The following is a 72089-nucleotide window of genomic DNA, read 5'->3' on the forward strand; positions in this document are numbered from 1 at the left end:
TCGCTTGTATCGATCCATAGTCCGATCAAAGCTGGATTATGGGAGCATCGTCTACTCGTCTGCTCGGCCATCCTTCTTACGCCGTCTCAACTCCATCCACCATCGGGGGTTACGTCTTGCGATCAGAGCCTTCTACACTAGTCCTGTTGAGTCTTTATGCTGAAGCTGCCGAATTACCATTGACCTACCGGCGCGACATACTGCTGTGTCGGTATGCCTGCTGGCTGTTGTCTGTGCCCGACCACCCCTCTTACCAGTCCTTCTTCGCCGATTCTCTCGACCGTCAGTATGGGTTGTATGTGTCTGCCCTGCTGCCCCCTGGAGTCCGCTTCTGTCGCCTGCTTCGACAATTGGATTTTGCCCTCCCTACCACCTTCAGAGAGGGTGAGAGCCCGACACCACCTTGGCTCCAGGCTCCGGTTCATATTTATCTCGACCTCAGCTCACTCCCGAAGGAGGGTACTCCGGCTGCAGTGTATTGCTCACGGTTTGTCGAACTTCGTGCTCGACTTGCCGGACACACCTTTATTTACAACAATGGCTCCAAAACTGACGATGGTGTCGGCTGTGCCTTTGTCGTCGGTTCCGCCACCTTTAAATACCGGCTCCTCGACCAATGTTCGAGCTTTACGGCCGAGCTTTTTGCTCTCCATCAGGCCGTTCAGTATGCCCACCGCCATTCATCGTATGTACTCTGCTCTGACTCACTCAGTGCTCTTCAGAGCCTTGGAGTTCCCTATCCGGTCCATCCCTTGATTCAACGGATACAGCAGTCCCTCCATTCTTTCGCTGATAATGGTTCTCCTATCAGCTTTCTGTGGGTTCTCGGACATGTAGGAGTGCCTGGGAATGAGGCTGCGGATGCTGCAGCCAAGGCTACAGTCCTCCTGCCTCGGCCAGCCTCCCATTGTGTCCCGTCATCTGACGTTCGTGGGGATGTTTGTAAGAGGCTTGTGTCGTTGTGGTGGGATGCTTGGTCATCCCTCCAAGGAAACAAGCTCCGGGCAGTAAAACCGCTCCCAACAGCTTGGACAACCTCCTCCCGACCATCTCGGCGAGAGGAGGTCCTTCTGACCAGGTTGCGGATTGGGCATTGCCGGTTTAGCCACCGCTACCTGCTCTCCGGTGACCCAGCCCCGCAGTGCCCTTGTGGTCAGGCATTAACAGTGCGCCAATTTTTATTGTCGTGTCCCCGCTTTAGTCAATCTCGTGTTGTCCTGTCCCTGCCATCTACTTTACCGGATATTTTAGATGACGCTCGAGCAGCTGCTCGTGTTCTGCGTTTTATAACTTTAACTGGCTTGTCCAAAGACATCTAACCTTTTTACTTCTTTTATCTGCATCTTTGTCAGGTCCTTCTGGTGTCCCCCTCCCCTTGAGTTTTACTAGATTCCATGTGCTCTAACAACGGTGACTGGGCGCTAATGACCTCAGTAGTTGAGCGCCCTTAAACCCCACTAAAAAAAAAACTCCAGCACTTTGACCACATTGCGTCCAAGTTTTAACTGTCCGCCACGTCCTGATGGAATGCTCATTTTTTAACTGTTTACATTCCTGCTTTGGTTTGCCGTTTGATTTATCGGACGTTTTAGCAAACGACGTGAGGGCTGTCGTCCGCGTTTTACTTTTTATCCACCAAAGCAGTTTGGCGAAGGCCATTTAATTTTTAGTTTTGGACCTTCACTTCTGTATGGTGTCTTTTAGACCTTTTCTATATTCCTGCTTTTAGCTGTCTTCTGTTACGTCAATTGGGACTGATGTGTAGTCGTTTTCTAACTCCTCTCTGCCTTCGTGTTCTATAGTTGTGACTTACGTGTGTATGACCTCTGTTCTTTGCGCCCTAAAGCAAAACATAACCAAAATCTATCTAACGAGCAATGATGCTTCAATGATCCCCTCCCGACTGCGGGACGGTGGGTTAAAATAGGCCAAAGGTATTCCTGCCTGTCGTACGAGGAAACTAAAAGGAGTCCCACAAGTTTCGGCCTTATGTGATTTTCCCCTGTAGGGTTTCACGTTCATTTTCAAAATTTTCCCGAACAGCGAGCCAATTGGTGAAAGGCGCCTTACAAGGTGCATAGTGTCCTTAATGTGCTGAGACCTCTTGCATCCTCCATCATCGTGAATCTACACTTCCGCTCATTCTCCAGCCGTTGGGCGAGGGCACCCTCCTGGGTGCGTTTTCCTCCATCCTCTGTGCAGTATCGCTTTCTGTGCTGTTGACGATAATGGACTTCAGTCCGTTTGCGCCAGATATCCACCATGGTAGTCAATCTATTGTGGTGGGGCCATCATGAATACCATTAACTCTCCACAAATGCCAAGGAATAGAGAGATGCCTGTCACCCTGGGGCATCAGGACTCCTGGCAATGGTCATCCTGCGAGGTGGCCTTTGCTGCAGCTGGGTGGCGCCTGTGAGGAGGTCCCGTGGTCGGAGTGGGTGGCATCAGGGCGGATGACACACCATGAAGTGTAGTATGTCATCTCTTGCTGGCGGTCAAACACCAGCAGTTTCTAAGCTATCACAGTCTAACTTCAATGCTAAGAAATATGACCCCAAATCGTTCCCACTCCCGCCCCCCCCCCCTCTCTAGCCAAACTATGGGAGAACGCCAGGATAAGGATGGCAGTGAAGCCTACTCACCCTGGTACCTCGTATTTACGAGAGTTGATGGGATCTTTCTTGTTAATGAAAGATCAGTTTAGTTTTTCATGGAGCATTTAGAGGACAAGTTTGGGGAGGTGGAGGGCTTGTCCAAACTGCGTTCAGGGTCGGTCTTGATCAAAACAGCATCCTCTACCCAGTCACAGGCACTACTCGCCTGTGACAAGCTGGGGGATGTTACTGTAACTATCACGCCCCCATAAGAACTTAAATATGGTCCAGAGTATCGCATTTCACAGGGACCTTCTTTTGCAATCTGACGATGAGCTGCGCGCCAATTTAGAGCTGCGAGGTGTCCATTTAGTCCAGCGTGTTCATCGGGATCCAAGGGATAATCAGGTTGCCACCAGTGCCTTCATCTTGGCCTTAGAGGGTGACGCATTACCCGAGATGGTCAAAGTGATAGTCTACTGCTGTGACGTAAAGCCATGTATCTCTTGCCTGATGCAGTGCTTTGTGCTGGAAGTTCGGCCATATGTCTTCTCGCTGCGCTTTCAGCGTCACCTGTCGGGATTGTGGACTTCCTTCACATCCCAATACTCCCTGTGCCCCGCCTCCCATCTGTGTCAAATGCAGAGAGCGCCATTCGTCTTGTTTGCCAGACTGCAGAAGAAAGAAAAAATAATGGAATAAAATACCCTGGACCGGCTGACCTACCCTGAGGCTAAGAGAAAATATGATAGGCTTCATCCTGTGCATACGATGTCATCCTACGCTGCTGCTACAACTGTTCTACCATCTTCTGTTCCGCCACGTACAGTTGGCTCTGAGCTGTCAGACTCCACCTGCCCCTGCCCCCTTGATAGTGGGGTACTTCCATCCCTGTTGTTCCTGCACAACCTACTTCAGGAGCGACACCCCCCCCCCCCCCCAAGCATCAGGCACCTCAGTCCCCACTTCTTAGCTGGAGAAGTCTTCGGCTCCTCTCGCCAGGAAGGGATCCCTTGGGTCACTCGCTTCCCAGGTTGCTACCAGGGGCAAAGCTGACACTCACCAGTGGTTGAAGCAACCACAGGTAGCTGGTCATAGGGCTTCATAGTCCTCTTCAGTTCCTGAGACTGAATCACTGAAGTGCGACCAGCTGGGAAAACCTAAAGAACAGCGAGAGAGACCTAAAAAGAAAATACCCCCAAGAACCAAGGCACTGCAGTGGCACCCACACCGTCACTACCTGCAAGCCCTGTGTCTGAGGATGAGGTGGAGATTCTGACGTCCGCTGAGGACCTAGATCTCGCAGGACCCTCACACAATGGATGTCGATTGTACAAGTAGTTATCTCGTGGTAGCAGGTGACCTGGAGGCGCTGACTGCCTCATTGAGTGTTTGATGCCTTCTCAGTGTCACGATCACGTAATCCTCCAGTGGAACTGCAGCAGTTTTTTCCACCACCTGGCTGAGCTATGGCAACTGTTAAGCTTTACACGTGCTTTCTGCATTTCCCTCCAGGAAACATGGTTCCCAGCAACGCAGACCCCTGCCCTCCATGGCTATAAGGGATATTAGAGGAACAGTAGCGACCATAATAGAGTGCCAGGTGGAGTTTGCGTCTATCCTGAACTCAGTATGTAGGGAACCTGTGCCCATTTAAACCCCTCTTGAAGCTATGGCTGTCAGGATAAGGGCGACTCAGGAAATAACTGCCTGCAATGTATATTTTCCTCCAGATGTTGCAGTAACCCTGAGCCTATTGGCTGCACTGATTGATCAACTCCCTAAGCCTTACCTACTTTTGGGAGATTTTAATGTGCATAACCCTTGTGGAGTGGCGCCATGCTCACTAGTCGAAATGAGGTCGAAAAATTTACTGTCACAACTCGATCTCTACCTCCTAAATACTGGTACCCCCACACATTTCAGTTTGGCACATGGCATATAGTCGGCCATTGATATCTCCGTTTGCGGTCCTGGCGTTCTCTCATCCATCCACTGGAGAGCACATGACCTGTGTGGTAGTGACTACTTCCCCATCTTCCTGTCACTGCCCTGGCGTCGTGCCCACGGACGCCTTCCCAGGTGGGTTTTAAAAAAGGCAGACTGGGAAGCTTTGACCTCTGCTGTCACCGCTGAATCTCTCCCACAAGGTGCCATCGATGTTGTCGTTGAGCAGGTCACTACAACGAACGTTTCTGCAGCGGAAAACGTGATACCTCATTCTTTAGGGTCGCTTGAAGTCGCTGAGAGCGTCAGCGAGCTCTACAGCGACGTAAGAGGCACCCTTCCCTAGAGCACCTAATAGTCGTTAAGCGGCTACGTGCACGCGTTCGCCAGCTTATAAAACGATGGAAACTGGAGTGCTGGGAGATGTATGTGTCGACTATTGGGTGCCATACGTCACCTTCCCAAGTCTGGACGAGGATCAGACGTCTTTTTGGGTACCAGACCCCAACAGGTGACCCTGGCATTAAATTCAATGACTTGTGATCTACCGACGCAAAGGCGATTGCCGAGCACTTTGCTGAGCATTATGCTCGAGCCTCTACATCGGAGGACTACCCCCAACCTTTTCGCACCCTCAAACGGCGGATGGAAAGGAAAGTCCTCTCGTTCACTAAAGCCACAGTGAATCTTATAATGCCCCATTTGCAGAGCGGGAGCTCCTTAATGCCCTTGCAAATTTCCCCGCCACTGCTCCTGGGCCAGCTCGGATCCAGTCAGATGATTAAACATCTCTCATCTGACTAAAAGCGACATCTCCTCGTGATCAACTGGGTCTGGTGCGATGGCGTCTTTTCGTCGCAACTGCGCTAGAGCACCACAAATCTGTTGCTCAAGCCCGGTAAAAACCCGCTTGATGTGGACAGCTAGCCCATCCGTCTCACCAACGTTCTTTAAAATATGCTGGAACGTATTGTCTCGGCAGTTGGGTTGGGTCCTGGAGTCACGTGGCCTACAGGTTCCATGTCAGGGCGGCTTCCGCCAGGGTCGCTCTACCACTGATCTTGTGTCCCTTGAGTCTGCCACCCGAACAGCATTTTCCAGACACCAACATCTGGTTGCCGTCTTTTTACTTTTTTTTTGGTCATCAGTCTACTGACTGGTTTGATCCGGCCCGCCACAAATTCCTTTCCTGTGCTAACCTCTTCATCTCAGAGTAGCACTTGCAACCTACGTCCTCAATTATTTGGTTGACGTATTCCAATCTCTGTCTTCCTCTACAGTTTTTGCTCTACAGCTCCCTCTAGTACCATGGAAGTCATTCCCTCATGTCTTAGCAGATGTCCTATCATCCTGTCCCTTCTCCTTATCAGTGTTTTCCACATATTTCTTTCCCCTCCGATTCTGCATAGAACCTCATTCCTTACCTTATCAGTCCACCTAATTTTCAACATTCGTCTATAGCACCACATCTCAAATGCTTCGATTCTATTCTGTACCGGTTTTCCCACAGTCCATGTTTCACTACCATACAATGCTGTACTCCAGACGTACATCCTCAGAAATTTCTGCCTCAAATTAAGGCCGGTATTTGATATAAGTAGACTTCTCTTGGCCAGAAATGCCTTTTTTGCCATAGCGAGTCTGCTTTTGATGTCCTCCTTGCTCCGTCCGTCATTGGTTATTTTACTGCCTAGGTAGCAGAATTCCTTAACTTCATTGACTTCGTGACCATCAATCCTGATAAGTTTCTCGCTGTTCCCATTTCTACTACTTCTCATTCCCTTCGTCTTTCTCCGATTTACTCTCAAACCATACTGTGTACTCACTGTTCATTCCGTTCAGCAGATCATTTAATTCTTCTTCACTTTCACTCAGGATAGCAATGTCATCAGCGAATCGTATCATTGATATCCTTTCACCTTGTATTTTAATTCCACTCCTGAACCTTTCTTTTATTTCCATCATTGCTTCCTCGATGTACAGATTGAAGAGTAGGGGCGAAAGGCTACAGCCTTGTCTTACACCCTTCTTAATACGAGCACTTCGTTCTTGATCGTCCACTCTTATTATTCCCTCTTGGTTATTATACATATTGTTTATGACCCGTCTCTCCCTATAGCTTACCCCTACTTTTTTCAGAATCTCGAACAGCTTGCACCATTTCATATTGTCGAACGCTTTTTCCAGGTCGACAAATCCTATGAAAGCGTCTTGATTTTTCTTTAGCCTTGCTTCCATTATTAGCCGTAACGTCAGAATTGCCTCTCTCGTCCCTTTATTTTTCCTAAAGCCAAACTGATCGTCACCTAGCGCATTCTCAATTTTCTTTTCCATTCTTCTGTATATTATTCTTGTAAGCAGCTTCGATGCATGAGCTGTTAAGCTGATTGTGCGATAATTCTCGCACTTGTCAGCTCTTCCCGTCTTCGGATTTGTGCGGATGATGCTTTTCCGAAAGTCAGATGGTATATCGCCAGACTCATATTCTACACACCAACGTGAATAGTCGTTTTGTTGCCACTTCCCCCAATGATTTTAGAAATTCTGATGGAATGTTATCTATCCCTTCTGCATTATTTGACCGTAATTCCTCCAAAGCTCTTTTAAATTCCGATTCTAATACTGGATCCCCTATCTCTTCTAAATAGACTCCTGTTTCTTCTTCTATCACATCAGACAAATCTTCACCCTCACAGAGGCTTTCAGTGTATTCTTTCCACCTATCTGTTCTCTCCTCTGCATTTAACAGTGGAATTCCCGTTGCACTCTTAATGTTACCACCGTTGCTTTTAATGTCACCAAAGGTTGATTCGACTTTCCTGTATGCTGAGTCTGTCCTTCCGACAATCATATCTTTTTCGATGTCTTCACATTTTTCCTGCAGCCATTTCGTCTTAGCTTCCCTGCACTTCCTATTTATTTCATTCCTCAGCGACTTGTATTTCTGTATTCCCGATTTTCCCGGAACATGTTTGTACTTCCTCCTTTCATCAATCAACTGAAGTATTTCTTCTGTTACCCATGGTTTCTTCGCAGCTACCTTCTTTGTACCTATGTTTTCCTTCCCAACTTCTGTGATGGCTCTTTTTAGAGATGTCCATTCCTCTTCAACTGTACTGCCTACTGCGCTATTCCTTATTGCTGTATCTATAGCGTTAGAGAACTTCAAACGTATCTCGTCATTCCTTAGTACTTCCGTATCCCACTTCTTTGCGTATTGATTCTGCCTGACTAATGTCTTGAACTTCAGCCTACTCTTCATCACTACTATATTGTGATCTGAGTCTATATCTGCTCCTGGGTACGCCTTACAATCCAATATCTGATTTCAGAATCTCTGTCTGACCATGATGTAATCTAATTGAAATCTTCCCGTATCTGCCGGCCTTTACCAAGTATACTTCCTCTTGTGATTCTTGAACAGGGTATTCGCTATTACTAGCTGAAACTTGTTACAGAACTCAATTAGTCTTTCTCCTCTTTCATTCCTTGTCCCAAGCCCATATTCTCCTGTAACCCTTTCTTCTACTCCTTCCCCTACAACTGCATTCCAGTTGCCCATGACTATTAGATTTTCGTCCCCCTTTACATATTGCATTACCCTTTCAATATCCTCATACACTTTCTCTATCTGTTCATCTTCAGCTTGCGACGTCGGCATGTATACCTGAACTATCGTTGTCGGTGTTGGTCTGCTGTCGATTCTGATTAGAACAACCTGGTCACTGAACTGTTCACAGTAACACACCCTCTGCCCTACCTTCCTATTCATAACGAATCCTACACATGTTATACCATTTTCTGCTGCTGTTGATATTACCCGATACTCATCTGACCAGAATTCCTGGTCTTCCTTCCACTTCACTTCACTGACCCCTACTATATCTAGATTGAGCCTTTGCATTTCCTTTTTCAGATTTTCTAGTTTCCCTACCACGTTCAAGCTTCTGACATTCCACGCCCCGACTCGTAGAACGTTATCCTTTCGTAGATTATTCAATCTTTTTATCATGGTAACCTCCTCCTTGGCAGTCCCCTCCCGGAGATCCGAATGGGGGACTATTCCAGAATCTTTTGCCAATGGAGAGATCATGACACTTCGTCAATTACAGGCCACATGTCCTGTGGATACACGTTACGTGTCTTTAATGCAGTGGTTTCCATTGCCTTCTGCATCCTCATGTCGTTGATCATTGCTGATTCTTCCGCCTTTAGGGGCAATTTCCCACCCCCTAGGACAAGAGTGCCCTGAACCTCTATTCGCTCCTCCGCCCTGTTTGACAAGGCCGTTGGCAGAATGAGGCTGACTTCTTATGCCGGAAGTCTTCGGCCGCCAATGCTGGTTATTTATCAAAATTTAGGCAGTGGCGGGGATCGAACCCGGGACCGAAGCCGTTTTGATTATGAATCAAAGACGCTACCCCTAGACCACGGGTACTTTTTTACTTACGTAAAGCATACAACACAACCTGGCGACATAATATCCTTGCCACATTGTATGAGTGGCGTCTCAGAGGCCCGCTCCCGATTTTTTATCCAAAACTTCCTGTTTCGTACGGTCCATGTCAAAGTCAGTGCCTCGGATAGTTTCCCCCCATATTCAGGAGAATGGCGTTCCTCAGAGCTCCGTATGGAGTGGCTATTAACGGTGTAGCAGTAGCTGTAGGGCCGTCGGTCGTACCTTCTTTGTATGTGGATGACTTCTGTTCCTCCAGTACTGGTGCAGCTGAGCGGCGCCTACAAGGAGCCTTTCTCAAGATGCAGTCGTAGGCTGTATCTCACGGCTTCCAATTTTCAGCAGCGAAGTCGGGTGTCATGCATTTGTCTGCTTCGCACCGTTCACCCACAACCAGAACTTGACCTTAATGACGATCAACTCACTGTAGTAGACCTATCGACAGAACTGACTGTCGACGCTCGTTTGACTTGGCTACCTCACCTTCGTCAGCTTAAGCGGTAGTGCTGGCAGGACCTTAATGCCTTCTGCTGCCTGAGCAACACCAACTGGGGTGCAGATAGTTCTAAGCTACTGCAGCTCTACAGAACCCTTGTTCAATCTCACCTTGAGAGTCTGGTTTACGGTTCGGCGGCGCCCTCAGCGTTACGTTTACTCGACCGAGTGCATCACTGGCGTTCGCCTAGTGACGGGAGCTTTTAGAAAGTCTGCTGACCAGTGTCCTCGTCGAGGCCGGAGTCCCTCCATTGAAGGTAAGGCGTGCACAACTGCTCGCCAGTTACGTTAGTAATCCTCCTGCCCATCGGAATTACCGTCTCCTTTTCCCAACACGGCGGTTCAGCTCCCGCATCGGCGACCCAGGTCAGGGCTTATGATTGCAGTTCGCGTCCGGTACCTTCTGGCTGAACTGGAGTTCTTCCCATTACCATAGAAAAGCAACTGGAATCACTCAACAGAGGAAAGTCCACTGGACCTGACGGGATACCAGTTCGATTCTACACAGAGTATGCGAAAGAACTTGCCCCCCTTCTAACAGCCGTGTACCGCAAGTCTCTAGAGGAACGGAAGGTTCCAAATGATTGGAAAAGAGCACAGGTAGTCCCAGTCTTCAAGAAGGGTCGTCGAGCAGATGCGCAAAACTATAGACCTATATCTCTGACGTCGATCTGTTGTAGAATTTTAGAACATGTTTTTTGCTAATCATGTCGTTTTTAGAAACCCAGAATCTATTATGTAGGAATCAACATGGATTCCGGAAACAGCGATCGTGTGAGACCCAACTCGCTTTATTTGTTCATGAGACCCAGAAAATATTAGATACAGGCTCCCAGGTAAATGCTATTTTTCTTGACTTCCGGAAGGCGTTAGATACAGTTCCGCACTGTCGCCTGATAAACAAAGTAAGAGCCTACGGAATATCAGACCAGCTGTGTGGCTGGATTGAAGAGTTTTTAGCAAACAGAACACAGCATGTTGTTATCAATGGAGAGACGTCTACAGACGTTAAAGTAACCTCTGGCGTGCCACACGGGAGTGTTATGGGACCATTGCTTTTCACAATATATATAAATGACCTAGTAGATAGTGTCGGAATTCCCATGCGGCTTTTCGCGGATGATGCTGTAGTATACAGAGAAGTTGCAGCATTAGAAAATTGTAGCGAAATGCAGGAAGATCTGCAGCGGATAGGCACTTGGTGCAGGGAGTGGCAACTGACCCTTAACATAGACAAATGTAATGTATTGCGAATACATAGAAAGGAGGATCCTTTATTGTATGATTATATGATAGCGGAACAAACACTGGTAGTAGTTACTTCTGTAAAATATGTTAGTATGCGTGCGGAACGATTTGAAGTGGAATGATCATATAAAATTGTTGGTAAGGCGGGTACCAGGTTGAGATTCATTGGGAGAGTCAGAAAATGTAGTCCATCAACAAAGGAGGTGGCTTACAAAACACTCGTTCGACCTATACTTGAGTATTGCTCATCAGTGTGGGATCCGTACCAGATGGGATTGACGGAGGAGATAGAGAAGATCCAAAGAAGAGCGGCGCGTTTCGTCACAGGGTTATTTGGTAACCGTGATAGCGTTACGGAGATGTTTAACAAACTCAAGTGGCAGACTGCAAGAGAGGCGCTCTGCATCGCGGTGTTGCTTGCTCGCCAGGTTTCGAGAGGGTGCGTTTCTGGATGAGGTATCGAATATATTGCTTCCCCCTACTTATACATCCCGAGGAGATCACGAATGTAAAATTAGAGAGATTAGAGGGCGCACGGAGGCTTTCAGACAGTCGTTCTTCCCGCGAACCCCCTCCTGCAGGTCCGGGGATTAGAATAGGCCTGAGGTATTCCTGCCTGTCGTAAGAGGCGACTAAAAGGAGTCCCGCCCCCTCAAGGGGGTAGTTAGCGCCTGCGTCCGGAGACGGAGGGTTCCACGACCTCTATTTGTGGTCATTTTGTTTTTTCACTTCTCGTTCCTTCCTTCCTTTGGTTGATTCCTTTCTTTGCTCTTCTCAATCTCACTGTCTTCCTTCCTCTTTCCCTTGTCTTCTCCTTGCTTTCTCATTGCCTTCTCTGGTCCCCACTTCAGTGTTTGAGACAGTCTGTCCTCTCTCTCTCTCTCTCTCTCCTTTTTCATCTTGTTCCTTCCTCCCTGTGCGCGCCTGAAGGCCGACCCACGCGTTCGCACGCGTAGCCGGTGATGGGGTAACCCGTAATTCCCCGCCCTGGGTAGACAAGTAAGGCACCCACGTACGCCCTGGTAAAGGCCAGGCCCAGGGAGGGGTGATTGAATGAGCTGATACCTTCTGACCATGCCAAATGTTCCCTCCGTCTGTTTCTCGGGAGGTGTGACCTGAGGTGTAAACATTCACCTAAGGCGGGAGTGCCCTCTGAGAGGGTCCCCACAAGGAAGGAGAGCGCCATCGGAGGCGCTGGAAATCATGGGGGATTCCTTCGCAATGGGTTTCTCTTCTCTCTCGACTTCTGCCCATAAACGGAAACTTGGCCAGCCACCAGTGACAAAAGTACTACCGCCTGCCCCACAGTTCCTCGTAGTTTCTCGATCTGAGGACGGCAAGGATTTTTCCTCTGTCAACCCTCTCTTTATCCAGAAGGGCGTAGATGCCATAGCTGGATCTGTTAAGTCGTGTACCAGGTTGCGTAATGGTACCTTGTTACTAGAAACTGAGAGCGCCTTTCAGGCACAAAAATTGCTTCGGGCCACACTCCTGTACACGTTCCCTGTCCGGGTGGAGGCTCACTGCACTTTGAATTCGTCTCGTGGTGTGGTATATACTCGATCACTTGACGGATTGACTGACGAGGAGATTCAGTCTTTCCTCGCAGAGCAGGGCGTGACGGCTGTCCATAGGGTCATGAAAAAGGTCAACAATGACGTTGTACCGACCCGGACACTTTACTTGACATTTGACAGTGTTCAGCTGCCGTCGCGTATCAAAGCGGGCTACGAGGTTATTTCTGTTCGCCCCTATGTCCCGACACCTACGCGCTGCTACCAGTGTCAGCGTTTTAAACACACTCGCCAGTCTTGTTCCAATGCGGCTAAATGTGTCACTTGTGGCAGGGATGCCCATGAGGGTGACTGTCCACCTCCGTCTCCTCGATGTGTGAACTGTCGGGGTGACCATGCAGCGTCCTCCCGCGACTGTCCCATCTACAAGGAAGAACGCTGTATCCAAGAAATTCGGGTCAAAGAGAAAGTGTCCACCTCGGCTGCTCGCAAGCTATTTGCTAGTAGGAAGCCCACGCTGCTCCCAGCGGGAAAGTACAGTACTGTCCTCGCCTCTCCTCGGACTACCAGGGAGGTGGCGACGCAGACATGCGATCTGACCTTCGGCACCACGGTCGTCCGTTCGGCCAGTGCTAAGATCGCGCGGTCGACGTCTCCTCTTCCTCCCGTCACGCCTCCAACACAAGCACCATCATCAGCTTCTGCCAAGACGAAGACCCAGAAATCATATGCACGGGCGTTCAAGAAGGAACCGTCCCGTGCAGACTTCTTACGTACCTCGCACTCCCAGCCGTCGACCAGTACTTCCACTAAAAGACCTTCCAAGAAGGCTCATAGGAAGCACAGTTCTCCTTCTCCTCCACGGCGCATTTCTTCTCCTGCGCCACCCAGCGGTTGCCGCCCCAGGCCGTCATCCGTTTCGCCTGGCCGCACTGCTGGCGGCCGAACATCTGGCCGTCCACCGGCAGAGGAAGCTCCTCCTCCCGGCCATCTTAACGAGATGGCCGATGAACCTATAGAACCAATGGACGATGACTGTCCGCCTACTGATAGCGGCGGCAGTACTCGCTCGAAGCCAGGCCCTCAGCGGCCTTCGAGGTGACCCCTTCTTTCATCTTCCTTTTCTTCTCACGATGGCACTTATTCACTGGAATATTCGCAGCATTCGCTCCAACCGAGAGGACTTGAAGTTGCTGCTCCGCTTGCACCGTCCGCTCGTCGTAGCCCTCCAGGAAACGAAGCTACGCCCATGCGATCACATTGCCTTGGCACACTACACCTCTGTGCGTTTTGACCTTTCCCCTGTGGAGGGTATTCCGGCTCATGGAGGGGCTATGTTGCTGGTCCGGGATGATATTTACTACGATCCCATCACATTGCACACCGGCCTGCAGGCAGTTGCCGTATTTTCTATTTGTACCGTTTACACTCCATCGTCGTCTGCTGTTACCAGGGCAGACATGATTAAACTTACTGCTCAGCTACCTGCACCATTTTTGTTAACTGGAGACTTCAATGCCCACCATCCCCTTTGGGGTTCTCCAGCATCCTGCCCGAGGGGCTCCCTGTTAACAGACCTTTTCAACCAGCTCAATCTTGTCTGCTTCAATACTGGCGCCCCCTACTTTTCTTTCGGACACATCTCACACCTATTCCCATTTAGACCTCTATATGTACTACCCAACTTTCACGCCAGTTTGAGTGGTATGCACTTTCTGATACATATTCGAGCGACCACTTTCCGTGTGTCATCCATCTCCTGCATCATACCCCCTCTCCGTGCTCAGCTAGTTGGAACATCTCCAAAGCCGACTGGGGGCTCTTCTCTTCCAGGGCGACCTTTCAGGATCAAACCTTCACAAGCTGCGATAGTCAGGTCGCACACCTCACGGAAGTCATTCTCACTGCTGCTGAATATTCCATCCCTCACACTACTTCTTCTCCACGTCGCGTACCGGTCCCCTGGTGGACCGCAGCATGTAGAGACGCTTTACGTGCTCGTCGACGTGCTTTACGCACCTTTAAACGCCACCCTACAGTGACGAATTGTATCACTTATAAACGATTACGTGCGCAGTGCCGTCGTATTATTAAAGAAAGCAAGAAAGCCAGCTGGGCTGCTTTCACAAGCACCTTCAACAGTTTTACTCCTTCTGTTATCTGGGGTAGCCTGCGCCGTCTATCTGGCACTAAGGTCCACTCACCAGTTTCTGGCTTGACGGTCGCGAATGACGTCCTTGTGGCCCCTGAGGATATCTCCAATGCCTTCGGCCGCTTTTTCGCAGAGGTTTCGAGCTCCGCTCATTACCACCCTGTCTTCCTCCCCCGAAAACAGGCAGAGGAGGCTAGGCCACCTGACTTCCGCTCCTCGAATCCTGAAAGTTATAATGCCCCTTTCACCATGCGGGAACTCGAAAATGCACTTGCCCGTTCACGGTCCTCCGCTCCAGGGCCTGATTCTATTCATATTCAGATGCTGAAGAACCTTTCTCCTGCGGGTAAAGGTTTCCTTCTTCATACTTATAATCGCATCTGGATTGAGGGACATGTTCCCGCATGCTGGCGCGAGTCTATTGTTGTACCGATTCCTACGCCGGGGAAGGACAAGCACTTGCCTTCCAGTTATCGACCCATCTCGCTTACCAGCTGTCTCTGTAAGGTGATGGAGCGAATGGTTAACTCTCGTTTGGTTTGGCTGCTTGAATCTCGGCGCCTACTTACCAATGTACAATGTGGATTTCGTAGGCGCCGCTCTGCTGTTGACCATCTGGTTACCTTGTCGACCTTCATTATGAATAACTTCTTGCGGAAGCGCCCGACCGCGGCTGTGTTCTTTGATTTGGAGAAGGCTTAAGACACCTGTTGGAGGGCGGGCATTCTCCGCGCCATGCATACATGGGGCCTTCGCGGTCGCCTCCCTCTTTTTATTCGTTCCTTTTTAATGGATCGACAGTTCAGGGTACGTGTGGGTTCTGTCCTGTCAGACACCTTTCACCAGGAGAATGGGGTGCCACAGGGCTCAGTTTTGAGCGTCGCTCTCTTCGCCATAGCGATCAATCAAATAATGGATTGCCTCCCAGCTGATGTATCAGGCTCCCTTTTCGTGGACGATTTTACCATCTATTGCAGCGTGCAGCGTACATGTTTACTGGAGCGCTGTCTTCAGCGTTCTCTTGACCATCTTTACTCCTGGAGTGTCGCCAATGGCTCCCGTTTTTCTGCCGAGAAGACGGTCTGTATTAACTTCTGGCGCTACAAAGAGTTTCTCCCACCGTCCTTACGACTCGGGCCCGTTGCTCTCCCATTCGTGGAGACAACAAAATTTTTAGGTCTTACATTTGACAGGAAACTTAGCTGGTCTCCACATGTCTTATTTGGCTGCCCGTTGTACCCGTTCACTAAATGTCCTCCGTGTTCTCAGTGGTATGTCGTGGGGAGCGGATCGAACCGTCCTACTTCGCCTATATCGGTCGATCGTCCGCTCAAAGCTGGATTATGGGAGCTTCGTATACTCCTCTGCACGGCCGTCCATCTTACGCCGTCTCAACTCCATACAACATTGGGGTTTACGTCTTGCGATCGGAGCATTTTATACTAGTCCCGTCGAGAGTCTTCATGCTGAAGCCGGTGAATTGCCACTGCCGTACCTGCGCGATTTACTGCTTAGTCGGTATGCCTGTCAGCTACTGTCAATGCCCGACCACCCATCTTATCGTTCCTTTTTTGACGACTCCCTCGATCGTCAATACGGGTTGTATGTCTCCAGCACTCCTTGCTAGATGGCTGCAGTGTTTTCACTGCAGAGCTGGTGGCCATATCTTGTGCTTTTGAGCACATCCCCTCATGCCCTGGCGAGTCATTTCTCCTGTGTACTGACTCCTTGAGCAACCTACAAGCTGTCGACTAATGCTACCCTAGCCATCCCCCTGCGGGCACGGGATAAGAATAGGCCCGAGGTATTCCTGCCTGTCGTAAGAGGCGACTAAAAGTAGTTTCAACCGTTTCGGCCTTCTATGTGATGGTCCCCCTTGGGGTTTGACCTCCATTTTTCAAAATTCTACAGAAGTACGAGCCTTTTGGGGAAGGACACCTTACATGGTGTACCACTGGTCCTAAGTGCACTAAGACCTTGGCACTCAGCATTGCACCGGCGTTCTAACCATACCCGCTATTCCTCAAATTGGGCCTAAACGCCTGATGGGTTGTCCAAGTTACGCCCATAGTGCATCTCCATCTGCACCAGCGATCATGATGGACTTTCCATGGCACCAGAAATCCAGCACGGTAGCCAGCCCGTTGTGGTGGGGTCGTCATGTACCCTCTAGGTTGTAGCCCCCTGACAACACAGGGATCGTACTGCCGATACCTGAACTGCACCCTCCCCACGTTGGCCAAGGAGTAGATGCCCGTCTCCTTGGGGCATCAGGACTCCCGGCAATGGTCATCCTGCCAGGTGGCCCTTGCTGCGGCTGGGTGGCGCCCGTGGGGAGAGCCCCTGGTTGGAGTGGGTGGTACCGGGGCGGACGTTTTGCAGATGAAACGTCAACACGTATCAGGTCGCTCAGCGGCCGGGTCTTTCAAAAGGAAAGGTACCGTTTCTCGTTCTGGTTCTCCTGCCCTTTCCCCCTTGGCCACTCCATGGGAGGAGGGACAGGCCCGCCGGCTTGGGGCGAAGTACTTCCCCCACTATTTGGTCTGTTCTCGAACCGATGGGGGGACGTTCGCCACCTCCAAGCCCATGTTCTTTGTTCAGCACATTGAGGACGTCTTCGGGGAAATTGAGGCTCTCAGCAAGATGCGATCAGGGTCCGTTCTTATCAAGACTACCTCTGCCACACAGTCGGCGGCACTCCAGGCGTGCGACCGCCTAGGGAACATCCCAGTATCCATTGTCCCACATCTGGCACTAAATAGGACGCAGGGGGTTATTTTTCATCGTGACCTCCTGCTACAATCTGATGAGGAGCTCAGGGCCAACCTGGAGCGCCGCGGCGTGCATTTCGTCCGGCGAGTCCAGCGCGGCCCCAAAGACCGTCGCATCGACACCGGGGCCTTTATCCTCGCCTTCGAGGGGGACGTTCTCCCGGAGAAGGTAAAAGTGATGTGCTACCGGTGCGACGTGCGACCTTACGTCCCGCCTCCTATGCGCTGTTTTTCGTGTTTGCGCTTTGGGCACATGTCGCCCCGGTGTGAGGCTGAGCCCCTTTGTGGCGATTGTGGACGTCCTCTTCGTGAGGAACATGTTTGCACCCCACCACCTCGGTGCATTAATTGTCCTGGCGTCCACTCGCCTAGATCCCCAGACTCTCCCGCCTATCAGAAGGAGAAGAAGATACAAGAAATCAAAACTTTGGATCGGCTTTCTTATTCTGAGGCCGGGAAGAAGTATGACCGCCTTCATCCCGTGTCACTGACCACTTCGTTTGCCTCAGTTGTGTCCACTCCTTCCGCGATCTCCTCACCCCTATCCTGTCCCCCCTCCGCCCCCTCTGCCCATCAGGAGGCTCTGCCTCCGCCTCCCAAATCCCTCCCTTCCAAATCCTCCTCCCCCGTGGCCCCCACCCCCTCTGCCCCAGAGGCCACCCTTCCTCCTCCTCCTCCCCCCACGCCACCTGAGAAGCGATCCTCTTCTCAGGCGTCCATCGGGGAAACGTTCCGGACCCCAGCTTCCGAGGTCCGGCGTTCCAAAACGGACCCCGCGCGTGACGACCCTCTTCGGGTCCATCCCACCACCTCGGTGCCTCCTCGGCCTTCCAAGAAGGCCTCCAAGAAGAAGTCTCTATCCCCCTCTCCACCCCGGCGCGTTTCGTCTGACGCTTCATCCGTGAGGCGCTGCTCCCGGCCGTCCTCAGTTTCGCCGGGACGCTCTGCTGCCAGGCGCTCCGCCGGGCTTTCGTCGGCAAATGATGCGGCCCCTCCTACACAATCAGGGACAGAGGCCGCAGCTGGCGACGAGTCGATGGAACCGGATCCGCCTCCCGTCGGTTGTAGCGTTGTTCCCTCGCAACCTGGCCCTCCGCGGCCATCGAGGTGACCAGCTCTTCCCCGTCTCGTTCCCCCAACTTTTTTGACTAGCAATGGCGTTCTTTCATTGGAACATAAGAGGTATTCGACCTAATTGGGAGGAATTACAACTGCTCCTCCGCCTGCACTGTCCGCTCGTGCTTGGTCTCCAGGAAACCAAGTTGCGTCCAACTGACCGTATTGCTTTTACCCACTATACCTCAGAGCGGACTGACGTCACCCCTGCGGACGGTATTGCAGCTCATGGTGGGGTCATGTTGCTCGTTCGGTACGATGTCTATTACCATCCCATCCCATTGACCACCCCACTCCAAGCAATAGCTGTCTGTATTACTCTTTCTGCTTTTACTTTTTCAGTTTCTACCATCTACACTCCACCGTCATCTGCTGTTAGTCGGGCTGACATGATGCACCTGATCGATCAGCTTCCCCCGCCGTTTTTATTGTTTGGCGACTTCAATGCCCATCATCCCCTCTGGGGCTCTCCCACATCCTGCCAAAGAAGCTCACTCTTGGCGGATGTCTTCAACCATCTCAATCTTGTCTGCCTCAATATTGGCGCCCCGACTTTCCTCTCGGACTCTACTCATACCTACTCCCACTTGGACCTTTCAATCTGTTCTACCACTCTTGCCCGTCGGTTCGAGTGGTATGTCCTTTCTGACACCTATTCGAGCGACCACTTCCCCTGTGTCATTCGTCTCCTGCACCACACCCCATCCCCACGTCCGTCGAACTGGAACATACTGAAAGCTGACTGGGGACTTTACTCCTCCCTGGCGACCTTTCCGGACCACGATTTTCCCAGTTGTGACAGTCAGGTCGAATACCTCACACCTGTTATTATCAATGCTGCCGAACGTTCCATACCTCATACTACTTCTTCTTCACGTCGCGTTTCCGTCCCCTGGTGGAACGAGGCCTGTAGGGACGCTATCCGTGCTCGACGACGTGCTTTACGCACATTTCGCCGCCATCCTACGTTGGCGAATTGTATTGGATACAAACGACTCAGAGCGCAATGCCGTAGAGTCATCAAAGCCAGCAAAAAAGCTTGTTGGGCCTCTTTCACGAGCTCCTTTACCAGTTTTACTCCCTCTTCCGTCGTTTGGGGTAGCCTGCGCCGGCTGTCGGGCATTAAGGCCCACTCCTCGGTACCTGGCCTGACCTCAGGTAATGAGGTCCTTGTTGATCCTGTGGCTGTCTCCAACGCCTTTGGCCGCTTTTTCGCGGAGGTTTCAAGCTCCGCCCATTACCATCCTGCCTTCCTTTCCCGGAAAGAGGCAGACGAGGCTCGGCGACCTTCCTTCCACTCGCTGAATCTGGAAACTTACAATGCCCCCTTTACTATGCGGGAACTCGAATGTGTGCTTGCACTGTCCCGGTCCTCTGCTCCGAGGCCAGACGCCATTCACGTTCAGATGCTGGCACACCTTTCTCCGGCGGGCAAAAGCTTCCTTCTTCGTACCTACAATCGCGTCTGGACCAAAGGTCAAGTCCCCATGCGTTGGCGTGACGCCGTTGTTGTTCCTATACCCAAACTCGGGAAGGATAGACACCTTCCTTCTAGTTACCGCCCCATTTCTCTTACAAGCTGTGTCTGTAAGGTGATGGAGCACATGGTTAATGCTCGGTTAGTTTGGATTCTTGAATCTCGACGACTACTTACTAATGTCCAATGCGGCTTTCGTCGTCGCCGCTCCGCTGTTGACCACCTTGTGACCTTGTCGACATTCATCATGAACAACTTTTTGCGAAGGCGCCAAACGGTAGCCGTGTTCTTCGACTTGGAGAAGGCTTATGATACCTGTTGGAGAGGAGGTATCCTCCGCACTATGCACAAGTGGGGCCTACGCGGTCGTCTGCCCCTTTTTATTGATTCCTTTTTAACGGATCGAAAGTTTAGGGTACGTGTGGGTTCCGTATTGTCCGACGTCTTCCTCCACGAGAACGGAGTGCCTCAGGGCTCCGTCTTGAGCGTAGCCCTTTTTGCCATCGCGATCAATCCAATTATGGATTGCATTCCACCTAATGTCTCCGGCTCTCTCTTTGTCGATGACTTCGCGATCTACTGCAGTGCCCAGAGAACATGCCTCCTGGAGCGCTGCCTTCAGCGTTGTCTAGACAGCCTCTACTCATGGAGCGTGGCAAATGGCTTCCGGTTCTCTGAAGAGAAGACGGTTTGTATCAACTTTTGGCGATATAAAGCGTTCCTTCCGCCATCCTTACATCTCGGTCCCGTTGTTCTCCCATTCGTGGACACAACTAAGTTTCTAGGGCTCACGTTGGACCGGAAACTGTGTTGGTCTCCGCATGTCTCTTATTTGGGGGCCCGTTGTACACGTTCCCTTAATGTCCTCAGAGTTCTTAGTGGTTCATCTTTGGGAGCGGATCGCACTGTCTTGCTTCGCTTGTATCGGTCCATAGTCCGATCGAAGCTGGATTATGGGAGCATCGTCTACTCGTCTGCTCGGCCATCCTTCTTACGCCGTCTCAACTCCATCCACCATCGGGGGTTACGTCTTGCGACCAGAGCCTTCTACACTAGTCCTGTTGAGTCTTTATGCTGAAGCTGCCGAATTACCATTGACCTACCGGCGCGACATACTGCTGTGTCGGTATGCCTGCTGGCTGTTGTCTGTGCCCGACCACCCCTCTTACCAGTCCTCCTTCGCCGATTCTCTCGACCGTCAGTATGGGTTGTATGTGTCTGCCCTGCTGCCCCCTGGAGTCCGCTTCTGTCGCCTGCTTCGACAATTGGATTTTGCCCTCCCTACCACCTTCAGAGAGGGTGAGAGCCCGACACCACCTTGGCTCCAGGCTCCGGTTCATATTTATCTCGACCTCAGCTCACTCCCGAAGGAGGGTACTCCGGCTGCAGTGTATTGCTCACGGTTTGTCGAACTTCGTGCTCGACTTGCCGGACACACCTTTATTTACAACAATGGCTCCAAAACTGACGATGGTGTCGGCTGTGCCTTTGTCGTCGGTTCCGCCACCTTTAAATACCGGCTCCTCGACCAATGTTCGAGCTTTACGGCCGAGCTTTTTGCTCTCCATCAGGCCGTTCAGTATGCCCACCGCCATTCATCGTATGTACTCTGCTCTGACTCACTCAGTGCTCTTCAGAGCCTTGGAGTTCCCTATCCGGTCCATCCCTTGATTCAACGGATACAGCAGTCCCTCCATTCTTTCGCTGATAATGGTTCTCCTATCAGCTTTCTGTGGGTTCTCGGACATGTAGGAGTGCCTGGGAATGAGGCTGCAGAGGCTGCAGCCAAGGCTGCAGTCCTCCAGCCTCGGCCAGCCTCCCATTGTGTCCCGTCATCTGACGTTTGTGGGGATGTCTGTAAGAGGCTTGTGTCGTTGTGGTGGGATGCTTGGTCATCCCTCCAAGGAAACAAGCTCCGGGCAGTAAAACCGCTCCCAACTGCTTGGACAACTTCCTCCCGACCATCTCGGCGCGAGTAGGTCCTTCTGACCAGGTTGCGGATTGGGCATTGCCGGTTTAGCCACCGCTACCTGCTCTCCGGTGACCCAGCCCCGCAGTGCCCTTGTGGTCAGGCATTAACGGTGCGCCATGTTTTATTGTCGTGTCCCCGTTTTAGTCAATTTCGTATTGTCCTGTCTCTGCCATCTACCTTACCGGATGTTTTAGGTGATGACGCTCGAGCAGCTGCTCGTATTCTGCGTTTTATAACTTTAACTGGCTTGACCAAAGACATTTAACCTTTTTACTTATTTAATCTGCATCTTTGTCAGGTCCTTCTGATGTCCCCCCATCCCCTTGAGTTTTAGCAGATTCCTTGTGCTCTAACACCAGTGACTGGGCGCTAATGACCTCAGCAGTTGAGCGCCCTTAAACCCTACCAAAAAAAAAAAGCTACCCTAGCCATACCTTGGTAGCGTCCATTCAGCAGTCCATCTATGCCCTGGAACGGTCTCATTGTTCAGTGGTATTTGTGTGGACCTCAGGACACGTAGGCATTCCAGGGAATGAACTTGCTGACAGGCTGACCAAACACGCTACGTGGAAACCGCTTCTGGAGACGACCATCTCAGAAACTCACCCGCATTCTGTCTTAGGTCGCAGGGTTATTCAGCTTTGGGAGACAGATTGGCATAACACTAAGCACAACAAACTGCGTGTCATTAAGGAGACTACGAATTTTTCTCTCGCAGAGAATCGTTGTCCTCTGCCTACTCCACATTGGCCATATGTGGCTTACACATGGTTACCTCGTCCATTGTGAGGACCCCTGTTTCCTTTCTTCCAGGTCGGTTTTGGCTCAAAATGGTTCAAATGGCTCTGAGCACTATGGGACTTAACATCTGTGGTCATCAGTCCCCTAGAACTTAGAACTACTTAAACCTAACTAACCTAAGGACATCACACACATCCATGCACGAGGTCGGTTTTGTATGTCTCGCTTATTTTAGTCCCACCCTTGTGGAATTATTTTAATCGTAACGAGGACCGATGACCTAGCAGTCTGGTACCTCTCCCTTGTTTTAAACAAACCAACCAACCAACCAACCAACCAATCACCCCATCACCCCAACGCGGCTCATAAGAGGGCTGAGCTCACTGTACCTCTTGCGCCGGCTGCCATTGACCTTTGTACACCAAAAAGGGCATCTACAGTGGTATCGTGAACATTCAGCCTGGAATCTCATTGACGGTGGTAGAACTGTCTTCAGTGATGAGTCCCGCTTCGAACTGAGCCTCGATAACGTGAAAAGATGCGTTTGGACACACCCAAGACAGTGTTGGCTGCCATACGACCCAACAAACAGGAGTGACTGTCTGGAGTGTCGATTCATTTCGTAGCAGGACCCCTTTGGTTGTCATCCGCTGAGCCCTTACAGCACAGCGGTGTGTCGACGATATTCTGCACCCTGTTTTGCGGACTTAAAGTTTAGCAAGATAACGCCCGTCCGCACACGGCTGGAATTTCTACTGCTTGTCTTCATGCTGTCTGGTCTACCTTGGCCAGCAGGGTTACTCAATCTATCCGCAATTGAGAAAGTTTGGAGTATCCCAATCACCTCGTGATTTTTGCGATCTAACCTGCCAATTGGACAGAATTTGGCACGATATCCCTCAGTACATCCAACAACTGTGTCAATCTATGCCACGCCGAATAAGTGCTTGCATAAGGGCCAGAGGTGGACTAACACGTTGACATCCTCAATTAGTGAAGCTCTTTCGCTTGAATAAATCGTACAATTTTTCTGAAAGTGATAAAATTTGTCTGTAATTATATGTCAAATCTAGCTATTTCCGTCCCATTCGGACGATTCCTTCTTGTTGACTTTTTCTGAGTGAATTTGCTCGCTCTTACGAATATCATACGAACAAGTGGGTGCATAAAACGTTACTCGGTAGTAAAATCTTGAAAAACATTCTTGGGAACCACAGCCCAAAATTTCCTTTGACTCCACCTCTATTGGCGTGCGCGGGACATTTCGTAGCGCGTGAGAACAAAGTTTCACGGTGGTTTCCACTTGCTCTAGCCTGTAGATTAGCCGGTCCAGATTTTGCAAACTCGGTGGCAGCAAAAGTTAAAATTGTCAATGGAGGGGCGTTCGCGCCATACCCTGCGACTGGCCCTAGCAGCAGGAAAACACCTCACCAAAGCTCAGGAAGGAAGTTAAAGGGATTCGAGAGGTATCTCTTGATTCAGACTTGTTCAGTTAACAGACAGTTATTCCACTCTTGGTCTGGAGCCGACGCCGCACTTGCGCCACGTTCGGAGTTCTACGACTTGACCGAATTTCGCTGATGAGCCGTAGTGAGTGGTTGAGGCATGCTGCCACGTACGTGAGAAGAGTGTTTGGTAAGACTGCAGTGATGGTAGCTATACCGGAACTTTCTGACAGTTTGGTTAGAAGTACACACATTTCACGTTGCCGGAACATCTGAGATGTTCAGGCGCGGTTATCACTCATGTTCTTCTTTCACTGTGTAGCTATTCAGGTGGTCATTCATGTTGTCGCGTAAATTAAGTACAGCTCGCGATCTTTCAATCATGCTTCGTTATTACCGTTCGATCCGCCGAACCTAACTCACTTCTGTTTCTCTGATTTTCTCAGTTTTCTTTTCGGTTTTACTCTATTTTCAATGTTTCCTTTCTCCTGGACTAGCGTTAGTAAGTTACATTTTTACTGGAGCAGTCTATATCATTATAAAAGTTTCACCTTCGCAAACATTTGTAAAGGGTTATCTCAGCCACAAGCTGATGCGTTATGGCTACAGTAACGTAGTAGGGGTAAAAAGCAATGCGCGAACAGTGTGCAGTGACACAGTAACCATCAGATTCGTGGAGATGCCAGTTTTCTCTGGATATGGGGTGGCAAGGCTGAACACAATTCACCTTGTCCGTCCGGCTAGTACATCCGGCAGAAAAAGGACGTTAAAGAGTGGAAATCTAGTAACACTAACCATACGTATGGTAACTACCTCATGTCAGCACATGATGGTCGTGCTATACAGTTGGTGTAGTGGATAGTTTCGGCTTAGCTTGCAGAAGGTAGAGGGTTCGATCGTGGGTTGAGGCATATGTTTATTTGCTAAATGTAGTCCAGGTAGTACGATATTTGACCTCTTAATCGTAAACAGCCATTGCAGCAGGTCCTCTACAAGACGTTTGTACTTACATACTACAATCGTAGAAATGGAAGATTGGTCAGCTTTGAAAGAAGCGCTTTCCACGTCGTGGGCGTGAATTTATTCGCACCGCTTCATCCACTAGATGCGAAACCTCTTTTCTTTGTACCCTCCTCCAATGGTCCCACAGATTAGTAACAATTATTATCCTTGCCTCGTTGAGGTCCATTACATTTCGTTAGGGCCTTAAGTTACCAGTAGGACTAGCAACGTGCTCTGCGAATAATGTCAAAACACACTATTTTTGTGTGTCACCATGGGCCCACTAATTATGCCTTTCGATATTGAGTCTGGTAACTGCATGCTGTTTAGTACAGTCTCAAGGTATTATTATTATTATTATTATTATTATTATTATTATTATTATTATTATTATTATTATATTTCTTTCTAAGACGTTATGTCTGGTTAAATATGGAAAGTGACGCGGACCTTCATCAAGCGTGACTTCCTTTTAACTGTACGGTATATGTTACATTGCATTTAGGAACTTTCGGGTAATTGAACATGTATCAATTACAGATTTCTGTGGTTGTATATATACATTTGGATGTAGCTGTATTGCGTTGATGTACTGGTGGATATTGTGTGGTATGACTCCTCTAGTTGATAGTATAATTGGTATGTCAACTTTATCCTGATGCCACATGTCCTTGACTTCCTCAGCCAGTTGGAAGTATTTTTCAATTTTTTCTCCTGTTTTCTTCTGTATATTTGTTGTATTGGGTATGGACATTTCGATTAGTTGTGTTAATTTCTTCTTTTTATTGGTGAGTATGATGTCAGGTTATGTGGTGTTATTTATCTGCTATAATGGTTCTGTTCCAGTATAATTTGTATTCATCATTCTCCAGTACATTTTGTGGTGCATACTTGTATGTGGGAACGTGTTGTTTTATTAGTTTATGTTGTATGGCAAGTAGTTGATGTATTATTTTTGCTACATTGTCGTGTCTTCTGGGGTATTCTGTATTTGCTAGTATTGTACATCCGCTTGTGATGTGATCTACTGTTTCTATTTGTTGTTTGCAAGGTCTGCATTTATCTGTTGTGGTATTGGGATCTTTAATAATATGCTTGCTGTAATATCTGGTGTTAATTGTTTGATCCTGTATTACAATCATGAATCCTTCCGTCTCACTGTGTGTGTGTGTGTGTGTGTGTGTGTGTGTGTGTGTGTGTGTGTGTGTGTGTGTGTGTGTGTGTGTGTATTAGCCTTTTCTTAGCCATGTGTTGGATGCGTCTTGATCGATGTGTGGCTGTGTTAGCTGATACGGGTGCTGGCCATGTAGTGTTTTCTTTTTCCAATTTACTTTCTTTATATCTCTTGATGTAATGTGATCTAAAGGGTTGTAGAAGCGGTTATGAAATTATTATTTTATTTATTTATTGTTCCGTGGGACCAAATTAAGGAGAAATCTCCATAGTCATGGAACGAGTCAATACATGAAATTATAACAAGATATTAGAAACAGATAAAATGAAATATAAAAAACATATTCAAGTGACAAGTTGTAAGTTTAAATAAAGAAAATCAACAATGTAACACTGGAATTTGCTTAATTTTTAGCCCTTCCAGGAGCTCCTTCACAGAATAGGAGTGAGCCATGAGGAAACTCTTCAGTTTAGACTTAAGAGTTTGGGCTACTGCTAAGATTGTTGAGTACTTGTGGTAGCTTATTGAAAATGGATGCAGCAGAATACTGCACTCCTTTCCGCGCAAGAGTCAAGGAAGTGCATTCCACATGCAGATTGGATTTCTGCCTAGTATTAACTGAGTGAAAGCTGCTAACTCTTGGGAATAGGCTAATATTGCTAACAACAAACGATATTAAAGAAAATATATACTGTGAGGGCAATGTCAGAATTCCCAGACTAGTGAATAGGGGTCGACAAGAGGTTCTCGAACATACACCACATATAGCTCGAACAGCCCGTTTTTGAGCCAAAAATACCTTTTTGAATCAGAAGAATTACCCCAAAAATACCATATGACATAAGCGTATGAAAATATGCGAAGTAGACTACTTTTCGTGTTGAAGTGTCACTTATTTCAGATACTGTTCTAATGGTAAATAAAGCAGCATTTAGTTTCTGAACAAGATCCTGTACATGGGCTTTCCACAACACCTTACTATCTATCCGAACGCCTAGGAACTTGAACTGTTCCGTCTCGCTTATAATACGCCCATTCTGTCTGATCAAAATATCGGTTCTTGTTGAATTGTGAGTTAGAAACTGTAAAAACTGAGTCTTACTGTGATTTAGCATCAACTTATTTTCCACAAGCCACGAACTTATTTCATGAACTACATTATTTGATACTGTTTCAATATTACACATAAGATCCTTCACTACCAAGCTGGTGTCATCAGCAAACAAATATTTTTGAATCACCTGTAATACTAGAAGGCATATCATTTATATAAATAAGAAACAGCAGTGGCCCCAGCACCGACCCTTGCGGAATGCCCCACTTAACAGTGCCCCATTGGGTCTGAACATCACTACCCCACTCAATATTGCAGAGAATTACCTTCTCCTTTCTGTTCCTAAAGTAAGAGGCGAACCAGTTGTAAGCTACCCCCTTACTCCATAATGGTCCAACTTCTGCAGTAATATTTTGTGGTAAACAGTCAAAAGCCTTCGTTAAATCAAAGAAAACACCTAGCGTTCACAACCTTTTTTTAATCCGTCCAAAGCCTCACAGAGAAATGAGAATATAGCATTTTCAGTTGTTAAACCATTTCTAAAATCAAACTGAACATTTGACAGCAAATTGTGAATTTAAGTGCTCCAGTAACCTTGGAGATACAACCTTCTCGATAACTTTAGCAAACACCGGTGGCCTAGAAATAGGTCTAAAATTGTCAATATTATCCCTGTCTCCCCTTTTATAAAGTGGCTTCACTACCGAGTACTTTAATCGGTCAGGAAACCGACCACTCCTAAAGGAAAAGTTACAGATATGGTTAAGTACTGGGCTAACATACATGGAACAATACTTCAGTATTCTGCTAGATACCACGTCATATCCATGAGATTTCTTGGTCTTTAATGATTTAATTATTAACTCAATCTCCCTCTTGTCAGTATCATGGAGGAGCATTTCAGGTAACAGTCTTGGAACACTTTTTTCTAAGAGTGCTATATGATTCCCTGTTGGGACTAGGTTTTTATTTAATTCACCTGCTGTATTCAGAAAGTGATTATTAAATATTGTACATATATGCGACTTATCAGTAACACGGACATTCCCACTAAACACTGATTCTATATCCTCGACCGGTCTCTGCAGACCAGCCACTTCCTTTACGACTGACTGTATGGTTTTAATTTTATCCTGAAACTTAGCTATTGTATCTGCATACCACGTACTTTTTGCCTTCCTAATAACATTTTTAAGCCCCTTACAATACTGTTTGTAATGGGCTGCTGCATTTAGATTTTGACTGTTTCTAACGTTTTGATATAATTGCCACTTTGTTCTACAAGATATTCTTAGCCCTCTAGTCAGCCATCCAGGCTGCCTGTTTGTGCCAGTACCCTGTTTTGAATGTTCTAACGGTAAAAAACTTTCAAAGAGCACGAGAAAAGTCTTGAGAAAAGCATTATATTTATCGTCTACTGTATCAGCGCTATAAACATCTTGCCACTCTTGTTCCTTGATAATGTTTACAAAGGTCTCTACAGCAACTGGATCAGCTTTCCTAAACAGCTGATGACTATATTTAACGTGTTGCAGCACAAAAATCTTTTAGAGTTAAAATTTGTGCATCATGATCTGAAAGGCCATTCACCTTTTTGCTAACAGAATGCCCTTCTAGTAATGAGGAATGAACAAAAATGTTGTCTATGGTTGTTCTACTGTTCCCTTGCACTCTCGTTGGAAAGAATACGGTTTGCATAAGATTATATGAATTAAGGTCTACCACCATTCTCTTCCTTGCACAATCACTTATACACTTAATACTGAAGTCACCACATATAACTTTTTGTATTTCCTACAAAGTGAACCAAGAACCTCCTCTAGCTTTCGCAAAAATGTTGTGAAATCGGAGTCTGGGATCTATAAATAAGTTAGAAGCTTAGCATCATTAAATTTAACCACATCTGCGCAACTTTCAAACACCTTTTCAGTGCAGAACTTTGAAACATCAATTGACTCAAATGGGATGCCGTTTTTCACATACATGGCTACTCCCCCACACCGCAAAGAGCTCCTCGAAAAGCTGCCAGCCAACCTGTATCCTGGTAAAGGAAGCCTCTGAATTATCTCCTTATTTAAGAAGTGTTCAGATATACCAATAATTTCTCTAATACCTTGTATATTTTGATGAAATATACTAATTCCCTCATTACTCGGATACCTAAGCTTTGTCAAAAGTGGTTCCTTTGTTAGACTTCCCTTAAGCAGGAATACCTAACAGCTGACTTCAATCTTAAAAGGTGCAGCTCTAACACCAACTACTGCAGGAATTTTCCCATGAGTGATCCCACCAACTCCACCTATGCTGTCACCTATAAGCTTTGCCAACCTCCCCTTCCCATGCCTGTTGAGGTGCAGTCCATGTCTAGTGAAACCCGTCCTGCTGATACTCCGACACCACTGAAATGTGACCCATGCTTTCTGTCATCAGCGCACCCCCAAGTCTCATGTTATTACGCCTGATGGCTGCATTAAGGTGAGGCAGATCGTGACGCTGAAACAGTTCCACGAAATGCACATTCGTGTTGCCAGTCTGAGTGGCTATCTTTTCCAGGTTACCATCTATGTCATACTCCCCATCCCTATCAATACTATTACCAGCCCCACCCACAATCACTACCTGATCCTCCTTAGTAAAAATCCCTAAATAACCCCCCTATGTTCAGTCACCTGAGCCAATCCTGCATTAGGCTTCACAATGCTGGTGACCTGGTACTCTCTCTCCAGCACTTCCTGCAACTTCTGGCCTACACCTCTGCCATGAGAACTACCTAACAGCAGAACCTTCTTCCTCTTCGACTTACCAACTGTTCTAGCCACCGTAACTACTGAGGTCTGCTGCATACTTCCTACATCTACAGCTACCAGAGATTCCTCTCCACTAGACTGACAGTTGGTCATATCTATTGTAAACACCAATAGTAAAACTATCTGAAAATCTTCTTCTCCTAGCAGATCTCTTGCCAACAGCCAGCTCCCATTCCCCAACCCCCTTCTCCCTCCTCATCCTATCTAGCTCCTCCTGTGCGTTTTTCAACTGCACCTGAAGGGCACAGATCTTACGCTCCTGCTCCTCTATCAACTTACTCTTGCTACATAACCAGCAGTTCCAGGAGAGGATCTCACCAGAATGCCCACTGGCTTCCCCACTGCATTCCCCCCCAGTGAAAATACTTCGAACAAGTATCACACCGCAATCTACTACTCACGAACCTACGGCAAAGCCCACACTTCTCACTCATGGTAAAATTTTACTTTTTTTCTAAGTTCCGCTACTACAATAAGATGTTAAAAACTTGACTACAATAATCACAAACTTACTCTACAAGGGAAGTAACTACTACTATTAACAGTATTAATACACAACAAATGTGAATATAACAAAAGACTAATACACAAAGAGAATCAAACGTCTAATGACACAGTAACGAAGCTGAAAACAGTTCCCAAAAGGTTCTGAAATTTTCAACAGAAAACACAAACACCGGTTGAAGACTACTAAAGTTCCTAAATAAACCACTATACACAAACAATTAATTAGTACTTAGCTTTCGATGTGCCGATACAGCTGCAACTGGTCAGTGTGGAATGTAAACACAGGTAAGAGGTTACATTGCTCGATACGAAACACTCGTTTGATTTATTATTATTATTATTATTATTATTATTATTATTATTATTATTATTATTCTATGGATGGGATTGTGGAAACACGTCTGTTACCACTAGGGAAACAGTGTAATTCGAAATCGAACATTTCACAATTAGCGGTGTCGGGATGAACCACGTAGAACATCTGCCAGAGGGGGGTAATGCTCGTTAGGTGGAACAGCGCGCAGGACTAACGGCGTGTTTATATTGTATGTGCTGTGCACCAGACAGGGGCTTGTTGAGAGTGCAGTAACGCGCCCATGACACTCCAATGTACATGCGTACATGTATCGAATTTTCTCATAGTAAGCCTCTAAACCTGTGGGGCAGACGTATGTCATACACAAATGATGAATATGTGGATATGCTTCTGGTCCTTGGTGCATCTGATAATTTGGCTGGTGTTGCCGCTCGTGAATATGCTGCTAGATTACTCGTCGACGCCATCCAGTTAAAAATGTTTCGTCTGGAGTTGCGCCTTCGGGAGTCAGGTTTTCTCCTTCCTCCATCGTGTAACAGAGGTCTTCCACAGACTCGACATACTCTAGCTACTGAGGAAGTTATTCTGGAGGTCATACACAAAGAACCCCCCCCCCCCCCCCTGCGGGTCCAGGGTAAGAATAGGCCCGAGGTATTCCTGCCTGTCGTAAGAGGCGACTAAAAGGAGTTTCAACCGTTTCGGCATTCCATGTGATGGTCCCCCTTGCGGTTTGACCTCCTTTTTTCAAAATTCTACAGAAGTACGAGCCTTTTGGGGAAGGACGCCTTATGTGGTGTATCACTGGTCCTCAGTGCACTAAGACCTTGGCACTCAGCATTGTAATGGCGTTGTAACCACACCCACTATTCCTCCAATTGGGCCTAAACGCCTGATAGGTGGCACACGTTCCGCCCATAGTGCGTCCCCATCTGCACCTACAATCATGATGGACTTTCCATGGCACCCGAAATCCAGCACGGCAGCCAGCCCGTTGTGGTGGGGTCGTCATGTACCCTCTAGGTTGTAGCCCCCTGACAACACAGGGATCATACTGCCGATACCTGAGCTGCACCCTCCCCACGTCGGCCAAGGAGTAGATGCCCGTCTCCTTGGGGCATCAGGACTCCCGGCAACGGTCATCCTGCCAGGTGGCCCTTGCTGAGGCTGGGTGGCGCCCGTGGGGAGAGCCCCTGGTCGGAGTGGGTGGTATCGGGGCGGACGTTTCGCAGATGAAACGTCAACATGTATTAGGTCGCTCTGCGGCAGAGTCTTTTAAAAGGAAAGGTACTGTCTCTGGTTCTGGTTCTCCTGCCCTTCCCCCTTGGCCACTCCCTGGGAGGAGGGACAGGCCCGCCAGCTTGGGGCGAAGTACTTCCCCCGCTATTTAGTCTGTTCTCGGACCGATGGGGGGACGTTCGCCACCTCCAAGCCCATGTTCTTTGTCCAGCACATAGAGGACATCTTCGGGGAAATCGAGGCTCCCAGTAAAATGCGTTCGGGGTCTGTTCTTATAAAGACCGCCTCCGCCACACAGTCGTCGGCGCTCCGGGCGTGCAACCGACTAGGGGACATCCCAGTGTCCATAGTCCAGCATCTGGCACTAAATAGGACGCAGGGGGTTATTTTTCATCGTGACCTCCTGCTACAATCTGATGAGGAGCTCAGGGCCAACCTGGAGCGCCGAGGCGTGCATTTCGTCCGGCGAGTTCAGCGCGGCCCCAAAGACCGTCGCATCGACACCAGAGCCTTTATCCTCACCTTCGAGGGGGACTTTCTCCCGGATGAGGTAAAGGTGATGTGCTACCGGTGCGATGTGCGACCTTACGTCCCACCTCCTATGCGCTGCTTTCAGTGTTTGCGCTTTGGGCACATGTCGTCACGGTGTGAGGCTGAGCCCCTTTGTGGCGATTGTGGACGTCCTCTTCGTGAGGAACATAGATGCACCCCACCACCTCGGTGCGTCAATTGTCCTGGCATCCACTCGCCTAGATCTTTAGACTGCCCTGCGTATCAGAAGGAAAAGAAGATTCAAGAATTAAAAACTTTGGATCGTCTCCCTTATTCTGAGGCCAGCGATCCTCTTCTCAGGCGTCCATCGGGGAAATGTTCCAGACCCCCAGCTTCCGAGGTCCGGCGTTCAAAAACGGACCCCGCGCGTGAGGACCTTCTCCGGGTCCAGCCCACCATCCCCGTGCCTCATCAGACTTCCAGGAAGGCCTCCAAGAAGAAATCTTTATTCCTCTCCACCCCGGCGCGTTTCGTTTGACGCTCCATCTGCGAGTCGCTGCTCCTGGCCATCCTCAGTTTCGCCAGGATGCTCTGCGGCCAGGCGCTCGGCTAACCTCTCGTCGGCGAATGATGCTGTCCCTCCTACGCAACCCGGGAAAGCGGCCGCCGCTGACGACGACTCGATGGAGCAGGATCCGCCTCCCGCCGGTTGTAGCGTTGTTCCCTCGAAACCTGGCCCTCCGCGGCCGTCGAGGTGATCAGCTCTTCACCCGTTTCGTTCCCCCCTTTTTTCTGACTAGTGATGGCTTTGTTACATTGGAACATCAGAGGTATTCGATCTAAACAGGAGGAATTACAACTGCTCCTCTGCCTGCATTGTCCGCTCGTCCTTGGTCTCCAGGAAACAAAGTTGCGCCCAACTGACCGTATTGCTTTTACCCACTATACCTCAGAGCGGACTGATGTCACCCCTGCGGACGGTATTGCAGCTCATGGTGGGGTCATGTTGCTCGTTCGGTACGATGTCTATTACCATCCCATCCCATTGACCACCCCACTCCAAGCAATAGCTGTCTGTATTACTCTTTCTGCTTTTACTTTTTCTGTTTGTACCATCTACACTCCAGTCATCTGCTGTTAGTCGGACTGACATGATGCACCTGATTGTTCAGCTTCCTCCGCCGTTTTTATTGTTTGGTGACTTCAATGCCCATCATCACCTTTGGGGCTCTCCTGCGTCCTGTCCAAGAGGCTCCCTCTTGGTGGATGTCTTCAACCATCTCAATCTTGTCTGCCTCAATACTGGCGCCCCGACTTTCCTCTAGGACTCCACTCATACCTACTCCCACTTGGACCTCTCAATCTGTTCTACCACTCTTGCTCGTCGGTTCGAGTGGTATGTCCTTTCTGACACCTGTTCAAGTGACCATTTCCCCTGTGTCATTCGTCTCCTGCACCACACCCCATCCCCACGTCCTTCGAGCTGGAACATACCGAAAGCTGACTGGGGACTTTACTCCTCCCTGGCGACCTTTCCGGACCACGATTTTCTCAGTTGTGGCAGTCAGGTCGAATACCTCACGGCTGTTATCATCAATGCTGACGAACGTTCCATTACTCATACTACCTCTTCTTCACGACGCGTTTCCGTCCCCTGGTGGAATGAGGCTTGTAGAGACGCTATCCGTGCTCGACGACGTGCTTTACGCACATTTCGCCGCCATCCTACGTTGGCGAATTGTATTGGATACAAACGACTCAGAGCGCAATGCCGTAGAGTCATCAAAGCCAGCAAAAAAGCTTGTTGGGCCTCTTTCACGAGCTCCTTTACCAGTTTTACTCCCTCTTCCGTCGTTTGGGATGGCCTGCACCGGCTGTCGGGCATTAAGGCCCACTCCTCGGTACCTGGCCTGACTTCAGGTACTGAGGTCCTTGTTGATCCTGTGGCTAACGCCTTTGGCCGCTTTTTCGCGGAGGTTTCAAGCTCCGCCCATTACCACCCTGCCTTCCTTCCCAGGAAAGAGGCAGAAGAGGCTCGGCGACCTTCCTTCCACTCGCTGAATCTGGAAACTTATAATGCCCTCTTTACTATGCGGGAACTCGAACGTGCACTTGCACTGTCCCGATCCTCTGCTCCGGGGCCAGATGCTGGCACACCTTTCTCCGGCAGGCAAAAGCTTCCTTCTTCGTACCTACAATCGCGTCTGGACCGAAGGTCAGGTCCCCATGCGTTCGCGTGACGCCATCGTTGTTCCTATACCCAAACCAGGGAAGGATAGACACCTTCCTTCTAGTTACCGCCCCATTTTTCTTACAAGCTGTCTCTGTAAGGTGATGGAGCACATGGTTAACGCTCGGTTAGTTTGGATTCTTGAATCTCGACGGCTGCTTACCAATGTTCAATGCGGCTTTCGTCGCCGCCGCTCCGCTGTTGACCACCTTGTGACCCTGTCGACATTCATCATGAAAAACTTCTTGCAAAAGCGCCAAACGGTAGCCGTGTTCTTCGATTTGGAGAAGGCTTATGATACCTGTTGGAGAGGAGGTATCCTCCGCACTATGCACAGGTGGGGTCTACGTGGTCGCCTGCCCCTTTTTATTGATTCCTTTTTAACAGACCGAAAGTTTAGGGTACGTGTGGGTTCCGCCTAGTCCGACGTCTTCCTCCAGGAGAACGGAGTGCCTTAGGGCTCAGTCTTGAGCGTAGCCCTTTTTGCCATAGTGATCCATCCTATTATGGATTGTATTCCACCTAATGTCTCAGGCTCTCTTTTTGTCGATGACTTCGTGATCTACAGCAGTGCCCAGAGAACATGCCTCCTGGAGCGCTGCCTTCAGCGTTGTCTCGACAGCCTATACTCATGGAGTGTGGCAAACTGTTTCCGGTTCTCCGAAGAGAAGACAGTTTGCATCAACTTTTGGCGATATAAAGCGTTCCTTCCGCCATCCTTACATCTCGGTCCCGTTATTCTCCCATTCGTGGAAACAACTAAGTTTCTAGGGCTCACACTGGACAGGAAACTTTGTTGGTCTCCGCACGTCTCTTATTTGGCTGCCCGTTGTACACGTTTCATTAATGTCCTCGGAGTTCTTAGTGGTTCATCTTGGGGAGCGGATCACGCTGTCCTGCTTCGCTTGGATCGGTCCATAGTCCGATCGAAGCTGGATTATGGAAGTCTCGTCTATTCGTCTGCTTGGCCATCCTTCTTACGCCGTCTCAACTCCATCCACCATAGGGGTTACGTCTTGCGACCGGAGCCTTCTACACTAGTCCCGTCAAGAGTCTTTATGCTGAAGCTGCCGAATTACCATTGACCTACCGGCGCGACGTACTGCTTTGTCGGTATGCCTGCCGGCTGTTGTCAATGCCTGACCACTCCTCTTATCAGTCCTTCTTCGCCGAATCTCTCGACCGTCAGTATGGGTTGTATGTGGAGTCCGCTTTCGTCGCCTGCTTCGACAATTGGATTTTGCCCTCCCTACCACCTTCAGAGAGGGTGCGAGCCCGACTCCACCTTGGATCCAGGCTTTGGTTCATATTTATCTCGACCTCAGCTCGCTCCCGAAGGAGGGTACTCCGGCTGCAGTGTATGGCTCTCGGTTTGTCGAACTTCGTGCGCGACTTGCCAGTCACACCTTTATTTACAACAATGGCTCCAAAACTGACGATGGTGTCGGCTGTGCCTTTGTTGTCGGGGCCGTCACCTTTAAATACCGGCTCCTCGACCAATGTTCCAGCTTTACGGCCGAGCTTTTTGCTCTCCATCAGGCCGTTCAGTATGCCCGCCGCCACCGCCATTCATAGTATGTACTCTGCTCTGATTCACTCAGTGCTCTTCAGAGCCTTGGAGCTCCTTATCCAGTCCATCCATTGGTGCAGCGGATCCAGCAGTCCCTCCATTCTTTCGCTGATAATGGTGGTTCTGTCAGCTTTCTGTGGGTTCCCAGCCATGTAGGAGTGCCTGGGAATGAGGCTGCTGATGCTGCAGCCAAGGCTGCAGTCCTCTTGCCTCGGCCCGCCTCCCATTGTGTCCCGTCGTCTGATGTTAGTGGGGTTGTTTGTAAGAGGCTTGTGTCGTTGTGGTGGGATGCTTGGTCCTCACTTCAAGGAAACAAGCTCCGGGAATTAAAACCGTTCCCAACTGCTTGGACAACCTCCTCCCGAACATCTCGGCGAGAAGACGTCCTTCTGACCAGGTTGCGGATTGGGCATTGCCGGTTTAGCCACCGCTACCTGCTCTCTGGTGACCCAGCCCCGCAGTGCCCTTGTGGTCATGTATTAACAGTGCGCCATGTTTTATTGTCGTGTCCCCGTTTTAGTCAATCTCGTGTTGTCCTGTTTCTGCCATCTACTTTACAGGATATTTTAGCTGATGATGCTCGAGCAGCTGCTCGTGTTCTTCGTTTTTATTACTTTGACTGGCTTATCCAAAGACATCTAACTCTTATTTTATCTGCATCTTTGTAAGAACTTTCTGGTGTCCCCCCCTTGAGTTTTACTAGATTCTATGTGCTCTACCACTTGTGACTGGGCGCTAATGACCTCAGTAGTTGAGTGCCCTTAAACCCCTAAAAAAAACACACACAACCTCAGCGAAGTGCAAGTAGCGTAGCAAGGCAGCTGCATGTCGTTAACGTGCTGCACGAGCATGGGCTGCACCCCTACCATTATGCTTCTACGCAACACCTGCATCCTGCAGATCGCCATCAGAGGACGCAATTCTGTGAATGAATGGTTCCAACAACAACAAAGCCAACGATGACATTGTGAACACCGTAATACGGTCGGATGAAGCAGCATTCTCTCGTGAGGGTGTCTTCAATATGCACAATGCCCACCATTGGTGTGAAGTTAACCCGCACGGCACCCGCGACCGTTGATATCAAGTTCGCTTTGGTATCAACGTCTGCGCCGGAATATTAGGCGACAGGTGTTTTGGCCCCTACATGTTGCCTGAACGGTTGACTGCACGAAGGTATCATGCATTCCTCTCCAACTATCTACCTGATGCGCTGGAAGATGTTCCACAACATGTTCGGTAGAGGATATGGTCCCAACAAGACGGTGCACCTCCACACACTGGAATTAATGTGCGGCAGTATTTCAACAAAAAATTTGCAGGGTAATGGCTCGGACGTGGAGGTCCAGTTATGTGGCCACCGTATTCAACTGACCAGTGTCCCCTGGATTTCTTCCTGTGGGGACACTAAAGGAGCACGTGTACTCCACTCCGACGACGAATGCGGTAGAATTGGCAGCGCGTGTTGAAGCAGCTCTTGTTAATGTGGACGCAACATAGCTGCGAAGGGTCCAGAGCTGTATGATCTGGCGGGTTGCGCAGGGAGGTCGCTTTCAGCATCTGTTCAGAGGACAACGTATTCTGTTGTGCAGGTCATGCAGTCATTGATAGTGACATTATTATTGTCACTGGTTGCTAATGTGCGTCATCTGAGCGCTCATATTACATGTGATACAAATGACAAGTAGACGTTGTGTTATAGAACTGTTATCTTTAGCATCTCGAAATTTATATTGCTTTTGTAGTTACTCTGTCCTATGACAGGTCATTTGTTTCAATTGTCTGTTTATTTGTCGAACCACGTATTTCTTATGTTCAGTGTTACAAAATGTCGCGAATTTAGGATACATGTGACCTCAGAAACGGTATATATCACAGTATGAAATGTCAATGAAATTAGCAAATAAAAAAATGCGCCTCAATCCAGGATTGAACCCTGGATCTCCTGCATGCTAAGCCAAAACGCTATCCATTGTACTAACTGTACAGCACAACTATTACGTGCCGACAGAGGTAGTTACCATACATGTGGTTACTGTGTTGCCATATTGCCACTCATTAACGTACTTTTTCTGCCGGATGTACTCGCCAGGCTAAATTTGGTCAGCGACATTTTTTATCACAGGCATGTGAGGAGTGATAGTTGTAAAATAAAAAGTTAGCTAATGTTAAATTTTATGGGTTCAAAAGCAAAAACGCTCACTTGGATTGCTGAAATAAAGTTCTTGTAATCCTAATTGTTGGGATTATATTTCTTGGTTATAATATTGAAAGCATATCTACATGAAAAATAAGTATTTCTGACTTACTAACAAATATGTACCTCTATAATTAAATTTTATGCTGATTGTAGTTTAGAATATACACTGATTAGCCAAAACAATATGACCAACTACCGAGTAGCCGGTGTGCCCACCTTTCGCACGGATAACGGCGACAATGCATCGTGGTATGGAAGCAGTGAGGCCTAGCTAGGTTGCTGGAGAGAGTTGGCATCACATCTGCACACGCATGTTACATAATTCTCGAAAATTCCCGGGAGGAGACCAATGAACTCTGCTGCGTTCAGTCACATCCCAGATGTATTCGATCGGGTTCAGATCTTGCCACTTGGTGTGCGAGCACATAAATTGTAACTCCCGCTGTGGTCCACGAACCACTCCATCACACTCCTGGCATTGTGGCTTGGCGCATTATGTTAAAAAATACCACTGTTATTGGGAAATATGATCGTCACGAAGGGATATGCGTGGCCTCCAACGAGTGTACGATATTACTTGGTCGTCATGGTGCCTTGTACTAACTCTCCTGGACCCATTGACGCCCATGTGAATGTCCCCCAGGGCATAACGGAGGCGCCGCCAGATTGTCTCCGTCGCGCAGTACAGGTGTAGAGAAGCTGTTTCCGTGGAAGATTACGGATTCTTCCTCGGCATTCTTCGGACAGTGCAATGCTCTGAAACTGCGCCAACGTCCAGTGCCCATGTGTGGGTCGTCGGCTGCAGAGGCTCTTCGTTAGGAGTGTTCGGTCCACCGTGTGTTAAGACACTTGCACTCGGTCCAGCATTAAAGTCTGATGTCAGTTCCGCCACACTTGGCCGTCTGTCTATTAACAGCCTGCCCAGCCTTCGACGTCCGACGTCTGTAAAGAGGGGTGGCCGCCCAACCCGACGTCGCCTGGCCGTGGCTTCACCTTGGTCTCGCCACGTGTTGAAGACACTCGCCACAGCACTCCTCGGACGCCCGACAATTCGTCAAGTTTCCGAAATGCTCCTGCCGAGCCTCTTGCTCATCACAATCTGTCCCTGGTCAAACTCAGGTATATCTCGCGCCTGCCCCACCCTGCACACGGACAGCACGCTCTCTGATACTACATGATTCGTGCGTGTGTCTGACTAGCAGTCATTCCTCGCCAGGTGACGCTGCTATCGACTGGGCGGGTTTATATGTATAGTAGGTCGGCGGTCATAATGTTCTGGCTGATCAGTGTGTAAGTAACCAATTAAACCATATCGTAAATACCTAATTAGAGTATGAAATAAAGTTAGTACTTGACAGAAAAGGTACAACACATTACAAACGCAATTTCATTTAAACAACTAAATATCTTCTCTCCGCAAAAAACAATCCTACCATATCCTTCATGGTGTTGACCCCCCAGGGGGTCCACAACTCTTTTGTGGATACGTGCGTGGCGAGCACGGGGCCCCGAGCCATTGCAGCCTTCTTTCTCTCCCGGGCTGCATTTCCTTTCCCTTCCCCTCCTTTCCCCTCCATACCCCTTTCCCCTCGTCCTCTCCTCTCCCTCTATTGGTGTCCTTGCTTATGTTGGCCCCCGCTATCCTCCTGGTTCTGTTGGTTTTACACTCCGGCTTTGTTGCGTAATCATCTCCTCCTTTTGGCATTCCTTGGTCCCCTCTGGGGTTTGACCTCCATTCCAAAATTTCTCTTCCGTAGTGTGAGCCATTTGGGGAAGAGCACCTTACCTAGTGTCTCCGACGTGTGCCCTCCTAGTACATTCCACCTTTTCTTTTACGTCATTGTCTGATGCTAGGGTGCATAGCCAGCACGGTAGCCAGCCCGTGTGGTGGGGTCGCTATGTACCCTTTTGGTTGAGCCCCCTGAACACACAGGGATCACACTTCTGATACCTGAGCTGTGACCTCCTCATGCATGCCTTGGAGTGGTTGCTCGTCATCCTGGAGCATCGGAACTCCCGGCAATGGCCGCCGTGCCAGACGGCCCTTGCTGTGGCTGGGTGGCGCCCGTGAGGAGAGCCCCTGATCGGAGTGGGTGGTATCAGGGCAGACGCTATGCAGATGAAACGCATACGGGTCCAAAACTCTGGCCGCTCTTCTGCGGCCGTCTCTCTGCGTGGTACTGATTCCTCAAGTGCTGCTTCTCTTGCCCCTTCGGCCTTCCCTTCCGTGGCTACCCCCTGGGAGGAGGGTCAGGCCCGTCGTCTAGGGGCAAAACCTTTCCCCCGTTATCTAGTTTGCACCAGGACTGATGGAGATACTTTCACCAGTGTCAAACCTTTATTCTTTGTGGAACACATTGAAGACAAGTTCAGCGAAGTGGACTCCCTGAGCAAGATGCGGTCAGGTTCGTTGCTGATAAAAACTGCTTCGGCTGCCCAATCTGCGGCCCTTCATGCCTGTACCCATCTTGGCACAATACCAGTGTCCATTACCCCTCACCAGTCTCTAAATATGGTACAAGGTGTGATTTTTCACAGAGACCTCATCCTTCAAACTGATGAGGAACTTCGGTACCATCTCAGACGGCGGGGTGTTCACTTTGTTCGGCGTGTTCAGAAGGGTCCTAAAGATAATCGTATTGATACTGGTGCCTTTATCCTGGCCTTTGAAGGGGATACCCTTCCTGAGAAAGTTATGATTATGGTCTATCGCTGTGATGTGAAGCCGTACATCCCACCTCCTATGCGGTGTTTTAAGTGCTTGCGTTTTGGCCACATGTCTTCTCGCTGTTCCCAGGACCCTCTCTGTGGTGACTGTGGACGTCCACTCCATGAGGGGAGTCCCTGTGTTCCCCCTCCTGTATGTGTAAATTGTCATGGTAGTCATTCTCCACGTTCAGCAGATTGCCCAGTCTATAAGAAAGAAAAAAAGATACAGGAGTATAAATAAGTCTCTTGATCGTTTAAGCTACACAGAGGCCCGTAAGAAATATGCACGATTGCACCCTGTGTCCATGACATCTATTTACGCCTTGGTTACATCTTCATCCCTTCCTCCCCCTTCCTTACCCCCATCCCGGACCCCTCTCCTTCCCCCCTCCCCTGCGGCTCCCACACCTTCTCCTCTGGGCGCTGCTCCCCCTCCCCAGCCGGAGAAGTGTCCCACTCCTTCGGCGTCTGCCGGTCAAGGGCGCCTCTCCCGGGATGCCCCTTCCCGGCACCTTCCAGGTCAAAGGTCTGCTGCAGCGCGGCGACCGCGAGAGCCGCGGTCTATCGGCCCCCAGGTCGCCCGGTCTCTTTCTGTTCCTGATCTTGCTGCAGCTGGCTCCATTATGCCACACAGCCCTCCTCGATCTCAGCCTGAAAAGAAGAAGAAACATAAGTCCCGGGACAAAGAGCCTCTGGTGTCACCGGAGGTCCCTTCCCCGACTTCACAACCGGATTCTGACCTGTCGTTTATGGATGTCGCCCCCTCATTGTCGGTGACGGGTGGGGACCCGGCGGTATGACTGGATTTAGCGTGTTCAGCCCTCATTTAAACCATCGTTCTGTGGTTCTCCAATGGAATTGTAATGGCTACTATCGTCACCTTCCGGAATTGAAACCCCTTCTTTCGTCCTACTCAGCAGCTTGTGTGGTTCTCCAGGAATCCCATTTTACTGATGCTCACTCCGTGGGTTCCGTGTTTTCTGTCGAAATCGGGTCGGGCCCTTGCGGGCTTCTGGTGGCGTTTGTACGTTGGTCCGTACAGACATTGCTAGCACGTGGATTCCTCTCCAAACTACATTGGAAGCGGTTGCTGTTAGGGTCCACTTAGACTCTGCAGTCACAGTATGCAATCTTTATCTCCCTCCTGACAGGACTCTTACACCTGCTGCCTTAACCGCCCTTCTTCAGCAACTTCCTCCTACCTTCCTCCTCCTTGGGGATTTTAATGATCATCCTTTGTGGGGCAGTGCCTTTCCATCTAGACGAGGTCTTCTTATAGACCAATTTATTGCAGACCACGACCTGTGCCTTCTTAATGATGGCTCCCCTACTCATTTCAGTGCCGGTCATGGTACCTTTTCTGCCATTGATCTTTCTCTTTCTTCTCCCTCTCTTCTCCCTTCATTACACTGGTCGCCACATGACGACCTTTGTGATAGTGACCATTTCCCGTTGATTATCACGCTCCCTTCCCGCTCCCCGATGGAGAGGTTACCTCGTTGGTCTTTCCACCGCGCCGATTGGCCTCTATATACTGCACAGGTCGAGTTTTCTCCCTCTTTGTCGGGTTGTATTGATGACGTCCTACGTGACGTGTCTGACGCGATTGTTCGCGCTGCTAATCTTGCTGTCCCGCGCTCATCTGGACAATTTCGTCGTCGGCAAGTCCCGTGGTGGAGTACGGCCATTGCCATTGCCATCCGTGATCGCCGTCGAGCTTTGCAACACTTTAAGAGGCACCCATCTGTAGCCAGCCTTTCTATCTTTAAGCGCCTTCGCGCTAAAGCCCGTTATTTAATCAAACAGAGCACGCGGATATGTTGGGAACGATTCGTTTCTTCCCTTGGTTCCACTGTCCCTCTGTCACGGGTATGGGCTACACTTCGCTCTCTCCAAGGTTGCCATCGGCAGTCCACCCTCCCAGGCCTTCACCTCCCAGATGGCATTTGTACGGACCCATTAGTTCTCGCAGAACATCTTGCGACCCATTTTGCAGTGGCATCAGCGTCGGCCTCCTATCCAGCTGCTTTCCTTCATCAAAAACAGCAGGCTGAAGCTATCACCTTATGTTTCACCACTTGTGAGTCAGTCTTACAACGAACCTTTCACTGAATGGGAATTTCTTTCTGCTCTATCTTCTTCTCACAATACGGCCCCTGGCCCAGATTCCATTCATAACCAGCTGCTTCAACATCTCAGTGCTCCACAACGGCACCATCTTCTTCGGGTGTTTAACCGTATCTGGCTCCAGGGTGACTTCCCTTCTCAGTGGAGGGATAGCATTGTGGTTCCTGTCCTTAAGCCTGGTCAGAACCCCCTATCTGTTGACAGCTATCGGCCAATTAGTTTGACCAATGTTGGTTGTAAGTTACTTGAACGGATGGTAGCCCATCGGCCCTATTTGGTCCTCAAATCTCGGGATCTATTGTCGCGTTACCAGTGTGGCTTTCGAGAGGGACGATCTCCAATCGATCATTTACTTCGCTTGGAATCCGCAGTTCGGCAGGCTTTTTCCCAGCGCCGCCATTTGGTTGCAGTGTTTTTTGACCTTCGCAAGGCCTATGACAAGGCCTGGCGCCATCACATCTTACTAACCCTTCATCAGTGGGGTCTTCGGGGCCCACTCCCGATTTTTATCCGCCAGTTCCTGATCCATCGGTCATTCAGAGTTCGCGTTGGTACTGCTTTTAGTTCTCCACGGACCCAGGAGACGGGCATCCCACAGGGTTCTGTCTTGAGTGTCCTTCTTTTCCTCATTGCTATCGATGGACTTGTGGCCTCTGTCGTTCCCTTGGTCGCCCCTGCCCTGTATGTGGATGATTTCTGCATTTGGGTTAGTTCCTCCTCGATGCCATCTGCAGAACGGCTGCTCCAGGTGGCTATACGGCGTGCCTCTGCCTGGACCCTCTCACACGGGTTTCAATTCTCTCCTTTAAAATCGCGGGTGGTCCACTTCTGTCGCCGTACTACGGTGCACCCTGATCCAGAGCTCTATCTCGCTGCACAAAGATTGCCTGTGGTTCCACAGTTTCGTTTCCTAGGTCTTCTTTTCGACAACAAGCTCACTTGGCTGCCCCATATCAGACTCCTGAAGGTAGGATGTTTCCGTAAACTCAATGTCCTTCGCTTCCTTGCCCACTCCTCTTGGGGTGCGGACCATTCCCTCCTCCTCCGTCTTTATCGTGCTCTCGTTCTGTCACGTTTGGACTATGGTTGTCAAGTTTATGGTTCGGCTGCTCCCTCCACACTGCACGTGCTGGATCCAGTCCACCATCGTGGTATCCGTTTGGCCAACGGTGCCTTCCCTACTAGCCCTGTTGATAGTCTCCTGGTTGAAGCTGGGGTCCCCCCCCCCCTTTCTGTCCGGCGGTCCCAGCTTCTGGTGTCTTATGCACTCACAATCCGTTCCTCTCCCACTCATCCTTCCTATTCTATCCTGTTCCCAGACCATGGACGTCGCCCACCCGACTCCCGCCCTCGGACGGGTTTACCGGTTGGGCTGCGCCTTGCGTCTCTTTGCCGTGATTTTCACCTGTCTTCCTCGCTCCCTCCCCTCCACCCCTCCTTGGTTAGTTCCTCGGCCTCGACTTCGGATGGATCTCCGCCGCGGTCCGAAAGATTCCATCCCCCCTGTGGTGTTCCGTTCCTTTTTCCGCCAAATTTTATGGGAGTTTCGGGATGCTGTTGTTTTTTACACTGATGGCTCTAAATCTGCTGATCGTGTTGGGTATGCCTTCACGTCCTCTGTTGGAACGGAAAGTCATCTGCTGCCACCTACATGTGGGGTGTTTACTGCGGAATTGATGGCAATTTCGCAGGCCCTTACCTTTATTAAACAGTCCCAACACAACCGCGTTTTGTTATGCACGGACTCGATGAGTGGCCTTCTTGCTATTGACCGGTGTTTTTCGCGCCATCCCTTGGTCTCTGCCATCCATGACGATCTCGCTGATATTCACCGTGCTGCTTGTTCCATTGACTTCCTTTGGGTCCCTGGCCATGTGGGTATCCCGGGTAATGAGCTCGCTGATCGTTTGGCTGTGGGAGCAGTTACTTACCGCCCCCCCCCCCCCCCCGTTTTCTGTAACCCCTCCTGCAGCGGATTTACGGCTTCACATCAAATCCCACTTTGCACAGTCATGGGCCAATTCTTGGGAGGCTACTCCACTGTCTAATAAACTTCGTGCCATTAAGGTGAATCCAGGCCCATGGCGTTCTTCCTTTCGCCTCTCCCGCAAGGACTCGACCACACTGTGTCGTCTCCGCATTGGCCATACCAGGCTGACCCATGGTTTCCTTTTGCGTGATGAGCCACCCCCGCTATGTGGTTGTGGAGCCTTGCAGTCAGTGGCCCACATTTTGGTTGAATGCCCCCTTCTTTTGGCTCTGCGTGCTAAGTACAGACTCCCCCACACTTTACCTTTGATGTTGGCTGACGATTCCCGGATGGTCTCTCTGGTTCTAGGTTTCCTCCGGGAGAGTGGTTTTTATTCTCAGTTTTAAAGTTTTTAATCTCCCTCTGGTGTTGGGGCAGGGCGGTGAGTGTTTGGGTGTCTCCCACTGTAGGCAGTGTTCAGAGATTCCCGATTCACCTCCATGACCGGAATCCTCTTTTCTTTCCCTTTTACTCTGTTTTTACCTCTTCTTTTTAAGGCTTGGTTAGTTTTTCTATTCCCATACGTACTTTCTGCATTATAGCAGTTGTACCTTTTAAGTCACAGGTGGTCTTGCCTATGCTGCTTCAGCATCGTGTTGGGTTCGTTCTCTTGCCAACTTCCCTCATTTGTTTTTACTATTGACAACGTGACTGCCCTTTTACGTTTCCCCTTTTTCCGTTTTATTGTTCTGACTTTTCTGAGATGTCCCGTTAGCGGAATGGAGTCTATTTGAAACAAGGGACTGATGACCTTGCTGTTTGGTCCCTTTAACCTCAAACAACCAACCAACCAACCGATTCACCTCCCTGACCGGAATCCTCTTTTCTTTCCCTTTTACTCTGTTTTTACCTCTTCTTTTTAAGGCTTGGTTAGTTTTTCTATTCCCATACGTACTTTCTGCATTATAGCAGTTGTACCTTTTAAGTCACAGGTGGTCTTGCCTATGCTGCTTCAGCATAGTGTTGGGTTCGTTCTCTTGCCAACTTCCCTCATTTGTTTTTACTATTGACAACGTGACTGCCCTTTTACGTTTCCCCTTTTTCCGTTTTATTGTTCTGACTTTTCTGAGATGTCCCGTTAGCAGAATGGAGTCTATTTGAAACAAGGGACTGATGACCTTGCTGTTTGGTCCCTTTAACCTCAACCAACCAACCAACCAACCAACCAACCTTCATGGTGTTGAGATCCCGTGTTCTTGGCCATCTGCAGCAGGTTCATACTGCAAAATAAGAAAATTATGATGTTCTGATTGTAAAAGCAAATCAGAAACGTTGTACCACAGTTTCCTCCATTTTAAGGAATAAAAAACCAGACAGAAGTGGGAAGAACGATCTTCAGGAATCGTTACTAGAATTTACAGGACTGCTTCGTGGTGTGGATGGGCGTCAAAAGCACAAATATAGGTTTTGGACCAAGGATTTTTTCTGCTATTTATTGACGAGTTCCAATTATTTTTGGGGTAAATATGAAGTTAGTGCTTCAAATTTAACGTTGGATCCCGCGAATAGGAGGGATCTGATTGTCACTCCGCTGTGCAGTAGTTGGCGCTCGAGCGTCGGGCGGCTGCGGTGGGGCGGAGCGAATGACAACCGATGCGCACGAACTTTAAAAGATTCTACGTTTAGAAGGTCGTAAATGAGTAATATTGCAATTATGGTCCAAATTTTTCCCACGGGTTCGGTTGTTGGTGCTGATTTGTTGCACGTGTGATTTTTTTCTCCTCAAAATATTTCGATGGCCATTTCAAAAGTTCCGCACACTGAGAGACAGAATATTGAAGAAACTAATTTATTTTACAAAATACCTTTACAGGCCTTCAACATTTTGGCAACTTCAGTACCCCGCATAACCATCACTGTTGAGCTGTCTAATTACTCGGGTCACCTCAATGGAAGCTTTGTAAATTATATCAAAAAGTTTTCCACAGGTTTGTTCCTTCAGTTGAGAAAAAAAATGTCTGATGGGCTCATATCAGGACTGTATGGCGAATGGGGAAGTATTTCCCATTCACGTTTATCGAGTGTTTTCTCTCACTCCTTGGGAGATAAGAGGTCTTCCATTATTGGTTTTAAATGACACCAGCTGCAAGCTCTTTGACGAATTTTCGGCCGCAAAACGTTTCGGAGAAACAGCTTGGAGTACACGCCTGTTGGACGCTGCCCGGTGGTGCAGTCAGTTTGTAGCTGACTCCATTCATGCCATACGGGAAGATCATCAGTTCCACCTTTGATTATTGGTAGAGTAAAGTGTTGGAACTTTTACATTGTAACGTCTGACACTTCTACGTAGTGGCTCAAAACCTCATCCAGGTTTCATAAAGCTCAACACTCCTTCTCAGAAACTGTTCTGTTCGATAACGCTGAAGCAGTTCTTCTGCGATTCTTTTGTGACCTGGTTTCTGTTCTTCTCAGATCAGCCCGAACCCATCTGGAAGTAACATTTTTCGTCTTACAGTTTATAGTTACGATTCTGTACATAAAGTAATATTCTGTCCTCGTATGCAACTTCCTCACACGGTTTTTGTCGAACCTCTCTCAAAATGCCATTAACAATAACCTGTGAGGTGTACTCAGTTTGCCTTCCGCTTCTTGGGTTCTCGCCAGTGCTTACCCAACCTTCACAGAACGAGCAGACCACCTTGATACTGTGGTACGATCCGCTACACATTTCCATATGCCTCTCTCAAAGCCTTGTAAATCTCCGCTGAGCTGTTTCCATTTAAGTATCTAATATTGATGATGGACCCTGGTAAATACGTGTAATCAGACCTGACTTAGCTTCCATTTTAAAGCTGAATTACTAAAGATAAAGAAGAGTGAAGTAGGTAACACATACATGAGCCCTACTCCTAAAGTCTCGCGCATAACTGATACGAGTTTTCAGAAGTCGTGCACACTACGCATGTGCGACCATTAAATGATCCTCGTAGGTACCGTTGGTGGTCTTTCCTGAGAGACTCAAGCAGCATAGCTATGATCAAAGTACTGATCCCTGTGGGACCCTCCTAGCACGTGTTTCCATAATGTCTCCTTAGATCCACCGAGTTGGTCTGACCTGGAATGCAAAAATTGCCACGGTTGGATGCCAGCCAACATCTACATCTACATTTATACTCCGCAAGCCATCCATCGGTGTGTGGCGGAGGGCACTTTACGTGCCGCTGCATTACCTCCCTTTCCTGTTCCACTCTCTTACGGTTCGCGGAAAGAACGACTGCCGGAAAGCCTCCGTGCGCGCTCGAATCTCTCTAATTCTACATTCGTGATCTCCTCGGGAGGTACAAGTAGGGGGAAGCAATATATTACATACCTCATCCAGAAACGCACCATGTCGAAACCTGGACAGCAAGCTACACCGCGATGCAGAGCGCCTCTTGCAGAGTCTACCACTTGAGTCTACCACTTGAGTCTACCACTTGAGTCTACCACTTGAGTCTACCACTTGAGTCTACCACTTGAGTCTACCACTTGAGTCTACCACTTGAGTCTACCACTTGAGTCTACCACTTGAGTCTACCACTTGAGTCTACCACTTGAGTCTACCACTTGAGTCTACCACTTGAGTCTACCACTTGAGTCTACCACTTGAGTCTACCACTTGAGTCTACCACTTGAGTCTACCACTTGAGTCTACCACTTGAGTCTACCACTTGAGTCTACCACTTGAGTCTACCACTTGAGTCTACCACTTGAGTCTACCACTTGAGTCTACCACTTGAGTCTACCACTTGAGTCTACCACTTGAGTCTACCACTTGAGTCTACCACTTGAGTCTACCACTTGAGTCTACCACTTGAGTCTACCACTTGAGTCTACCACTTGAGTCTACCACTTGAGTCTACCACTTGAGTCTACCACTTGAGTCTACCACTTGAGTCTACCACTTGAGTCTACCACTTGAGTCTACCACTTGAGTCTACCACTTGAGTCTACCACTTGAGTCTACCACTTGAGTCTACCACTTGAGTCTACCACTTGAGTCTACCACTTGAGTCTACCACTTGAGTCTACCACTTGAGTCTACCACTTGAGTCTACCACTTGAGTCTACCACTTGAGTCTACCACTTGAGTCTACCACTTGAGTCTACCACTTGAGTCTACCACTTGAGTCTACCACTTGAGTCTACCACTTGAGTCTACCACTTGAGTCTACCACTTGAGTCTACCACTTGAGTCTACCACTTGAGTCTACCACTTGAGTCTACCACTTGAGTCTACCACTTGAGTCTACCACTTGAGTCTACCACTTGAGTCTACCACTTGAGTCTACCACTTGAGTCTACCACTTGAGTCTACCACTTGAGTCTACCACTTGAGTCTACCACTTGAGTCTACCACTTGAGTCTACCACTTGAGTCTACCACTTGAGTCTACCACTTGAGTCTACCACTTGAGTCTACCACTTGAGTCTACCACTTGAGTCTACCACTTGAGTCTACCACTTGAGTCTACCACTTGAGTCTACCACTTGAGTCTACCACTTGAGTCTACCACTTGAGTCTACCACTTGAGTCTACCACTTGAGTCTACCACTTGAGTCTACCACTTGAGTCTACCACTTGAGTCTACCACTTGAGTCTACCACTTGAGTCTACCACTTGAGTCTACCACTTGAGTCTACCACTTGAGTCTACCACTTGAGTCTACCACTTGAGTCTACCACTTGAGTCTACCACTTGAGTCTACCACTTGAGTCTACCACTTGAGTCTACCACTTGAGTCTACCACTTGAGTCTACCACTTGAGTCTACCACTTGAGTCTACCACTTGAGTCTACCACTTGAGTCTACCACTTGAGTCTACCACTTGAGTCTACCACTTGAGTCTACCACTTGAGTCTACCACTTGAGTCTACCACTTGAGTCTACCACTTGAGTCTACCACTTGAGTCTACCACTTGAGTCTACCACTTGAGTCTACCACTTGAGTCTACCACTTGAGTCTACCACTTGAGTCTACCACTTGAGTCTACCACTTGAGTCTACCACTTGAGTCTACCACTTGAGTCTACCACTTGAGTCTACCACTTGAGTCTACCACTTGAGTCTACCACTTGAGTCTACCACTTGAGTCTACCACTTGAGTCTACCACTTGAGTCTACCACTTGAGTCTACCACTTGAGTCTACCACTTGAGTCTACCACTTGAGTCTACCACTTGAGTCTACCACTTGAGTCTACCACTTGAGTCTACCACTTGAGTCTACCACTTGAGTCTACCACTTGAGTCTACCACTTGAGTCTACCACTTGAGTCTACCACTTGAGTCTACCACTTGAGTCTACCACTTGAGTCTACCACTTGAGTCTACCACTTGAGTCTACCACTTGAGTCTACCACTTGAGTCTACCACTTGAGTCTACCACTTGAGTCTACCACTTGAGTCTACCACTTGAGTCTACCACTTGAGTCTACCACTTGAGTCTACCACTTGAGTCTACCACTTGAGTCTACCACTTGAGTCTACCACTTGAGTCTACCACTTGAGTCTACCACTTGAGTCTACCACTTGAGTCTACCACTTGAGTCTACCACTTGAGTCTACCACTTGAGTCTACCACTTGAGTCTACCACTTGAGTCTACCACTTGAGTCTACCACTTGAGTCTACCACTTGAGTCTACCACTTGAGTCTACCACTTGAGTCTACCACTTGAGTCTACCACTTGAGTCTACCACTTGAGTCTACCACTTGAGTCTACCACTTGAGTCTACCACTTGAGTCTACCACTTGAGTCTACCACTTGAGTCTACCACTTGAGTCTACCACTTGAGTCTACCACTTGAGTCTACCACTTGAGTCTACCACTTGAGTCTACCACTTGAGTCTACCACTTGAGTCTACCACTTGAGTCTACCACTTGAGTCTACCACTTGAGTCTACCACTTGAGTCTACCACTTGAGTCTACCACTTGAGTCTACCACTTGAGTCTACCACTTGAGTCTACCACTTGAGTCTACCACTTGAGTCTACCACTTGAGTCTACCACTTGAGTCTACCACTTGAGTCTACCACTTGAGTCTACCACTTGAGTCTACCACTTGAGTCTACCACTTGAGTCTACCACTTGAGTCTACCACTTGAGTCTACCACTTGAGTCTACCACTTGAGTCTACCACTTGAGTCTACCACTTGAGTCTACCACTTGAGTCTACCACTTGAGTCTACCACTTGAGTCTACCACTTGAGTCTACCACTTGAGTCTACCACTTGAGTCTACCACTTGAGTCTACCACTTGAGTCTACCACTTGAGTCTACCACTTGAGTCTACCACTTGAGTCTACCACTTGAGTCTACCACTTGAGTCTACCACTTGAGTCTACCACTTGAGTCTACCACTTGAGTCTACCACTTGAGTCTACCACTTGAGTCTACCACTTGAGTCTACCACTTGAGTCTACCACTTGAGTCTACCACTTGAGTCTACCACTTGAGTCTACCACTTGAGTCTACCACTTGAGTCTACCACTTGAGTCTACCACTTGAGTCTACCACTTGAGTCTACCACTTGAGTCTACCACTTGAGTCTACCACTTGAGTCTACCACTTGAGTCTACCACTTGAGTCTACCACTTGAGTCTACCACTTGAGTCTACCACTTGAGTCTACCACTTGAGTCTACCACTTGAGTCTACCACTTGAGTCTACCACTTGAGTCTACCACTTGAGTCTACCACTTGAGTCTACCACTTGAGTCTACCACTTGAGTCTACCACTTGAGTCTACCACTTGAGTCTACCACTTGAGTCTACCACTTGAGTCTACCACTTGAGTCTACCACTTGAGTCTACCACTTGAGTCTACCACTTGAGTCTACCACTTGAGTCTACCACTTGAGTCTACCACTTGAGTCTACCACTTGAGTCTACCACTTGAGTCTACCACTTGAGTCTACCACTTGAGTCTACCACTTGAGTCTACCACTTGAGTCTACCACTTGAGTCTACCACTTGAGTCTACCACTTGAGTCTACCACTTGAGTCTACCACTTGAGTCTACCACTTGAGTCTACCACTTGAGTCTACCACTTGAGTCTACCACTTGAGTCTACCACTTGAGTCTACCACTTGAGTCTACCACTTGAGTCTACCACTTGAGTCTACCACTTGAGTCTACCACTTGAGTCTACCACTTGAGTCTACCACTTGAGTCTACCACTTGAGTCTACCACTTGAGTCTACCACTTGAGTCTACCACTTGAGTCTACCACTTGAGTCTACCACTTGAGTCTACCACTTGAGTCTACCACTTGAGTCTACCACTTGAGTCTACCACTTGAGTCTACCACTTGAGTCTACCACTTGAGTCTACCACTTGAGTCTACCACTTGAGTCTACCACTTGAGTCTACCACTTGAGTCTACCACTTGAGTCTACCACTTGAGTCTACCACTTGAGTCTACCACTTGAGTCTACCACTTGAGTCTACCACTTGAGTCTACCACTTGAGTCTACCACTTGAGTCTACCACTTGAGTCTACCACTTGAGTCTACCACTTGAGTCTACCACTTGAGTCTACCACTTGAGTCTACCACTTGAGTCTACCACTTGAGTCTACCACTTGAGTCTACCACTTGAGTCTACCACTTGAGTCTACCACTTGAGTCTACCACTTGAGTCTACCACTTGAGTCTACCACTTGAGTCTACCACTTGAGTCTACCACTTGAGTCTACCACTTGAGTCTACCACTTGAGTCTACCACTTGAGTCTACCACTTGAGTCTACCACTTGAGTCTACCACTTGAGTCTACCACTTGAGTCTACCACTTGAGTCTACCACTTGAGTCTACCACTTGAGTCTACCACTTGAGTCTACCACTTGAGTCTACCACTTGAGTCTACCACTTGAGTCTACCACTTGAGTCTACCACTTGAGTCTACCACTTGAGTCTACCACTTGAGTCTACCACTTGAGTCTACCACTTGAGTCTACCACTTGAGTCTACCACTTGAGTCTACCACTTGAGTCTACCACTTGAGTCTACCACTTGAGTCTACCACTTGAGTCTACCACTTGAGTCTACCACTTGAGTCTACCACTTGAGTCTACCACTTGAGTCTACCACTTGAGTCTACCACTTGAGTCTACCACTTGAGTCTACCACTTGAGTCTACCACTTGAGTCTACCACTTGAGTCTACCACTTGAGTCTACCACTTGAGTCTACCACTTGAGTCTACCACTTGAGTCTACCACTTGAGTCTACCACTTGAGTCTACCACTTGAGTCTACCACTTGAGTCTACCACTTGAGTCTACCACTTGAGTCTACCACTTGAGTCTACCACTTGAGTCTACCACTTGAGTCTACCACTTGAGTCTACCACTTGAGTCTACCACTTGAGTCTACCACTTGAGTCTACCACTTGAGTCTACCACTTGAGTCTACCACTTGAGTCTACCACTTGAGTCTACCACTTGAGTCTACCACTTGAGTCTACCACTTGAGTCTACCACTTGAGTCTACCACTTGAGTCTACCACTTGAGTCTACCACTTGAGTCTACCACTTGAGTCTACCACTTGAGTCTACCACTTGAGTCTACCACTTGAGTCTACCACTTGAGTCTACCACTTGAGTCTACCACTTGAGTCTACCACTTGAGTCTACCACTTGAGTCTACCACTTGAGTCTACCACTTGAGTCTACCACTTGAGTCTACCACTTGAGTCTACCACTTGAGTCTACCACTTGAGTCTACCACTTGAGTCTACCACTTGAGTCTACCACTTGAGTCTACCACTTGAGTCTACCACTTGAGTCTACCACTTGAGTCTACCACTTGAGTCTACCACTTGAGTCTACCACTTGAGTCTACCACTTGAGTCTACCACTTGAGTCTACCACTTGAGTCTACCACTTGAGTCTACCACTTGAGTCTACCACTTGAGTCTACCACTTGAGTCTACCACTTGAGTCTACCACTTGAGTCTACCACTTGAGTCTACCACTTGAGTCTACCACTTGAGTCTACCACTTGAGTCTACCACTTGAGTCTACCACTTGAGTCTACCACTTGAGTCTACCACTTGAGTCTACCACTTGAGTCTACCACTTGAGTCTACCACTTGAGTCTACCACTTGAGTCTACCACTTGAGTCTACCACTTGAGTCTACCACTTGAGTCTACCACTTGAGTCTACCACTTGAGTCTACCACTTGAGTCTACCACTTGAGTCTACCACTTGAGTCTACCACTTGAGTCTACCACTTGAGTCTACCACTTGAGTCTACCACTTGAGTCTACCACTTGAGTCTACCACTTGAGTCTACCACTTGAGTCTACCACTTGAGTCTACCACTTGAGTCTACCACTTGAGTCTACCACTTGAGTCTACCACTTGAGTCTACCACTTGAGTCTACCACTTGAGTCTACCACTTGAGTCTACCACTTGAGTCTACCACTTGAGTCTACCACTTGAGTCTACCACTTGAGTCTACCACTTGAGTCTACCACTTGAGTCTACCACTTGAGTCTACCACTTGAGTCTACCACTTGAGTCTACCACTTGAGTCTACCACTTGAGTCTACCACTTGAGTCTACCACTTGAGTCTACCACTTGAGTCTACCACTTGAGTCTACCACTTGAGTCTACCACTTGAGTCTACCACTTGAGTCTACCACTTGAGTCTACCACTTGAGTCTACCACTTGAGTCTACCACTTGAGTCTACCACTTGAGTCTACCACTTGAGTCTACCACTTGAGTCTACCACTTGAGTCTACCACTTGAGTCTACCACTTGAGTCTACCACTTGAGTCTACCACTTGAGTCTACCACTTGAGTCTACCACTTGAGTCTACCACTTGAGTCTACCACTTGAGTCTACCACTTGAGTCTACCACTTGAGTCTACCACTTGAGTCTACCACTTGAGTCTACCACTTGAGTCTACCACTTGAGTCTACCACTTGAGTCTACCACTTGAGTCTACCACTTGAGTCTACCACTTGAGTCTACCACTTGAGTCTACCACTTGAGTCTACCACTTGAGTCTACCACTTGAGTCTACCACTTGAGTCTACCACTTGAGTCTACCACTTGAGTCTACCACTTGAGTCTACCACTTGAGTCTACCACTTGAGTCTACCACTTGAGTCTACCACTTGAGTCTACCACTTGAGTCTACCACTTGAGTCTACCACTTGAGTCTACCACTTGAGTCTACCACTTGAGTCTACCACTTGAGTCTACCACTTGAGTCTACCACTTGAGTCTACCACTTGAGTCTACCACTTGAGTCTACCACTTGAGTCTACCACTTGAGTCTACCACTTGAGTCTACCACTTGAGTCTACCACTTGAGTCTACCACTTGAGTCTACCACTTGAGTCTACCACTTGAGTCTACCACTTGAGTCTACCACTTGAGTCTACCACTTGAGTCTACCACTTGAGTCTACCACTTGAGTCTACCACTTGAGTCTACCACTTGAGTCTACCACTTGAGTCTACCACTTGAGTCTACCACTTGAGTCTACCACTTGAGTCTACCACTTGAGTCTACCACTTGAGTCTACCACTTGAGTCTACCACTTGAGTCTACCACTTGAGTCTACCACTTGAGTCTACCACTTGAGTCTACCACTTGAGTCTACCACTTGAGTCTACCACTTGAGTCTACCACTTGAGTCTACCACTTGAGTCTACCACTTGAGTCTACCACTTGAGTCTACCACTTGAGTCTACCACTTGAGTCTACCACTTGAGTCTACCACTTGAGTCTACCACTTGAGTCTACCACTTGAGTCTACCACTTGAGTCTACCACTTGAGTCTACCACTTGAGTCTACCACTTGAGTCTACCACTTGAGTCTACCACTTGAGTCTACCACTTGAGTCTACCACTTGAGTCTACCACTTGAGTCTACCACTTGAGTCTACCACTTGAGTCTACCACTTGAGTCTACCACTTGAGTCTACCACTTGAGTCTACCACTTGAGTCTACCACTTGAGTCTACCACTTGAGTCTACCACTTGAGTCTACCACTTGAGTCTACCACTTGAGTCTACCACTTGAGTCTACCACTTGAGTCTACCACTTGAGTCTACCACTTGAGTCTACCACTTGAGTCTACCACTTGAGTCTACCACTTGAGTCTACCACTTGAGTCTACCACTTGAGTCTACCACTTGAGTCTACCACTTGAGTCTACCACTTGAGTCTACCACTTGAGTCTACCACTTGAGTCTACCACTTGAGTCTACCACTTGAGTCTACCACTTGAGTCTACCACTTGAGTCTACCACTTGAGTCTACCACTTGAGTCTACCACTTGAGTCTACCACTTGAGTCTACCACTTGAGTCTACCACTTGAGTCTACCACTTGAGTCTACCACTTGAGTCTACCACTTGAGTCTACCACTTGAGTCTACCACTTGAGTCTACCACTTGAGTCTACCACTTGAGTCTACCACTTGAGTCTACCACTTGAGTCTACCACTTGAGTCTACCACTTGAGTCTACCACTTGAGTCTACCACTTGAGTCTACCACTTGAGTCTACCACTTGAGTCTACCACTTGAGTCTACCACTTGAGTCTACCACTTGAGTCTACCACTTGAGTCTACCACTTGAGTCTACCACTTGAGTCTACCACTTGAGTCTACCACTTGAGTCTACCACTTGAGTCTACCACTTGAGTCTACCACTTGAGTCTACCACTTGAGTCTACCACTTGAGTCTACCACTTGAGTCTACCACTTGAGTCTACCACTTGAGTCTACCACTTGAGTCTACCACTTGAGTCTACCACTTGAGTCTACCACTTGAGTCTACCACTTGAGTCTACCACTTGAGTCTACCACTTGAGTCTACCACTTGAGTCTACCACTTGAGTCTACCACTTGAGTCTACCACTTGAGTCTACCACTTGAGTCTACCACTTGAGTCTACCACTTGAGTCTACCACTTGAGTCTACCACTTGAGTCTACCACTTGAGTCTACCACTTGAGTCTACCACTTGAGTCTACCACTTGAGTCTACCACTTGAGTCTACCACTTGAGTCTACCACTTGAGTCTACCACTTGAGTCTACCACTTGAGTCTACCACTTGAGTCTACCACTTGAGTCTACCACTTGAGTCTACCACTTGAGTCTACCACTTGAGTCTACCACTTGAGTCTACCACTTGAGTCTACCACTTGAGTCTACCACTTGAGTCTACCACTTGAGTCTACCACTTGAGTCTACCACTTGAGTCTACCACTTGAGTCTACCACTTGAGTCTACCACTTGAGTCTACCACTTGAGTCTACCACTTGAGTCTACCACTTGAGTCTACCACTTGAGTCTACCACTTGAGTCTACCACTTGAGTCTACCACTTGAGTCTACCACTTGAGTCTACCACTTGAGTCTACCACTTGAGTCTACCACTTGAGTCTACCACTTGAGTCTACCACTTGAGTCTACCACTTGAGTCTACCACTTGAGTCTACCACTTGAGTCTACCACTTGAGTCTACCACTTGAGTCTACCACTTGAGTCTACCACTTGAGTCTACCACTTGAGTCTACCACTTGAGTCTACCACTTGAGTCTACCACTTGAGTCTACCACTTGAGTCTACCACTTGAGTCTACCACTTGAGTCTACCACTTGAGTCTACCACTTGAGTCTACCACTTGAGTCTACCACTTGAGTCTACCACTTGAGTCTACCACTTGAGTCTACCACTTGAGTCTACCACTTGAGTCTACCACTTGAGTCTACCACTTGAGTCTACCACTTGAGTCTACCACTTGAGTCTACCACTTGAGTCTACCACTTGAGTCTACCACTTGAGTCTACCACTTGAGTCTACCACTTGAGTCTACCACTTGAGTCTACCACTTGAGTCTACCACTTGAGTCTACCACTTGAGTCTACCACTTGAGTCTACCACTTGAGTCTACCACTTGAGTCTACCACTTGAGTCTACCACTTGAGTCTACCACTTGAGTCTACCACTTGAGTCTACCACTTGAGTCTACCACTTGAGTCTACCACTTGAGTCTACCACTTGAGTCTACCACTTGAGTCTACCACTTGAGTCTACCACTTGAGTCTACCACTTGAGTCTACCACTTGAGTCTACCACTTGAGTCTACCACTTGAGTCTACCACTTGAGTCTACCACTTGAGTCTACCACTTGAGTCTACCACTTGAGTCTACCACTTGAGTCTACCACTTGAGTCTACCACTTGAGTCTACCACTTGAGTCTACCACTTGAGTCTACCACTTGAGTCTACCACTTGAGTCTACCACTTGAGTCTACCACTTGAGTCTACCACTTGAGTCTACCACTTGAGTCTACCACTTGAGTCTACCACTTGAGTCTACCACTTGAGTCTACCACTTGAGTCTACCACTTGAGTCTACCACTTGAGTCTACCACTTGAGTCTACCACTTGAGTCTACCACTTGAGTCTACCACTTGAGTCTACCACTTGAGTCTACCACTTGAGTCTACCACTTGAGTCTACCACTTGAGTCTACCACTTGAGTCTACCACTTGAGTCTACCACTTGAGTCTACCACTTGAGTCTACCACTTGAGTCTACCACTTGAGTCTACCACTTGAGTCTACCACTTGAGTCTACCACTTGAGTCTACCACTTGAGTCTACCACTTGAGTCTACCACTTGAGTCTACCACTTGAGTCTACCACTTGAGTCTACCACTTGAGTCTACCACTTGAGTCTACCACTTGAGTCTACCACTTGAGTCTACCACTTGAGTCTACCACTTGAGTCTACCACTTGAGTCTACCACTTGAGTCTACCACTTGAGTCTACCACTTGAGTCTACCACTTGAGTCTACCACTTGAGTCTACCACTTGAGTCTACCACTTGAGTCTACCACTTGAGTCTACCACTTGAGTCTACCACTTGAGTCTACCACTTGAGTCTACCACTTGAGTCTACCACTTGAGTCTACCACTTGAGTCTACCACTTGAGTCTACCACTTGAGTCTACCACTTGAGTCTACCACTTGAGTCTACCACTTGAGTCTACCACTTGAGTCTACCACTTGAGTCTACCACTTGAGTCTACCACTTGAGTCTACCACTTGAGTCTACCACTTGAGTCTACCACTTGAGTCTACCACTTGAGTCTACCACTTGAGTCTACCACTTGAGTCTACCACTTGAGTCTACCACTTGAGTCTACCACTTGAGTCTACCACTTGAGTCTACCACTTGAGTCTACCACTTGAGTCTACCACTTGAGTCTACCACTTGAGTCTACCACTTGAGTCTACCACTTGAGTCTACCACTTGAGTCTACCACTTGAGTCTACCACTTGAGTCTACCACTTGAGTCTACCACTTGAGTCTACCACTTGAGTCTACCACTTGAGTCTACCACTTGAGTCTACCACTTGAGTCTACCACTTGAGTCTACCACTTGAGTCTACCACTTGAGTCTACCACTTGAGTCTACCACTTGAGTCTACCACTTGAGTCTACCACTTGAGTCTACCACTTGAGTCTACCACTTGAGTCTACCACTTGAGTCTACCACTTGAGTCTACCACTTGAGTCTACCACTTGAGTCTACCACTTGAGTCTACCACTTGAGTCTACCACTTGAGTCTACCACTTGAGTCTACCACTTGAGTCTACCACTTGAGTCTACCACTTGAGTCTACCACTTGAGTCTACCACTTGAGTCTACCACTTGAGTCTACCACTTGAGTCTACCACTTGAGTCTACCACTTGAGTCTACCACTTGAGTCTACCACTTGAGTCTACCACTTGAGTCTACCACTTGAGTCTACCACTTGAGTCTACCACTTGAGTCTACCACTTGAGTCTACCACTTGAGTCTACCACTTGAGTCTACCACTTGAGTCTACCACTTGAGTCTACCACTTGAGTCTACCACTTGAGTCTACCACTTGAGTCTACCACTTGAGTCTACCACTTGAGTCTACCACTTGAGTCTACCACTTGAGTCTACCACTTGAGTCTACCACTTGAGTCTACCACTTGAGTCTACCACTTGAGTCTACCACTTGAGTCTACCACTTGAGTCTACCACTTGAGTCTACCACTTGAGTCTACCACTTGAGTCTACCACTTGAGTCTACCACTTGAGTCTACCACTTGAGTCTACCACTTGAGTCTACCACTTGAGTCTACCACTTGAGTCTACCACTTGAGTCTACCACTTGAGTCTACCACTTGAGTCTACCACTTGAGTCTACCACTTGAGTCTACCACTTGAGTCTACCACTTGAGTCTACCACTTGAGTCTACCACTTGAGTCTACCACTTGAGTCTACCACTTGAGTCTACCACTTGAGTCTACCACTTGAGTCTACCACTTGAGTCTACCACTTGAGTCTACCACTTGAGTCTACCACTTGAGTCTACCACTTGAGTCTACCACTTGAGTCTACCACTTGAGTCTACCACTTGAGTCTACCACTTGAGTCTACCACTTGAGTCTACCACTTGAGTCTACCACTTGAGTCTACCACTTGAGTCTACCACTTGAGTCTACCACTTGAGTCTACCACTTGAGTCTACCACTTGAGTCTACCACTTGAGTCTACCACTTGAGTCTACCACTTGAGTCTACCACTTGAGTCTACCACTTGAGTCTACCACTTGAGTCTACCACTTGAGTCTACCACTTGAGTCTACCACTTGAGTCTACCACTTGAGTCTACCACTTGAGTCTACCACTTGAGTCTACCACTTGAGTCTACCACTTGAGTCTACCACTTGAGTCTACCACTTGAGTCTACCACTTGAGTCTACCACTTGAGTCTACCACTTGAGTCTACCACTTGAGTCTACCACTTGAGTCTACCACTTGAGTCTACCACTTGAGTCTACCACTTGAGTCTACCACTTGAGTCTACCACTTGAGTCTACCACTTGAGTCTACCACTTGAGTCTACCACTTGAGTCTACCACTTGAGTCTACCACTTGAGTCTACCACTTGAGTCTACCACTTGAGTCTACCACTTGAGTCTACCACTTGAGTCTACCACTTGAGTCTACCACTTGAGTCTACCACTTGAGTCTACCACTTGAGTCTACCACTTGAGTCTACCACTTGAGTCTACCACTTGAGTCTACCACTTGAGTCTACCACTTGAGTCTACCACTTGAGTCTACCACTTGAGTCTACCACTTGAGTCTACCACTTGAGTCTACCACTTGAGTCTACCACTTGAGTCTACCACTTGAGTCTACCACTTGAGTCTACCACTTGAGTCTACCACTTGAGTCTACCACTTGAGTCTACCACTTGAGTCTACCACTTGAGTCTACCACTTGAGTCTACCACTTGAGTCTACCACTTGAGTCTACCACTTGAGTCTACCACTTGAGTCTACCACTTGAGTCTACCACTTGAGTCTACCACTTGAGTCTACCACTTGAGTCTACCACTTGAGTCTACCACTTGAGTCTACCACTTGAGTCTACCACTTGAGTCTACCACTTGAGTCTACCACTTGAGTCTACCACTTGAGTCTACCACTTGAGTCTACCACTTGAGTCTACCACTTGAGTCTACCACTTGAGTCTACCACTTGAGTCTACCACTTGAGTCTACCACTTGAGTCTACCACTTGAGTCTACCACTTGAGTCTACCACTTGAGTCTACCACTTGAGTCTACCACTTGAGTCTACCACTTGAGTCTACCACTTGAGTCTACCACTTGAGTCTACCACTTGAGTCTACCACTTGAGTCTACCACTTGAGTCTACCACTTGAGTCTACCACTTGAGTCTACCACTTGAGTCTACCACTTGAGTCTACCACTTGAGTCTACCACTTGAGTCTACCACTTGAGTCTACCACTTGAGTCTACCACTTGAGTCTACCACTTGAGTCTACCACTTGAGTCTACCACTTGAGTCTACCACTTGAGTCTACCACTTGAGTCTACCACTTGAGTCTACCACTTGAGTCTACCACTTGAGTCTACCACTTGAGTCTACCACTTGAGTCTACCACTTGAGTCTACCACTTGAGTCTACCACTTGAGTCTACCACTTGAGTCTACCACTTGAGTCTACCACTTGAGTCTACCACTTGAGTCTACCACTTGAGTCTACCACTTGAGTCTACCACTTGAGTCTACCACTTGAGTCTACCACTTGAGTCTACCACTTGAGTCTACCACTTGAGTCTACCACTTGAGTCTACCACTTGAGTCTACCACTTGAGTCTACCACTTGAGTCTACCACTTGAGTCTACCACTTGAGTCTACCACTTGAGTCTACCACTTGAGTCTACCACTTGAGTCTACCACTTGAGTCTACCACTTGAGTCTACCACTTGAGTCTACCACTTGAGTCTACCACTTGAGTCTACCACTTGAGTCTACCACTTGAGTCTACCACTTGAGTCTACCACTTGAGTCTACCACTTGAGTCTACCACTTGAGTCTACCACTTGAGTCTACCACTTGAGTCTACCACTTGAGTCTACCACTTGAGTCTACCACTTGAGTCTACCACTTGAGTCTACCACTTGAGTCTACCACTTGAGTCTACCACTTGAGTCTACCACTTGAGTCTACCACTTGAGTCTACCACTTGAGTCTACCACTTGAGTCTACCACTTGAGTCTACCACTTGAGTCTACCACTTGAGTCTACCACTTGAGTCTACCACTTGAGTCTACCACTTGAGTCTACCACTTGAGTCTACCACTTGAGTCTACCACTTGAGTCTACCACTTGAGTCTACCACTTGAGTCTACCACTTGAGTCTACCACTTGAGTCTACCACTTGAGTCTACCACTTGAGTCTACCACTTGAGTCTACCACTTGAGTCTACCACTTGAGTCTACCACTTGAGTCTACCACTTGAGTCTACCACTTGAGTCTACCACTTGAGTCTACCACTTGAGTCTACCACTTGAGTCTACCACTTGAGTCTACCACTTGAGTCTACCACTTGAGTCTACCACTTGAGTCTACCACTTGAGTCTACCACTTGAGTCTACCACTTGAGTCTACCACTTGAGTCTACCACTTGAGTCTACCACTTGAGTCTACCACTTGAGTCTACCACTTGAGTCTACCACTTGAGTCTACCACTTGAGTCTACCACTTGAGTCTACCACTTGAGTCTACCACTTGAGTCTACCACTTGAGTCTACCACTTGAGTCTACCACTTGAGTCTACCACTTGAGTCTACCACTTGAGTCTACCACTTGAGTCTACCACTTGAGTCTACCACTTGAGTCTACCACTTGAGTCTACCACTTGAGTCTACCACTTGAGTCTACCACTTGAGTCTACCACTTGAGTCTACCACTTGAGTCTACCACTTGAGTCTACCACTTGAGTCTACCACTTGAGTCTACCACTTGAGTCTACCACTTGAGTCTACCACTTGAGTCTACCACTTGAGTCTACCACTTGAGTCTACCACTTGAGTCTACCACTTGAGTCTACCACTTGAGTCTACCACTTGAGTCTACCACTTGAGTCTACCACTTGAGTCTACCACTTGAGTCTACCACTTGAGTCTACCACTTGAGTCTACCACTTGAGTCTACCACTTGAGTCTACCACTTGAGTCTACCACTTGAGTCTACCACTTGAGTCTACCACTTGAGTCTACCACTTGAGTCTACCACTTGAGTCTACCACTTGAGTCTACCACTTGAGTCTACCACTTGAGTCTACCACTTGAGTCTACCACTTGAGTCTACCACTTGAGTCTACCACTTGAGTCTACCACTTGAGTCTACCACTTGAGTCTACCACTTGAGTCTACCACTTGAGTCTACCACTTGAGTCTACCACTTGAGTCTACCACTTGAGTCTACCACTTGAGTCTACCACTTGAGTCTACCACTTGAGTCTACCACTTGAGTCTACCACTTGAGTCTACCACTTGAGTCTACCACTTGAGTCTACCACTTGAGTCTACCACTTGAGTCTACCACTTGAGTCTACCACTTGAGTCTACCACTTGAGTCTACCACTTGAGTCTACCACTTGAGTCTACCACTTGAGTCTACCACTTGAGTCTACCACTTGAGTCTACCACTTGAGTCTACCACTTGAGTCTACCACTTGAGTCTACCACTTGAGTCTACCACTTGAGTCTACCACTTGAGTCTACCACTTGAGTCTACCACTTGAGTCTACCACTTGAGTCTACCACTTGAGTCTACCACTTGAGTCTACCACTTGAGTCTACCACTTGAGTCTACCACTTGAGTTCGCTAAACATCTCCGTTACGCTATCACGCTTACCAAATAACCCTGTGACGAAACGCGCCGCTCTTCTGTGGATCTTCTCTATCTCCTGTCAACCCGACCTCAGGACAGACGTTGACTCGTGAATGTGGCTTGTTAGCAGGCACTACCCCGGGCCATGCCGGAGAGAGCGTACCGCGTGACGTTCTGGAACCCCACGTTCGTGGAGCACCCCCGCGCCCGCGCCGAGTGGCTGCCCCCGGCCGGCCGGCCGTGGTGGCGGCGGCTGCTCGCCCCCCGCTGCTGCCGACGGCGCGGCCACGGCCGCTCGGAGCTCGGCGGCTGGCGCCACCTGCTGTGCTGCTGCTGCGGGCCCCGACACTCCGACTCGCTGGAGTCGCTGGTGGACCCGCTCACGAGAGTGCAGGTCGCAGACCCGGCCGACCCCAACGCCTTCGCCACGAACCCGGCAGGGCTCGATTAGGACCGACACGATCCTAGCACAGTTGTCTAATACAGTGTACAAAATTCTGCATGCGGGTGTAAAGTGATTACGAACAACTTACTGTTGTTCTATGAGTCCTCTTTTAAGATCATTGACATGCATGTGTAAAAATGGTTTTGTACAGAAAAGTTTGAACTGAAAAATTTTATGACCTGTTAAGAATTTTACACTCGTGACCACTGTTGATAATAAAGCAAGAATTCAGCTAAATCGTATCTGAAACTTCCTAAACTCGAAATCCCTTTTTCCTGTTTTGCACGCAAGTCCTTCATCTACATACACGAAGACAGTAACTTGTTCTTGAAAGAACCGTTACTGTTAATGACCGTGCAGCTTTTCCCTGGAATAAATGACTAACTGAAAACCTCAGCTGCCGACAGGTGTTGTTGTTATACCTCGATGTGGACAGCTGAAAATGTGTGCCCCGACCGGAACTCGAACCCGGGATCTCTTGCTTACATGACAGACGCTCTCCATCTGAGCCACCGAGGACACAGGTGAATAGCGCGACTGCAGGGACTTATCCCTTACACGCTTCCCGTGAGACATTCCCAACTGTCCACAATTCTACGTATGTATTTTACCTTAGACATTTGCCCAACCACTCATTACTCGCGCACGCTTTGGCGATTCCTGTAAGAGTTTGGGCAACCTGTGCGCATTTGCACAGACGAAGGTCAATGGCTGGGTAGCCTTTGTTATTATTTATTCCAGGGAAAAGCTGCACGGTCATCAACAGTAACTGTTCTTTCGAGAAAAAGTTACTGTCTTCGTATATATAGTTAAAGGCTACCCAGCCATTGACCTTCGTCTCTGCGAATGCGCGCAGGTTGCCCAAACTCTTACGGGAATCGCCAAAGCGTGCGCGAGTAATGAGTGGTTGGGCAGATGTCTATAAGGTACAATACATATGTAGAATTGTGGACAGTTGGGAATGTGTCACGGGAAGCGTGCAAGGGATAAGTCCCTGCAGTCGCGCTATTCATGTGTCCTCGGTGGCTCAGATGGATAGAGCGTCTGCCATGCAAGCAGATCCCGTGTTCGAGTCCCGGTCGGGGCACACATTTTCAGCTGTCCACATCGAGGTATATCAACACCTATCGGCAGCTGAGGTTTTCAGTTAGTCCTTCATCCATGCTGGGTACAGGCTATCAATGTGTAATACTCGCCTGAAATCTTTAATCTTCGTTGATCCATTATGGATCGTGGGACGACGGCTGGCATGAACTACTTGATGCAATAATTTACCAACAGCCGTATGTATTGTAGAAATTTTTCATTTTATGAACTATGTGCTACCAGGTTTGGCTTTACATTGATGCCATCTTCAGGCCCCACTCGTCAGTCTTATAATAGCTATACACGGAAGGAGCCATATGACTGCGACACGCCTGGTCACCAAGAGCTGTTGCAGGACGATTTGATTCACGGATCCAGTTATATGGCTCCTTCCGTGTACAGCGATTTTACGATTTTGATGAGTGGGGCCTGAAGATGGCATCAATGTAATGCCGAAACTGGTAGCACATAGTCCATAAAATTTCTACAATACATACGGCTGTTGGTAAATTATTGCATCAAGAAAAAAATGAAGTCTTTAATGTTACCATATTGCAATGCCTGTGTTATTTTGATTACGTTACGAAGTTCCTTTGGACACGCATGCATGTCCAAAGAAACAGGCATTGCGGCGACCACAGCCATTACGAAACACATCAAATGAATTCTCAATTGCGAATAAAGATTACCATGAGGTGTAGAATGGAATGACAACGAAAATTTGTGCCTGACTAGGATTCGAACCCGGATTTCCCGTTTATCGCGAGATCACGAGCGGTCGTCTTACTATTTGCCTATCCGTGCATGATTCACGGCTAGACCCAAACTTCCATCGGAACTTTGCATCGTAATCAGAATAACACAGCCACTGCAATATTATTGTATTTATCTGCCGATACCGGGCAAGCGAGTTTAAAGTAAAAAATCTGACCGGTACGGGAGTACACAAAATGGATGTAAGGGTATAGGTCGTAGACGCATGGTCAACGACATACGAAAGTTTGGATCTGGCCGTGAGTTGTGCAGGGGTAGTCAAATTGTAAGGCGGCCGTTCGTGATAAGCGAGAAATCCGGATTCGAGTTCTGGGCCTGGCCAAATTTTCATCATTACCTTCTAAAATTGATGATAGTCCCTATTCGCAATTGCGAATTCATTTGGTGTGTTTGTTATTGATCTCACATTTCAACTCCCGGAAATACTACAGTATTTTGAGTATCTCCAGCAATGTGTGGAAAATGTTTGCAGCTTGTGTTCTACACCTGCAGGTATTCTTCGTAGTGGTGGTAGAGCAGCTTTACCAATGGGACAGCAGTTATATATTTGCAACACACAAAACTGTCATTTAACTTTCCAAACTGAGGGAAAACGCATCCGGGAAAAGAATTGTAGTTATTCAGTCAGCAGCACGCAGATATAAAGTAAAACTGTTACTGCATTACCTTCAAATCTTTCTCAAACGACACAAAACGACTGCATTGTCTTCCCCCATTTTCAGTCAGTCCGATTTGATCTAACCTCCGTTGAAGGCACTCCAGCACAGGGAGGACTCATGATTCTTCTCCATAATACTCTCCAATATCACCCAATCCCCTTACTTCCTTCCGAGCAGTCGCTGTCAGTCTTTCCCTTTCTGGATACACATTGTCTCTTTGTACTGTATACATTCCATCGTCCACATCAATGGCACGAGCTGATCTCGTTCATCTTCTTGGTCAGCTTCCACCCTCCTATTTGCTGGTTGGGGACTTCAATGCCCACCACCCGCTTTGGGGATCTCCACATCCATGTCCGCGTGGCCACTATTGCTAGACGCCTTCCACCAAGCGGATCTTGTTTGCCTTAACACTGGGGACCCTACTTTTTTGTCTGCCTCCACGACAAACTTCTCTCATTTGGACCTTTCGGTAGGTACTGTTCCGCTAGCTCGGCGCTTCGAATGGTTCGCCCTTGGTGATACACACTCGAGTGACCACTTTCCATGTGTTCTTCGATTGCAGCCACAACAGCCATATATGCGCCCGAGACGCTGGAAGTTTGCCCAAGCCGATTGGACACTTTTTTCGTCTCTAGCGACATTCGATGACCGTCACTTTCCTAGCGTCGACGATGAGGTCACACATATTACAGACGTTATTCTTACAGCTGCGGAACGTTCAATACCTAGGACCTCCGAATTGCCCCGGCGCCCCCCAATTCCTTGGTGGAACGAGGCATGCCGTGACGCAATACGTGAGCGGCGACGTGCTCTTCGCGTTTTCAGACACCATCCTACATTGGCCAACTGTATCTGCTATAAGCAGTTCAGTACGCGGTGTCGTCGCGTCATCCGCGAAAGCAAGAAGGCAAGCTGGGACTTCTTTACTAGCTCATTTAACACCTTCACTCCCTCCTTGGCAGTTTGGAGTCGGCTTCGGCGGTTATCGGGCGCACCTAGTTTCTCCCTGGTCTCTGGGCTCACTGTCGCGCATGATAGATTAGTGGACCCCGTCGCAATTTCTAACTCCTTGGGGAAACACTTTGCTGAGATTTCGAGCTCTTCAAATTACCCGCCAGCGTTTCTCCCGAAGAAACGTGCAGCGGAAGTGCGACCTCTTGCTTTCTCCTCAAAATCGCGAAAGCTACAATACTGTTTTCTCCATGCGGGAACTCCAACATGCACTCTCTTCTTCTCGCTCCTCCGCCCAAGGACCGGATGGTATCCACATCCAAATGTTGCTGCATTTATCAACCCATAGTCTGCATTACCTCCTTCGCATTTATAATCGAATTTGGACCGACAGTGCTTTTCCCAGACGATGGCGGGAAGCTATCGTCGTTCCTGTTCTGAAACCTGGAAAGGACAAACATCGACCTATTTCTCTCACGAGTAGTGTATGTAAGGTTTTGGAGCGTATGGTGAATTGCCGTTTAGCTTGGTGGCTGGAACCCCTCAGTCTTTTAACACCTGCCCAATGCGGTTTCCGAAAGCATCGTTCTGCAGTTGATCATCTTGTTGCTCTCTCCACTTATATCATGAACAATTTTCTCCGGAAACGCCAAACAGTAGCAATATTTTTTGATCTGGAGAGAGCATACGATACCTGTTGGAGGACAGGCATCCTCCGCACACTGTTCTCTTGGGGCTTTCGCGGTCGGTTGCCCCTTTTTCATCGCGAATTTATGGCAGAACGCACATTTAAATTGCGGGTGAACACTACTCTCTCCCGTACTTTCTCCCAAGAAAACGGGGTACCCCAGGGCTCCGTATTGAGTGTTGTACTGTTTGCCATTGCCATAAATCCAATTTTGGATTACCTCCTTCCTGATGTCTCGGGCTCCCTCTTTATGGACGATTTTGCGATCTACTACAGCTCTCAACGGACCAGCCTTCTTGAACGACGTCTTCAAGGATGTCTCGATCGCCTCTACTCTTGGAGCATCGAAACAGGCTTCCGCTTTTCTCCCAGTAAGACCGTTTGTGTTAATTTTTGGCGTCGTACGGAGTTTCTACCGCCTTCCTTACATCTAGGACCTGTCAACCTTCCGTTTTCGGACGTCGCTAAATTCATGGGTCTCATGTTTGACAGAAAACTGTGCTGGCCTCCCACGTTTTCTATCTGTCGGCTCGCTGTCTGAGATCCTTCAACACCCTCCGTGTCCTGAATGGTACCTCCTGGGAAGCGGACCGAGTGGTCCTTCTCCGCCTCTATCGCGCCTTAGTGCGCTCGAAATTGGACTATGGAAGCATAGTTTACTCCTCTGCTCGGCCATCTATTCTTCGTCGTCTTGACTCTATCTACCACCGTGGATTACGTTTAGTGTCTGGAGCTTTTTACACCAGCCCTGTGGAAAGCCTTTATGCTGAGACTGCTGAACCTCTGCTGTCCAATCGGCGAGCAGTCCTTCTAAGTCGTTATGCTAGCCATCTGTCTTCCATGCCTGCTAATCCAGCCCATGACGTTTTTTTCGACGCCTCCTTTGATGTAGGGTATGCAGGCCGCCTCTCCTCACTACTACCACCGGGAGTCCGCTTCCGCCAACTGCTCCACTCTTTCCTTCTGCCTTCCTAAAACCTTCTTGACAACTTGGGGTACAGCACCGCCTTGGCTCCGCCCCCGGATCTGCCTGCTCCGTGACCTTTGTCAATTTCCCAAGGATGATACCCCTTCACTTGTTTATCGTCGGGCATTTTCTGCTCCATGTGCACAAATGAAGGAAGCCACATTTATTTACACTGGCGGCTCCAAAACATCGTTTGATGTAGGGTGTGCCTATATTGTTGGCGGCACCCCAAACAGATTTCGGCTTCCCGACCAGTGTTCGGTTTATACTGCGGGGCTTTACACTGTTCTCCAGGCTGTCCAATACATCCGTCGCAATCAGCGGATACAGTATGTTATCTGTTCAGATTCTCTCAGCTCTCTCCTCAGTCTCCAAGAGCTCTACCCTGTCCACACTCTGGTCCACCGGATTCAGGACTGCCTCCACTTTCTCCACTTGGGGGGCGTCTCGGTGGCGTTCCTTTGGATCCCAGGACACTTTGGTATCTGTGGAAATGAGGCGGCCGATATTGTGGCCAAGGCTGCAGTCTCTCTTCTTCGGCCAGCTGTTCAATCGATTCCCTTCGCCGATCTACGGAGCGATTTATGTCGTCGTGTTGTTCTTTTATGGCATGCGCATTGGTCGACACTTCCCCGTAATAAATTGCGGGACGTGAAAGCTCTTCCCTGTGCTTGGACCTCTTCATCCCGAACGCGTCGTCGGGAGGAGGTAATTTTAACTAGACTCCGGATAGGGCACTGTCTTTTTAACGATCGACATCTTTTAAGCGGCGATCCTCCCCCACTTCGTCCCCACTGCTCTCAGCTGTGGACGGTAAGACACCTTTTACTTGAATGCTCCTATTTTACTCCGTTACGCGCCCGTCTACAGCTGTCGCCTGAAATATCGTCCATTTTAGCAGATGACACGCGCTCAGCCGATCGCGTTCTCGAGTTTATTAGTGCCAGTGAGATGACGTCAGTCATTTGAAGCTCTTTTTGGGGACAACCAACCCCTTTCTGTAGTGGTTTTTTAAGCTTTCCTTCTGCTTTTAGTTTCTCCAATTTTTTGAGTTTCGTTCCCATTGCTGCTGGTTTCCATTTTCGTTTTTTACCTTTCCCTTAGTCGCAGACCGGGCGCTAATGACCATAGCAGTTTTGCGCCCTAAAAAACCAAAACAAAAAAACACTGAACAATACAAACAAGTGACAGGTTGCACTACATAGTTTTAAAGTATAAGTCAACGAGATACAGGGAAACATTTCTAGCTGGTATCTTTTCGAACATTTTTACATGTGACATCTCATCATCGGCCCCACCCCTAGGTAGGCAATTTTATGCTTTAACGGCATTTTGCTGGGACTACATTAGACGTGTTTTAAAAGCTTGTGTGCTCTGGTCTGCAGCAGGCAAGACGACTACCACCTCCTGAATCGAGGAATGGTGTGCTGAACAAACAGGTGGCGTTGTACTTTCTCTAGCGAACGGAGTGTGTCTTTACTAACTCGGGGTCTGCACTAAGTTTTCTTGGTGCCACTAATTGTCAAACGTATTTGCACAGAACCATGGGGCGATCAAAATCTGCCTGCCTATCTGCCACGTACTTCTGGGTACAGGAAAAGTTCTGCGACGCCCATGTTCCCACTGACTCACATCTTTGGTGTAGTTGTTCCGCCCTGCCATTATCCTTATCCACGAACGGACATTTGCTGTGTCTCTTTGAACGGCGTCTGGCTTAACAGCTCCTAGTGCTCTATGCCAAGCCATTTTCTGACAAACAGCTAACGTGAAGCTCCCATCTTACAGTGGTGGTAAGCGATTCTTAATCGCTACAAAACAGAAATACGCCATGGCAATGACGATTGACATTGCCGGAGCATTCGAAAATCTCTTGTGCCGAGCACTGTTTCAGAGGTTGAAACATCTGGAGGTACCGCAA

This window comes from Schistocerca piceifrons, chromosome 1 (assembly GCF_021461385.2).
Source record: "Schistocerca piceifrons isolate TAMUIC-IGC-003096 chromosome 1, iqSchPice1.1, whole genome shotgun sequence".
In the NCBI taxonomy this organism is placed as follows: Eukaryota; Metazoa; Arthropoda; class Insecta; order Orthoptera; family Acrididae; genus Schistocerca; species Schistocerca piceifrons.